The sequence below is a fragment of the Micropterus salmoides genome, unplaced genomic scaffold (assembly GCF_014851395.1).
Source record: "Micropterus salmoides isolate LMB-PRFRI ecotype aquatic unplaced genomic scaffold, ASM1485139v1 Ms_hic_scaffold_4025, whole genome shotgun sequence".
NCBI lineage: Eukaryota > Metazoa > Chordata > Actinopteri > Centrarchiformes > Centrarchidae > Micropterus > Micropterus salmoides.
In genome coordinates this window covers 1-55,393 of record NW_024043402.1, presented here as the reverse complement: position 1 = coordinate 55,393, position 55,393 = coordinate 1, and the positions used below count along the sequence as shown (strand labels likewise).

At 49.5% G+C, this 55,393-nt stretch overlaps 18 non-coding genes across 18 annotated transcripts; all 18 read left to right on the top strand.

Moving 5' to 3' along the window:
* The first annotated feature begins 31,074 nt into the window (after positions 1 to 31,074).
* trnar-ccu lies at positions 31,075 to 31,147 on the top strand. The gene has a single exon. It is a non-coding gene; the product is annotated as a tRNA-Arg (tRNA).
* Positions 31,148 to 32,464: 1,317 nt separating this feature from the next.
* On the top strand, positions 32,465 to 32,538 carry trnar-ccu. Its single transcript has one exon. It is a non-coding gene; the product is annotated as a tRNA-Arg (tRNA).
* A 1,315-nt stretch (positions 32,539 to 33,853) lies between these two features.
* On the top strand, positions 33,854 to 33,926 carry trnar-ccu. The gene has a single exon. It is a non-coding gene; the product is annotated as a tRNA-Arg (tRNA).
* A 1,317-nt stretch (positions 33,927 to 35,243) lies between these two features.
* On the top strand, positions 35,244 to 35,316 carry trnar-ccu. The gene has a single exon. It is a non-coding gene; the product is annotated as a tRNA-Arg (tRNA).
* Positions 35,317 to 36,633: 1,317 nt separating this feature from the next.
* On the top strand, positions 36,634 to 36,706 carry trnar-ccu. The gene has a single exon. It is a non-coding gene; the product is annotated as a tRNA-Arg (tRNA).
* Positions 36,707 to 38,023: 1,317 nt separating this feature from the next.
* On the top strand, positions 38,024 to 38,096 carry trnar-ccu. The gene has a single exon. It is a non-coding gene; the product is annotated as a tRNA-Arg (tRNA).
* Positions 38,097 to 39,413: 1,317 nt separating this feature from the next.
* Positions 39,414 to 39,486, top strand: trnar-ccu. The gene has a single exon. It is a non-coding gene; the product is annotated as a tRNA-Arg (tRNA).
* Positions 39,487 to 40,803: 1,317 nt separating this feature from the next.
* trnar-ccu lies at positions 40,804 to 40,876 on the top strand. The gene has a single exon. It is a non-coding gene; the product is annotated as a tRNA-Arg (tRNA).
* A 1,317-nt stretch (positions 40,877 to 42,193) lies between these two features.
* Positions 42,194 to 42,266, top strand: trnar-ccu. Its single transcript has one exon. It is a non-coding gene; the product is annotated as a tRNA-Arg (tRNA).
* Positions 42,267 to 43,583: 1,317 nt separating this feature from the next.
* trnar-ccu lies at positions 43,584 to 43,656 on the top strand. Its single transcript has one exon. It is a non-coding gene; the product is annotated as a tRNA-Arg (tRNA).
* A 1,317-nt stretch (positions 43,657 to 44,973) lies between these two features.
* Positions 44,974 to 45,046, top strand: trnar-ccu. Its single transcript has one exon. It is a non-coding gene; the product is annotated as a tRNA-Arg (tRNA).
* A 1,317-nt stretch (positions 45,047 to 46,363) lies between these two features.
* On the top strand, positions 46,364 to 46,436 carry trnar-ccu. Its single transcript has one exon. It is a non-coding gene; the product is annotated as a tRNA-Arg (tRNA).
* A 1,317-nt stretch (positions 46,437 to 47,753) lies between these two features.
* On the top strand, positions 47,754 to 47,826 carry trnar-ccu. Its single transcript has one exon. It is a non-coding gene; the product is annotated as a tRNA-Arg (tRNA).
* Positions 47,827 to 49,143: 1,317 nt separating this feature from the next.
* trnar-ccu lies at positions 49,144 to 49,216 on the top strand. The gene has a single exon. It is a non-coding gene; the product is annotated as a tRNA-Arg (tRNA).
* Positions 49,217 to 50,533: 1,317 nt separating this feature from the next.
* On the top strand, positions 50,534 to 50,606 carry trnar-ccu. Its single transcript has one exon. It is a non-coding gene; the product is annotated as a tRNA-Arg (tRNA).
* Positions 50,607 to 51,807: 1,201 nt separating this feature from the next.
* trnar-ccu lies at positions 51,808 to 51,880 on the top strand. The gene has a single exon. It is a non-coding gene; the product is annotated as a tRNA-Arg (tRNA).
* A 1,314-nt stretch (positions 51,881 to 53,194) lies between these two features.
* Positions 53,195 to 53,267, top strand: trnar-ccu. The gene has a single exon. It is a non-coding gene; the product is annotated as a tRNA-Arg (tRNA).
* A 1,300-nt stretch (positions 53,268 to 54,567) lies between these two features.
* Positions 54,568 to 54,640, top strand: trnar-ccu. The gene has a single exon. It is a non-coding gene; the product is annotated as a tRNA-Arg (tRNA).
* Positions 54,641 to 55,393: the final 753 nt, after the last annotated feature.

The window sequence follows — 55,393 nt, the reverse complement described above, 5'->3', positions numbered from 1 at the left end:
CGGCCTAAATCCTAGATTGATTGTTAGGTTCTTTTTCTATATTTATACACATTATCAATGGTTTGCAATATGTTATAACTACTGAGTGTTTCACTACTGAGTATTCTTTTAGTGTGAAGTCTGACTACTGAGTGTTTACTACTGATGCTTACTGAGTGTATACCTACTGAGTGTTAAAGAGTGAGTTTAAACTCATATTTTATTCTTATATTCTGTGTGTTTATCATACATTATTCCTATACTCTGTGTATTCATGAACGTGTGCTTTTTTAATGAGCAGAGGAGCTGCTCAGGCCGCGCAGGCAAAACCTAGCCAACCGTAACCCGCTCATTAGAAGCAAGGCACATGCAGTAAGTCACGTACGCCAGGGCTGAGATCATCGCGAACTGAAGCCAAGAATGAGATCATGACATGTTGTGATTTATGGCGCCTGGTACGGCTAGGTACTGCATGCAACCAAGCTCTGCGCTGCTGAAAGTTAACTTGTATGAGACAAAGCACTCTCATGGTTGGCATTGCTAAATCATGTAATTGTTCATTGAATCACGTTATACATGTATGAAATATGTTATTCCTTATTAATTCTTTTAAAAAATACGATTGTAAGTGTTTAAGTTTTAATGGTGTCAAACTATGCCTGTATAACTTTTAAAAAATACGGTGGGACTGAAGTTGAAACATATTGGTGGATTTCTAATCCAGTAATGTAAAAAATATAAAGAGAGATAAATGGTAACAATAATTACATAATAACATAAAAAGTGGAAATTGTAACATTAATGAAAGGGTTAATTTGGTAAAACAGTACAAGAAAAAGGCCACTAGATGGCAGTAGAGGATAAGAAATCCACCAAAGGGGAGGAATGGTCAGCGAACACCATAGGGGAGTTAAGGAGTAACGCCCACCTAGAAGGAGGAGATAAGGAGGAGTTAAGATGTAACGCCCACCTGAAGGGAGGGACAAGGTGGAGCTTAAGGTGAATATAAGGCGATGTTCGCTGACCACCAACTCGGTTCCATCCTGAGACCTGCAGGGATGTTGCTCGGGTTTATCTGTCCTTTATTGGAATAAACTCTTTTGCACCGACTCTTGACCGTCTCCAGTGAAGTTTTTGACTACGCCGTCTTTTGACTAAAGAAGAAATCTAATAGAGTAATTTTATTGAGTTTATTACGTTGGTTAGGGTAGGGACCAGGTCTTTTACTGGCCCGGCCGGTCCTTATTTCCGACCCGACAATTGGCGAGGCCAGCCAGGAGATTGAGTCCAGAGGCCGAGAGTTTCTGACCGGGACGGACAGCCTGTATCTGAGACACGTGGCCACATAGAAAAGGTAAGCAGAATACCTGTTTAACCAAAATTCTGCATTTTAACTGTGTCTGAATACGGGATTTTCCGCCCAGGTGTGAATCTTAAAGTCTCCTCAATCTTGAACCTAGAATAAATTTTGAGTGCAAAAAGCAGTAAATTAAGTAGAAAATATTTTACTAAAAACGAAATTTGGATTTTAATGGTGAATTGAAACTAAATAAAGAAAGAAGTAACGCTGGAGGGTAAGAGTCGGTGCAAACTAAATGCAGGCAAAATGCAATAGCAGCTAAATTTGCATGTGTGTGTGTGAACCATGGTGCGGAATATGTCTATGTCAAAGTGTGTAATGCTAGTAGAATAGATGCGCTTTTTGTGTTTAATTGTTTGCTTTTAAGGGTAAGTAAAATAAGTGTTTTCCAGCCATCATCGTGAATACCGCTGTTTTTAAAATCGCAGCGCTTCGACTTAGTGTCGGGGAGCTTCGATCCAATCAGAACAGGACTGCATAGGCGTGGTGAGCTGATGAAAAGATAAGTGTTTTCCAGCCATCATGTGAATACCGCTGTTTTTAAAAATCGCAGCGCTTCGACTTAATGTCGGGGAGCTTCGATCCAATTAGAACAGGACTGCATAGGCGTGGTGAGCTGATGAAGAGATAAGAATTTAAAGCCATTATCGTGAATACCGCTGTTTTAAGATCGCACGCTTCGACTTAGTGTCGGGGAGCTTCGATCCAATCAGAACAGGACTGCATAGGCGTAATGAGCTGATGAAGAGCATTGCGGATACCGCTGCGAGAGTTGCAGGGTCACAGCTGAGTGCTGGGGTGCTCACACTGGGGGCTGCATGGGCAAAATAGGCTAATAAATAGTCATCACGTGGCTACCGCGAGCTTATATCGCAGGATTTCAACTGAGTGTTGGGGCTCTTCGATGGTAGGTTCGGACTGAACGGGCGGATGTACTATAGCACGTTACCGCTAGGAGCCTAAATAGGACTGCGGCAGGATAGGAGAATAAAGCGTGCTTAAAGAAGTGTTACGCGCTCATGTTGAGGAAGTGAATTGAGTAGCGATTTATAAAGACAGATTTTGTGTTGAGGAAGTGAATCATTTCTGTCTAAGCCCTCATGTTGAGGAAGTGAATTGAGAGGCTATATTTATGTGTAAATTGGGCCTGTGTTGAGGAAGTGAATCAGGTCCTAATAATTTGGAAATAAACCTAAAGGCAGTGTAAATTAAGTCTGTGTTGAGGAAGTGGATCAGACTATTCAGCTGAAAGCCTAGGTAATGTACATAAAAATCAGAAGCCGGCAGGAGATAGGAGTCAGAAGGCGCACGTGCATGTAAATACTGCTGAAATAGAATAGGTAGAGTGAAAAGGGTAAAATATATACTTGAAAATTTAATCAATGTAAAGTTAAAATTGAGTGTCTGAAGTAGTGAAAGGCGTGTAAAATAAATATGTCTATATATTAATTTGATTGACTAGTGTGAAAAAGTTGTTTAACAATTAAAATTTTGTAAATATTATTAAAGGCTTCTGAAGCAGCAATACTGATTAAATATTTGTGAAGAGAGGAATACTGATAGCTAAAATAGCTGTGGAAGAGAGATAAAGTGTATGGAAGAGGGAAATAGCAGTGAAGACGAGCTATTTTTGCCAGAACACTACACACAGGAAGGAGATATAGGAACACAAGGAATAAGAACACATTTTTGGTTGGAACGAACCTGTAAGGATGAGGATGGTGTAGAGCAATGGCAAACTGAACAAGAGATAAATCAGAAATTGTGGCAGTTGACAAAATTCATTAATTTGGCACAAGTGCAGGACGAGTTTCCTGACGTGCCGTGGAAAGAGGTGATACGTAGGTGGTGGACACCAAAGACACTTGCAATAGTGTTGGAGCGGTTGTGCAATAACCCTAGTGCTACTGTAGCCATACCTTTAGGTCCAGCATTGGGACTGCCCGCAGGGTATGGTATACCAGGGCGCAATAGAGTGACCTCAAATCCACGACTGAGCTTCACAATAGTCCCTAGGAGAGTTAACTGGGAAACAGGCAAATTTGGGTGCATTACAAAAACACCAGCAGGAGACGGAACGGATAGATTAGAATACAATCCCACAAGGGAAAGGAAATATAAGCCAGGAGTTACAGTAGATAAGATACTGGTAACAATAAAAACTAAAGACACAGACGAGGAACCAGAGATACGTAGAACAGCACATAGTGTAAGACAGGGCTATATGGGGGCAGGAATGGTGAAGGAACAAGGGAACGCAACTCCAATGGGAGTGGTGATAAACAATCACCAGATCAAAAAGAATTCATTGAAAAATGCATGAAAAAGTGGCATGGGAGAACAAAAGGAAAACTAAAGTGGCCTTTACAAGGCACCTTCATGGAAGCATACTGTGATGAAGTGGCAACAAATATAAAACACCATAAGTCCAGAGACACAAGTGAGAAAAGAGAAGGAAAGCGTGCAAGGGAAAGAGAGGTGTTAGGTTGGTTTAAATTTGAAGGGTATCGACACATGCATAAAGATCAACCCCCCAAACCTCCACCAGCAATTAAGAAAGTAATGATAGAACAGGAAGTGAAAACAAACCAGGGACAGCAGAAGGCCACTGCACCTGAGTGGTCAGCCAAACCACCACCGCCTTATGCCCCAGATAGTCGCACACCTAGGACAGGTATTTATCCAGTACTAGAGACACTTGAGGGAGAGGAGAGACAAGAAGTAGAGGGAGAGCTGCAGGGAAAGTTTACAATGACCCTGACCAAGCAGACTCACAACAAAGAAAAAGACAGAGGATGGACTGCTAATGCTGAAGAAGATCAACAAGAGAGAATGACAGCAGAAGAGATGGAGAATGAAGAGGGAGGAGAGATGGACTGGTGCCAAAGAGAGTGCACGCCTAACCCTGCAACGCTTCATCTATTGGGCAAGGATCCCGAGGAACAAAACCTCAAGTTTCTCTGAGCATGAGCGGAGATTCACAAGGAAGAAGAGACAGAGAAAACTACTACCAAGAGGTGAGAAGAGAATTCAAGCCTGAAGTAATGAACAGAGTGGATTACTGGCTAAAGGAAGTAAGTGCTCAGACATCACCAAAGAAAGAAAGATGGGAACCAGATGACAGCAGCAGAAGACACACCAGCAGAGATACAGCTGGAGGAGAAGAATACACCCCACTCAAGCTGTCAGATTTGCCAATCACAACAAAGCAACAACAACAGGAAAGGCTGAAAAGACAACAAGAATGGGAACAGGCCAGCCCCAAGACACGAGAAGAACGCATGAAGGAAATGAAAACACTGGATGAGACCATCCGTAGAGAGGAGGAGGAGCTACGCAGGCTGGAAGCAGAAGAAAAGAGGCTGCTAGCACAGTGGGACAAAATCCGCAAAGATTCAGACAGAGTACTAACAAGCACTCCACACACTGTAGAATGGAGCTGAGTGGCATCATGACAACCGAGAGTCCGACACATGCAGAAGCACAAAAAGTGTTGGAGAACGTGGAAACCAGAGTGCATGAAATGACCAATCGACAACTGCAACAGATTAATGGCACTAATGATTATGTAAAAGTGCTAAGGAATGGAAGAAGAATTGTACCCACAGTTCCCAAGAAGAAGCGATCACGTGCTACACATATTCCTCTGCTAGAAGAAGAAGAAGAGGAGGAAGAAGAATATGAGGAGGAAGAGGAGCATCATCGTGGACTCATGTGCCCACTGATAACAAAGGCTCAAGGACAAACGGCATATGTAGCCTGGGGATTCGCTGACATGGTGGGATTAGCCAGCAGACTGCCAGATCTAACTGAAGGTGCCAATAAGTGGATCACAGCAGCTGGAAGAGAGTACAGCAGGAGTGACACTGGCTTTGGAGACATCAAAGCCCTATTGATGCATATCGTGGGGAAACACGCCACGGAAGACATCATGATCGCAGCCAAACTACCTTTGGTAGTGAAAGGAAACATGGCAGATGGCATAGGCTTCAGTGGACATCGGACTAGAGTGTGGGCTGAGCTGAGAAGAATGTATCCGGAGAAAATGGATCCATCCAAACTGGATGGTGAAAGGCTGAAGGACGATGAATGTCCAACTAAGTTCCTGATAAACTTCCAGAAGAAGTGGAGAGATGAAACTGGAAGTGCTTGGAACACCAATGACACCACGAAAAGCCTGTTTAAGATGATAAAGAAAACCATGCCTCCAGAGGTCCAGAAGCGACTGGACAATGTGGTTGGACTCATGAAGATGGAATGGCCATTGTTCTCTGAACACATTGTACATCATGTGGAGAATTGGAGAAAAGAAAAACAAAGAGAAGAAGAAGCTAACAAAAACTTGGCCACCAAATTGACCCAATTACAACTGAATGAATTAACTAAAGCAAAAAGGAGAAGAGCAAGACACAAGCTCCAGTGGTGACCGCAGAGTTATCTCAGCCAACTCCTCCTGTAGTTGTGGCACCGCAGGCACCTGCAACGACGCAACCAATGGCACTAGCACAGCCACCACAGGTACCCCCAATGATGACACAAGGAGGTGTGCACCCTGTGCCACCTCAACAAGGGTACACACCACAACAAGGCTACCCACAGCAGGGTTACCCACAACAGAGCTACCAGCAGCGAGGAAACTACCAGCCACAAGGAGGTATCCACCCAAGGAAGCAGGAGGATACAACCGATACCAGACACAGCAGAGACCCAGAGGTGGCCCAAATAGACGTGGAGGATGGAGAGGCCCAATGGGACCATCACCAATGCGTCGCACACAATCCAATCCACAGCTGAACCAACCACAAGGGGCGTTGAACACTTGCTGGGGATGTGGAGAATCTGGACACCAGCGACGAGACTGCGAAACCCATCCTTGGGAAGGGCCGACGTATGGATGGCAATAGGGGAGCCCAGAGGAGCCTGAGGGGGAATTAATAGGAATAGCCATCTCATCACGACCACAAGAAGAGCCTACCATGACAGTTACGATTTATGATGAAGATCACCAATTTATGGTAGACTCTGGAGCCACATACTCTTGTATTGGAAAATCCGGCTCAAACCTCCCCCTCTCAGAGTCATCAGTAAAAACAGTAGGCTTCTCTGGGAAAACACAAATAATACCTTTAACACAGCCGGTACCAATGAAGATTGCAGGAAAAACTATTGTGTCACCATTATTATACTCCGACAACACTCCAATGTGCCTGATGGGACGAGATTTACTCTGTCAATTAAAGGCTCAAATAATGTGCACCCCAACTGGATTGCACATAGAGTTTCCAGAAGATCACACAACCTGCAGAGTGGCAGAACACACTGCAGGGATGATGCCCCTAACCAAATTACCAGAAGAACCACACCAAGAAGAAGTAAAAGAAAAATACAGAGTCATGCCCAAGGTATATTGGATTAAACTTCAGCTGCGTTCCCGGCTGCAGCAACTATGGGAAACACAGACGACAAAAGCACATCTAGGAGAAATTGGCAGAAAGCCCCAGCTGCCACTACATTGCACCCTCCATTATGATGAAAGACAGCAACACCAAGATTATGAAACTCTATGGGATGAAGTGATCAACAAGACTCTGCACTATCTGACAGTCCAGAATGTGTACATAGGACCACAAGGAGCAGCGGCTGCTGTTATCCTCCCACCAGAACTGCAAGATTGGTTCGCGGTTTCGGGCTCTGTCCCGCATGTGACCTTGCTTGTGTCAGAAGGTTATGAGTCGCATGATTTAGGACCTATGGTTAAGGGAGCATTACAGATACCAAACTGGACACAAACACATGATGCAAACATACACATCTCCTCAGATAGACAGTGCATGAGAATAACACTGACAGCAGTCGATGAGGGAATAGCAGAAAAAGTGATAGTTGATAGGGGACCACAGGATAAGAAACTGCCTCTATTAATGATGGTAACAGACAGGCACAGAGCATTATTGGATCAAGTACCTCAGGAACTGTGGTCAAAACACAAAACAGATGTAGGACTAGTCAAGTCAGCACAGCCAGTAAAAATAAAACTTAGAAAAGACATCACATTGCCATACCAAAGACAATATCCACTGAAACAGCATGCTTTGGAAGGAATCAGACCTACAATTGAGGGTCTGATGAAGGCAGGGGTCCTGGTCAAAACACAGAGTCCCTGTAACACACCGATCTTCCCAATTAAAAAGCCACATTCAAATGATTACCGATTGGTTCATGACCTAAGACAAATAAATGCCATTGTAGATGCAGAAGTACCTGTCGTTCCGGACCCACATACCTTGCTCTCTAACATCCCACCAAACACACAATGGTACTCAGTGATAGATTTGTGCTCAGCATTTTTCAGTGTGCCACTACACCCAGAGTCACAGTACTTGTTTGCTTTCACATTTGACGGTCACCAGATAACTTATAGCCGCCTACCACAGGGTTTTGTTTCGAGTCCGTCAATCTTCAACAGAGTACTGGCACAAGATTTACAACATCTAGAGGTAGAAAGCACTGTATTCAATACGTGGACGACATTCTCATATGTAGTTCATCAGAACAACAATGTGAGGAGGATACCATGACGATATTGTCAGCATTGGCCAAAGGAGGGCACAAAGTTAGCAAGGACAAACTTCAATTCTGTCAGACGGAAGTAGAGTATTTAGGTAGAAAACTGAGTGGAGACAAGAGACTGATAGCCAACTCACAAATAGAGGCTATAGCTAAGATACCAAAACCACAAACAGTAGGACAAATGCTCTCATTTCTAGGCATGGCAGGGTATAGTCGCTCGTGGATTTGCGATTACGCAATAAAAACAGCTCCATTACGAGCTATGATAAGAGCAGCAGGTCAGGCAGTCAAATCAGCCCAGTTATACTGGACTGAGGAAGCCGAAGGAGCCTTCCAAGCACTAAAACAGGATTTGCGTTCTGCTCCAGCACTGGGCAATCCAGACTATTCTAAACCATTCCATCTGTATGTAGCTGAGAGATCAGGGTTTGCGAGTGCCGTGCTAATGCAAGACACACCAACAGGTAAACAACCACTGGCATATTACAGTACAAAACTGGATAACATTGAGATGGGACTGCCACCGTGTTATCAGGGATTGGCAGCAGCAGTTTTTGCATTCCAAAAAGCTTCTTCCTTGACAATGGGACATCCAGTGATTTTGTATACGTCCATCAATTGCATGCTCTGCTCACCAGTCCTCGATTTGTTCTAACCCAAGCTAGGAAAACAGGATACGAAGTCATCCTGTCTGCACCAGAACTCACTATCCAACGGTGCAACATAGTGAATCCAGCAACACGTATGGTGCTGCCAGTAGATGGAACACCACATGACTGCATACAGGTAACAGACACGTTCATGAGAATACGCGAGGATTTGCATAATCAACCAATCCCAGCTGATTTGACATTCTTTGTTGATGGCTCTTGTTTCAGAGACGCCACAGGTAATCATGCAGGATATGCAGTGGTACAGCTAAACAAAGATAATACCTTCACAGACGTTCAAACCACCAGTGTGCCTCAACCATGTTCAGCACAGTTAGCAGAAATCAAGGCTCTGACAGCAGCCTGTAAGCTGGCAAAGGGAAAGCGTTTGAATGTATACACAGACTCAGCTTATGCATATGGAGTGTGTCATGTACATGGCAACACTTGGAAACAGAGAGGGTTCTGCAGAGCAGATGGAACTCCGGTAATACATGGAGAAGCCGTCTCTGCATTATTAGAAGCAATCCATGAACCAACCGCAGTAGCAATTATAAAGTGTCCAGCACATCAAAAAACAGACACTCTGATAGCTCGAGGTAACAACCAGCAGATGAAGCTGCTAAACGAGCCGCAGTAGGAGAAGTTATGGGTCCAATGGTAGCAGTTGAGGATTGTGAACCACTTACAAATTTGTCATCTCTCATTGCAGCACAAGAAGCAGCTGACGTGTATGAGAAGTCCATGTGGCTAAAGAAAGGGGCCAGACAAGTAACTGAGGATGGACCCCAGAAAGGATTATGGAGGGGTCCACATGGCCATTTTGTGCTGCCTATTTGTTTAACACGCTTTGCTATAAGGAACGCTCACGGACCAGATCATTGTTCCAGGGGACAGGTACTTAGGCGCATACAGGCAGTATGGTGGTCACCTTATCTGGCAGCCACCGTAGATAGGACATTGAACGAATGTCAGGGTTGCGCTCTTTTCAACACAAGAAAGTCATTCTCAGCCCCTCTGGCTCACATACCAGCGCCAGATGGTCCGTTTAGACATCTTATAATAGACTATGTAGACATGACAGAGAGGGTGAACAGAATGAGGTATATCCTAGTAGTAGTTGACAGATTCAGTAGATGGATTGAAGCAACACCAACGCCAGCCCGGACTATAAGTCAGTGGCAAAGTTCTTATGCAGGGAAGTTTTTCCACGATTCGGCTTACCAGACAAGATCAGTTCAGACAACGGACCACACTTTGTAGCACAGGTCATAAAGACAATGCTCCAAATGTTGGGCATTAAACAAAGATTTGGGTGTGTATATCATCCACAATCACAAGGGACAGTGGAACGAGCTAACGGAACTTTGAAAGCAAAACTAGCTAAGATAATAGAGGACAGCAGAGGTAAGTTAAAATGGGTAGATGCTCTTCCGCTAGCACTAATGGCAATGAGATCGCAAACTAACAGAATAACGCATCTAACACCGCATGAAATGTGCACTGGGAGGCCAATGCCTGTCCCATACTTGAGAGGTCCATATGAAGGGCCATCTCTTGAACAGTTAGAAAATGAGTTTTCAAGTTATGTCCAGCATTTAACTAGAATCCACAGAACTATCTTCCAACAGGTCAAAGGAGCCACTGAGGAAAGAGACGCTGCCATACCAGAGCGCCAACAAACAATACGCCCTGGTGAGTGGGTGTACGTCAAGGTGTTCAAAAGAAAGTGGAACCAACCCAGACGAGAAGGCCCATTTAAAGTTGTCCTTGCCACACCATCAGCCTTAAAAGTAGAAGGTAAGAACGTTTGGTTCCATCTAAACCACTGCTGCAGAGCAAATGAGCCAGAAGGAGCAACTGAGGCAGTCAGAGGAGGAAGGCACACGGGATCCGATGGGGACGGTGACACCGCCCCGCAGGGAGATAGACGATCCCAGAGCCCAGAGGGAGACAGACAAAGGAGCGGTGAGCCCGCCCTGCAGGGGGAGAGACGATCCGACAGACTGGCCGCCAGACGGACCAGCATTAGACGAACCAGTGACAGCGCAACCAGTAGTGGATCCTTACCTCCAAGAGAAGATGTCACAGATGCAGATAGTACACCCCTTGATTCAGCAGGACAGTCAGGATCAGATAGAGATATCCATGAATCAGAAGAATCAGGTGACTCAGGTTCAGAAGGAGATAGAGCAGAACAAGGAACTGCAGAAACCCAGCCAAGCTTACTACCAAGTCCCTACGCAGACACAATCCCAAGACCAACACCAAGCCCAATCACAGAGTCAGGACCAGGGTCAGATTCAGGTTCCAGTACAAGAGCAACCCCAAGGTCATGTACAGGTTCGGGTACATACGCAAGTCCGACAGAAAGCGGCCCAGAAGCAGGACATGAAACAGGAGCAGAAGGAGAATCAGGTTCAGAGCGAGACAGTCCCTATGCGAGATCAGAAACAGAACCCGAAGAAACAGACCCAGAAGAGGGACAGACAGAAACTCCAGGACAGACAGCTGGTGATGTGGATAGCAGTGACAGCAGTCCTAGTACTACTAGCATGTCAGATTCCAGATATGATTCCTCAGAAAGAGAACGGTCCCCCGAGACAGGGACAGATGATTGAATGTGCACTAGCAGTAGCAACAGTAGCGGTGCAGGAAGGTAAATGGCCAAAAAGTGACAAACTAAATTTGACTTATGTAAGAACAACCACGCTAAAAAAGATTCTGACTCAAGGACCAGGAGGTCACATATTAGAAAACCAGCCAGCTGACAAACAATGCGAAGCTGAAGGAGTGGTGGCAATAACGGCAAGCTGTAGTTCCAACAGGTGTACAGATGAAGTAACAGGAACAACTGTAGATAGGCAACTAGCCCGAAAGCTGATTAAGTCCCAGCCACGCCAGCAACGAAGGGGACTGACAGATGATCAGCCAAAAGCAACGTTGAGGCCTAACAGACGACAACCCAGGGTATTACAGAAACCAAGTCCAGTATACAACAGACTAGAACCACACCGAGAGTAAAACCCATGATACAGGGAGAAAATATGTTTCGTCAATGGCTACAATATTCTGCTCAGCAGGTTAGCTCTCAGTCCTGCATAGCCTGTTACAATGGCAGGAGAGTCCCTCAAATATTGCCCATAAGTTTTGACGCGTGCCAACACCGTAATGATTGTTTTGCTTATTGCATGCTAAGAATGATGGCAAAGAAACTTGATGGATGGTCACAGAATAGAACTAATTGTCCATCCTACATGGACCCTTTATTGGAACATTGGGTACCACAGACGGCCGTCAGAAATGAAAGCACAGTATTCCCATTTTGCATAGTAGACACTAAGACTATGATGGTTAATGGACCAGACGCTAAAGTACAATGTCACCGCAAGCGAAAAGTAGAGAATGGCAGATCAGTACTTGCACACGATAAATGCGATACAACTGCTAAAGCTAAGTTTCAATGCCAACAGGTGGTGACAGATTACGCTCCATTTAGAGTTCGACGAAATCAGAGTGATACCGACATCCCCATACCGTTCCTAGGTGGAGGCACGTATGCTATGGCAGACGTTTTCTGGTTATGTGATGACAGCGATCGCTTGAAAGTAAAGCTGCCACCACATTGGACTGGGATATGTGCTCCAGTCATGGTAACAGGACAGATAACAGTGCTCAGTCAAGAAAACATAGCAGAATCAAAACGTATGGCTAGGAGCTTGAAGCTTGAAAAAGAAGACAAGGTGTATATAGCTTGGAATCAGGAACCACGTGGTGTGCCGTCAGACCATCGAGCGATAGGAGAAGATTGGATTGTATCAGGACAAATAGCAGGGTCAGTTCCCCTACTTGGCCAAGCCATAAATGCACAATACATAGCGCGAAACAGTCGTTGGATATCCTATCTTTGGTGGAATCATCAAAGATACGTAAATTGGACAATCTCAGCCATAGAAACTGTCCGTGAGCAACTACATACTACATCACTGATGGCGATACAGAACAGGTTCGTACTAGATACAATGTTAGCAGAAGAACAGGGTGTATGTAAATACTTTGGAGATGAGTGCTGCACAGTAATATCCATGAACACAGGACAAGAAGGGAATCTTACTAAGCTTTTGGAATCACTAAAACAAATGAGGGATGAACAGGTTAAACACTCAAATTGGAACACGAAACAGACATCCATATGGGAGTGGTTTCAGAACATGTCCTGGATCAAAATTCTCCAAACAATAGGAATGGTAGTTGGCTCATTAATTTTGATAGCTATGGTGATCATGTGTTGTGTATTCCCTTTGATCAGGATCATGATAGGCAGAATGATGTCATTAGTTGTAGGACAATATCCGCTCCACATCTACAATGATGTGGATGTAGGGATAGAGATGAGGCCCATAAAAGTCGGGAGGGAAGTTTCATCAGCATACGAAAACCCGGCAATTCCATCCGCACCACCTAAACCACCTTTGAGTGAGAATGAGTACATCATCATGGATCAGGACATTTGGCAAATTCAGGAATAACATTGAATCAAAATGGCAGACAACCAAAAACCAAAACGAAGTAGAAATAGACCAGGTAGGAGAAATAGAGGGAAAGCCCAACAATATAATGAAAAACTACAACCCCTTTTAGACATGTTACCATATGGACCGGTAACACTAGCAAACTCCAAAACAAAATTACAACACTATTACACGTCAGTTCAATCTAAAGATTACCCCTTGTTGCCTCCACCCTACAGATTTTGTTTAACTGCTGTTTGTTGTGAAAGATGGACAACAAGAGTATATCAGGAAGCTACAGGATTAGTTGTAAGATGTAGCAAGCTAAACTGTCATATACCTACGAGCTAGTAAATAAGACCTATTGCATGCCCCTAGTTACCACAACAGAGAAGGAAGTAATTAGCATTCAGGCAGGTACCACAACTTTGTTTACAACCTACCCAGCATTGACAAGACAGGGCAGTGATCATTTTAGGCAATTGTCAGAAAAATGTGAGTCAATGCATAGACGACACTTGTGTCTACGTCTCATACACACAGGAAAGAAACCCACTACTAATACCGAGCCTGCCCAAAACATAACGTTGTGCCAGTAGAGGACTAACTGTCTGTTATTCTTTTAATAGATACAAACATGGCTGAAGGACAAGGAAATGCCGGAGCAGGCAACCAACCGAATTATTCCCCTCAGTTAGGGCAGAGTCAGGAAAGTTGGGAATACTGGAGAAGCCAGAATTATACACTAGGGCCACAACCTCAACCCAGGCCACCATTGCTCAGCAATTATCAGATTACTCTGGCCAGCACAGGATTCACCACACAGTCAGTGCAAGAGGAGCGTCCACCGCCACCTCCATACTCATGGTCTACCATGGAACCTAACAGTGCGCTGCCATCAACGTCAGGGTCATGGCCGCCAGTTATGCCGACCCAAGGAGGGTTTGGGCTGCAACCACCCCCAGGATCCATGCTAAGGCAACTACTCACCCAACCAACGCCACACTCTTCAGACCAGATGTGGACAGCGCCAGTTCTACCACACTCACAACCACCAAACCCACCGGTTAACTGGAATCAAGTTGTGCCTCCACGTCGCATTGATGAACCAGGGGACGTGACATCCCAACCATGTCGTCATGTCAGAGAATGGCTTGCAGAGCAGGAAGCTCATCAGAATCTCTTTATGACCTCAGAGGGATCACTTCAGCTCCTTGATGCACAAGAAACTCCACCCCCTGACTGGCATGCAATACCACGTTCGCTACCCAGTCTACAGCGTTTCGTGAAGTTTAGATGCCGAGACAGAGAGGGGGAAGATGCACCAAGTCAAGTTGCAGGTCCGTACAATCCTCTGGTACCACTAGCCGACCTGGCAGCAGGACAAGCTGCAATGGGGATTCCGGAGCAGCAAGGACCTCCCACTTCCACTGACGCACGTCCACGCTCAGCCTCCCCACACACCTCAGATATGAGCCTCACTGATGGATATTCTACGGACTCCATACATCAATATAGTCCAACCACGCCGGATCCAAGACCACAGGCTCCAATGCCACTGCCATGGGAATCTCCCACAGTTCATTCTCCTCAACAGCCAAGCGATGACGACGCACCACGCGATGAGCAACACAACTTCCCGGAGGAGATACGACCCCTTAGACGAAGTGCACGAATCCTGGCCTACTCCCTTGCCACATCTACAACCCAACAAACACCTGATGATTCCACATCTACAACACAACAAGCACCTGATGATTCTACATCCACAACACCACACACCTAATGATTCTGCATCTCCAACACAGCAAGCACCAGATGAGTCTACTCCAGGGAACATTTCCCCAGCCACCACTGATGGGGATCCTGATTATTGGGGTAAGATGCCCCTGCAAGAGTTCAACCAACTCCTGAGTGAGATGCAGCCTGCTCAAATCGCCGCCCGTAGGAAAGACAGACGCCGAGCTTTGGGCCGCATAGCAACAAGACTCCGTCAGCAGACGGGACAACTTCGCAGAGCACCCGCCAAGCAACACGACCTTCAACTCCTGAGAGAATGTTGTAACACCCTACAAACCCGCTGTGAACAACTGCAGACACGCTGTGAGCAACTGGAGAAACGCTGTGAGCAACTGGAAACAGCAATGTACATCGTCCAAATGAAGTAACTGTTCCTCTAGGGATGGACATTTTTAGTCTCATCACTGGAAGTTTTTATATATATTTGTTTGTTATATGTAGTCGATTTATGCTTGCACAACATATTATAGCAAAAAAACAGCTCACGCACATAATCATTTCATGCACAGAAGTTTTGAGCTTGCTTAAACTTATGATAGCCAAAAAACAGCACACGCCAAAGTAACTAGTACACATGTTTATATAAGGTCCTGGATCCTTGTGCACACATGTACACATGTTGAACCGCTGAGTCTCGGGCGGTAGGCACCCTAAAGTCAATGATTCCCCTTGACCAGAACAAGGACATATATGATTTACATTTTCTTATTTCTCATATTAAGATACTAGTGCTTCTTGGATCCGGATGCAGACATGTGTTGAACCAAAGATCATGGGTGGTACTTTTATTGTCACCTAATCTACACTTAACATGGCCTTGAAACTTAAGTTTCAGTGACACCCCATGATTCAAAAGCACTACTTCACTTAGTATATTGCCAAAATGCTGCACAACACAAGTCCAGTTGGAGGATCCGCGTATTCAGCTCATTAGTGTGCTATCTACGTGTTGAACCAGTAATCACGGGATAGTAGGTCCCATTTATCTGTGCATTACAGTGTAGGTGATTGAATGTGCGGCCTCACAGCCGCAAAGGAGGGAAGTGTTGAATAAGGCCTAAAGATCATGTAGGCCTAAAGCCTGGATTGATTGCATAAGGCCTAAATCCTAGATTGATTGTTAGGTTCTTTTTCTATATTTATACACATTATCAATGGTTTGCAATATGTTATAACTACTGAGTGTTTCACTACTGAGTATTCTTTTAGTGTGAAGTCTGACTACTGAGTGTTTTACTACTGAGTGCTTACTACTGAGTGTATACCTACTGAGTGTTTAAAGAGTGAGTTTAAACTCATATTTTATTCTTATATTCTGTGTGTTTATCATACATTATTCCTATACTCTGTGTATTCATGAACGTGTGCTTTTTAATGAGCAGAGGAGCTGCTCAGGCCGCGCAGGCAAAACCTAGCCAACCGTAACCCGCTCATTAGAAGCAAGGCACATGCAGTAAGTCACGTACGCCAGGGCTGAGATCATCGCGAACTGAAGCCAAGAATGAGATCATGACATGTTGTGATTTATGGCGCCTGGTACGGCTAGGTACTGCATGCAACCAAGCTCTGCGCTGCTGAAAGTTAACTTGTATGAGACAAAGCACTCTCATGGTTGGCATTGCTAAATCATGTAATTGTTCATTGAATCACGTTATACATGTATGAAATATGTTATTCCTTATCAATTCTTTTAAAAAATACGATTGTAAGTGTTTAAGTTTTAATGGTGTCAAACTATGCCTGTATAACTTTTAAAAAATACGGTGGGACTGAAGTTGAAACATATTGGTGGATTTTCTAATCCAGTAATGTAAAAAATATAAAGAGAGATAAAAGGTAACAATAATTACATGAAATAACAGTTAAAAAGTGGAAATTGTAACATTAATGAAAGGGTTAATTTGGTAAAACAGTACGAGAAAAAGGCCACTAGATGGCAGTAGAGGATAAGAAATCCACCAAAGGGGAGGAATGGTCAGCGAACACCATAGGTGGAGTTAAGGAGTAACGCCCACCTAGAAGGAGGAGATAAGGAGGAGTTAAGATGTAACGCCCACCTGAAGGGAGGGACAAGGTGGAGCTTAAGGTGAATATAAGGCGATGTTCGCTGACCACCAACTCGGTTCCATCCTGAGACCTGCAGGGATGTTGCTCGGGTTTATCTGTCCTTTATTGGAATAAACTCTTTTGCACCGACTCTTGACCGTCTCCAGTGAAGTTTTTGACTACGCCGTCTTTTGACTAAAGAAGAAATCTAATAGAGTAATTTTATTGAGTTTATTACGTTGGTTAGGGTAGGGACCAGGTCTTTTACTGGCCCGGCCGGTCCTTATTTCCGACCCGACAACTTCTGACCCAGTGATTCAAAACCGCACATTGTGTTTCCCGTATTTGTCCCTCTCTCTATAGTGAAAGTTGCTGTATGTCTTCCTAGTTGGTGACCTCATGGGATGTGAAGCCCTATTCCCCTCATGGATAAGGCACTGGCCTCCTAAGCCAGGGATTGTGGGTTAGAGTCCCATCTGGGGTGCGGGGGAGCAGAGTGGCGCAGCAGAAGCCTGCTGTGCCCAGTGATTCAAAGCCAGGGATTGTGGGTTCGAGGCCCATCTGCAAAGTGGCAGAGCAGAGTGGCGCAGCGGAAGCGTGCTGGGCCCATAACCCAGAGGTCGATGGATCGAAACCATCCTCTGCTAGTACTGTTTTACTGGCAGCCTGGCGATGTGTGGTGAGGTGTCAAGGAAGCCATCTACACCAGGGTTGAGAAGCCGTCATTGAACAGGGGAGGGGGTCTACGCCACCACTTATCCCCCACTTACAATGCTGTCCTTTCATCTCTTCCCAGGAAACTCAACAAACGTAACCTATTGACCTCAGGTGAAGATACCAACGAAGGTCGTTCAGTCTTGGCCACAAGTAGTCTTAACGACTGTAACGACTGTAACGACTGTCGTCACAGCAACAAGGAACACTTACGAACCAGCGGTATCGATGACCCGGGATAACGCCCCCACTGAGGTGAAATAGCTGAGTTTCCCTGCCAGTCAGTCAGAACTGAAGAAGTCCTTTGGATGAGGGACGAAACGTCTTCCAGTGTCTTCAACCAAGTCCAGTTGCCCCTGATTTTAACCTTCGTTGGATAACTATGACCTGGATGACTGAGAATCTTCATAGACTTCTGACCCAGTGATTCAAAACCGCACATTGTGCTTCCCGTATTTGTCCCTCTCTCTATAGTGAAAGTTTTGCTGTATGTCTTCCTAGTTGGTGACCTCATGGGATGTGAAGCCCTATTCCCCTCATGGATAAGGCACTGGCCTCCTAAGCCAGGGATTGTGGGTTAGAGTCCCATCTGGGGTGCGGGGGAGCAGAGTGGCGCAGCAGAAGCCTGCTGTGCCCAGTGATTCAAAGCCAGGGATTGTGGGTTCGAGGCCCATCTGCAAAGTGGCAGAGCAGAGTGGCGCAGCGGAAGCGTGCTGGGCCCATAACCCAGAGGTCGATGGATCGAAACCATCCTCTGCTAACAGTGATTTATGGGCAGCGTGGTGCCAGTGATTCAAAACCACACATTGGTCCCTTTCTCTATAGTGAAAGTTACTGTATGTCTTCCTAGTTGGTGACCTCATGGGATGTGAATCCCTATTGGCCTTATGGATAAGGCACTGGCCTCCTAAGCCAGGGATTGTGGGTTAGAGTCCCATCTGGGGTGTGGGGGAGCAGAGTGGTGCATGACCTCATGGGATGTGAAGCCGTATTGGCCTTGTGGATAAGACACTGGCCTCCTAAGCCAGGGATTGTGGGAGAGCAGAGTGGCGCAGAGGAAGCCTGCTGGGCCCATTGATTTAAAAACCACACATTGTGTTTCCTGTATTTTTCCCTTTCTCTGTAGTGAAACTTGCTGTCTGTCCTCCTAGCTGGTGACCTCATGGGATGTGAAGCCCTATTGGCCTTATGGATAAGGCACTGAGAAGCCGTCATTGAACAGGGGAGGGGGTCTACGCCACCACTTATCCCCCACTTACAATGCTGTCCTTTCATCTCTTCCCAGGAAACTCAACAAACGTAACCTATTGACCTCAGGTGAAGATACCAACGAAGGTCGTTCAGTCTTGGCCACAAGTAGTCTTAACGACTGTAACGACTGTCGTCACAGCAACAAGGAACACTTACGAACCAGCGGTATCGATGACCCGGGATAACGCCCCCACTGAGGTGAAATAGCTGAGTTTCCCTGCCAGTCAGTCAGAACTGAAGAAGTCCTTTGGATGAGGGACGAAACGTCTTCCAGTGTCTTCAACCAAGTCCAGTTGCCCCTGATTTTAACCTTCGTTGGATAACTATGACCTGGATGACTGAGAATCTTCATAGACTTCTGACCCAGTGATTCAAAACCGCACATTGTGTTTCCCGTATTTGTCCCTCTCTCTATAGTGAAAGTTGCTGTATGTCTTCCTAGTTGGTGACCTCATGGGATGTGAAGCCCTATTCCCCTCATGGATAAGGCACTGGCCTCCTAAGCCAGGGATTGTGGGTTAGAGTCCCATCTGGGGTGCGGGGGAGCAGAGTGGCGCAGCAGAAGCCTGCTGTGCCCAGTGATTCAAAGCCAGGGATTGTGGGTTTGAGGCCCATCTGCAAAGTGGCAGAGCAGAGTGGCGCAGCGGAAGCGTGCTGGGCCCATAACCCAGAGGTCGATGGATCGAAACCATCCTCTGCTAGTACTGTTTTACTGGCAGCCTGGCGATGTGTGGTGAGGTGTCAAGGAAGCCATCTACACCAGGGTTGAGAAGCCGTCATTGAACAGGGGAGGGGGTCTACGCCACCACTTATCCCCCACTTACAATGCTGTCCTTTCATCTCTTCCCAGGAAACTCAACAAACGTAACCTATTGACCTCAGGTGAAGATACCAACGAAGGTCGTTCAGTCTTGGCCACAAGTAGTCTTAACGACTGTAACGACTGTAACGACTGTCGTCACAGCAACAAGGAACACTTACGAACCAGCGGTATCGATGACCCGGGATAACGCCCCCACTGAGGTGAAATAGCTGAGTTTCCCTGCCAGTCAGTCAGAACTGAAGAAGTCCTTTGGATGAGGGACGAAACGTCTTCCAGTGTCTTCAACCAAGTCCAGTTGCCCCTGATTTTAACCTTCGTTGGATAACTATGACCTGGATGACTGAGAATCTTCATAGACTTCTGACCCAGTGATTCAAAACCGCACATTGTGCTTCCCATATTTGTCCCTCTCTCTATAGTGAAAGTTGCTGTATGTCTTCCTAGTTGGTGACCTCATGGGATGTGAAGCCCTATTCCCCTCATGGATAAGGCACTGGCCTCCTAAGCCAGGGATTGTGGGTTAGAGTCCCATCTGGGGTGCGGGGGAGCAGAGTGGCGCAGCAGAAGCCTGCTGTGCCCAGTGATTCAAAGCCAGGGATTGTGGGTTTGAGGCCCATCTGCAAAGTGGCAGAGCAGAGTGGCGCAGCGGAAGCGTGCTGGGCCCATAACCCAGAGGTCGATGGATCGAAACCATCCTCTGCTAACAGTGATTTATGGGCAGCGTGGTGCCAGTGATTCAAAACCACACATTGGTCCCTTTCTCTATAGTGAAAGTTACTGTATGTCTTCCTAGTTGGTGACCTCATGGGATGTGAATCCCTATTGGCCTTATGGATAAGGCACTGGCCTCCTAAGCCAGGGATTGTGGGTTAGAGTCCCATCTGGGGTGTGGGGGAGCAGAGTGGTGCATGACCTCATGGGATGTGAAGCCGTATTGGCCTTGTGGATAAGACACTGGCCTCCTAAGCCAGGGATTGTGGGAGAGCAGAGTGGCGCAGAGGAAGCCTGCTGGGCCCATTGATTTAAAAACCACACATTGTGTTTCCTGTATTTTTCCCTTTCTCTGTAGTGAAACTTGCTGTCTGTCCTCCTAGCTGGTGACCTCATGGGATGTGAAGCCCTATTGGCCTTATGGATAAGGCACTGAGAAGCCGTCATTGAACAGGGGAGGGGGTCTACGCCACCACTTATCCCCCACTTACAATGCTGTCCTTTCATCTCTTCCCAGGAAACTCAACAAACGTAACCTATTGACCTCAGGTGAAGATACCAACGAAGGTCGTTCAGTCTTGGCCACAAGTAGTCTTAACGACTGTAACGACTGTCGTCACAGCAACAAGGAACACTTACGAACCAGCGGTATCGATGACCCGGGATAACGCCCCCACTGAGGTGAAATAGCTGAGTTTCCCTGCCAGTCAGTCAGAACTGAAGAAGTCCTTTGGATGAGGGACGAAACATCTTCCAGTGTCTTCAACCAAGTCCAGTTGCCCCTGATTTTAACCTTCGTTGGATAACTATGACCTGGATGACTGAGAATCTTCATAGACTTCTGACCCAGTGATTCAAAACCGCACATTGTGTTTCCCGTATTTGTCCCTCTCTCTATAGTGAAAGTTGCTGTATGTCTTCCTAGTTGGTGACCTCATGGGATGTGAAGCCCTATTCCCCTCATGGATAAGGCACTGGCCTCCTAAGCCAGGGATTGTGGGTTAGAGTCCCATCTGGGGTGCGGGGGAGCAGAGTGGCGCAGCAGAAGCCTGCTGTGCCCAGTGATTCAAAGCCAGGGATTGTGGGTTTGAGGCCCATCTGCAAAGTGGCAGAGCAGAGTGGCGCAGCGGAAGCGTGCTGGGCCCATAACCCAGAGGTCGATGGATCGAAACCATCCTCTGCTAGTACTGTTTTACTGGCAGCCTGGCGATGTGTGGTGAGGTGTCAAGGAAGCCATCTACACCAGGGTTGAGAAGCCGTCATTGAACAGGGGAGGGGGTCTACGCCACCACTTATCCCCCACTTACAATGCTGTCCTTTCATCTCTTCCCAGGAAACTCAACAAACGTAACCTATTGACCTCAGGTGAAGATACCAACGAAGGTCGTTCAGTCTTGGCCACAAGTAGTCTTAACGACTGTAACGACTGTAACGACTGTCGTCACAGCAACAAGGAACACTTACGAACCAGCGGTATCGATGACCCGGGATAACGCCCCCACTGAGGTGAAATAGCTGAGTTTCCCTGCCAGTCAGTCAGAACTGAAGAAGTCCTTTGGATGAGGGACGAAACGTCTTCCAGTGTCTTCAACCAAGTCCAGTTGCCCCTGATTTTAACCTTCGTTGGATAACTATGACCTGGATGACTGAGAATCTTCATAGACTTCTGACCCAGTGATTCAAAACCGCACATTGTGCTTCCCATATTTGTCCCTCTCTCTATAGTGAAAGTTGCTGTATGTCTTCCTAGTTGGTGACCTCATGGGATGTGAAGCCCTATTCCCCTCATGGATAAGGCACTGGCCTCCTAAGCCAGGGATTGTGGGTTAGAGTCCCATCTGGGGTGCGGGGGAGCAGAGTGGCGCAGCAGAAGCCTGCTGTGCCCAGTGATTCAAAGCCAGGGATTGTGGGTTTGAGGCCCATCTGCAAAGTGGCAGAGCAGAGTGGCGCAGCGGAAGCGTGCTGGGCCCATAACCCAGAGGTCGATGGATCGAAACCATCCTCTGCTAACAGTGATTTATGGGCAGCGTGGTGCCAGTGATTCAAAACCACACATTGGTCCCTTTCTCTATAGTGAAAGTTACTGTATGTCTTCCTAGTTGGTGACCTCATGGGATGTGAATCCCTATTGGCCTTATGGATAAGGCACTGGCCTCCTAAGCCAGGGATTGTGGGTTAGAGTCCCATCTGGGGTGTGGGGGAGCAGAGTGGTGCATGACCTCATGGGATGTGAAGCCGTATTGGCCTTGTGGATAAGACACTGGCCTCCTAAGCCAGGGATTGTGGGAGAGCAGAGTGGCGCAGAGGAAGCCTGCTGGGCCCATTGATTTAAAAACCACACATTGTGTTTCCTGTATTTTTCCCTTTCTCTGTAGTGAAACTTGCTGTCTGTCCTCCTAGCTGGTGACCTCATGGGATGTGAAGCCCTATTGGCCTTATGGATAAGGCACTGAGAAGCCGTCATTGAACAGGGGAGGGGGTCTACGCCACCACTTATCCCCCACTTACAATGCTGTCCTTTCATCTCTTCCCAGGAAACTCAACAAACGTAACCTATTGACCTCAGGTGAAGATACCAACGAAGGTCGTTCAGTCTTGGCCACAAGTAGTCTTAACGACTGTAACGACTGTCGTCACAGCAACAAGGAACACTTACGAACCAGCGGTATCGATGACCCGGGATAACGCCCCCACTGAGGTGAAATAGCTGAGTTTCCCTGCCAGTCAGTCAGAACTGAAGAAGTCCTTTGGATGAGGGACGAAACATCTTCCAGTGTCTTCAACCAAGTCCAGTTGCCCCTGATTTTAACCTTCGTTGGATAACTATGACCTGGATGACTGAGAATCTTCATAGACTTCTGACCCAGTGATTCAAAACCGCACATTGTGTTTCCTGTATTTGTCCCTCTCTCTATAGTGAAAGTTGCTGTATGTCTTCCTAGTTGGTGACCTCATGGGATGTGAAGCCCTATTCCCCTCATGGATAAGGCACTGGCCTCCTAAGCCAGGGATTGTGGGTTAGAGTCCCATCTGGGGTGCGGGGGAGCAGAGTGGCGCAGCAGAAGCCTGCTGTGCCCAGTGATTCAAAGCCAGGGATTGTGGGTTCGAGGCCCATCTGCAAAGTGGCAGAGCAGAGTGGCGCAGCGGAAGCGTGCTGGGCCCATAACCCAGAGGTCGATGGATCGAAACCATCCTCTGCTAGTACTGTTTTACTGGCAGCCTGGCGATGTGTGGTGAGGTGTCAAGGAAGCCATCTACACCAGGGTTGAGAAGCCGTCATTGAACAGGGGAGGGGGTCTACGCCACCACTTATCCCCCACTTACAATGCTGTCCTTTCATCTCTTCCCAGGAAACTCAACAAACGTAACCTATTGACCTCAGGTGAAGATACCAACGAAGGTCGTTCAGTCTTGGCCACAAGTAGTCTTAACGACTGTAACGACTGTAACGACTGTCGTCACAGCAACAAGGAACACTTACGAACCAGCGGTATCGATGACCCGGGATAACGCCCCCACTGAGGTGAAATAGCTGAGTTTCCCTGCCAGTCAGTCAGAACTGAAGAAGTCCTTTGGATGAGGGACGAAACGTCTTCCAGTGTCTTCAACCAAGTCCAGTTGCCCCTGATTTTAACCTTCGTTGGATAACTATGACCTGGATGACTGAGAATCTTCATAGACTTCTGACCCAGTGATTCAAAACCGCACATTGTGCTTCCCGTATTTGTCCCTCTCTCTATAGTGAAAGTTTTGCTGTATGTCTTCCTAGTTGGTGACCTCATGGGATGTGAAGCCCTATTCCCCTCATGGATAAGGCACTGGCCTCCTAAGCCAGGGATTGTGGGTTAGAGTCCCATCTGGGTGCGGGGGAGCAGAGTGGCGCAGCAGAAGCCTGCTGTGCCCAGTGATTCAAAGCCAGGGATTGTGGGTTCGAGGCCCATCTGCAAAGTGGCAGAGCAGAGTGGCGCAGCGGAAGCGTGCTGGGCCCATAACCCAGAGGTCGATGGATCGAAACCATCCTCTGCTAACAGTGATTTATGGGCAGCGTGGTGCCAGTGATTCAAAACCACACATTGGTCCCTTTCTCTATAGTGAAAGTTACTGTATGTCTTCCTAGTTGGTGACCTCATGGGATGTGAATCCCTATTGGCCTTATGGATAAGGCACTGGCCTCCTAAGCCAGGGATTGTGGGTTAGAGTCCCATCTGGGGTGTGGGGGAGCAGAGTGGTGCATGACCTCATGGGATGTGAAGCCGTATTGGCCTTGTGGATAAGACACTGGCCTCCTAAGCCAGGGATTGTGGGAGAGCAGAGTGGCGCAGAGGAAGCCTGCTGGGCCCATTTATTTAAAAACCACACATTGTGTTTCCTGTATTTTTCCCTTTCTCTGTAGTGAAACTTGCTGTCTGTCCTCCTAGCTGGTGACCTCATGGGATGTGAAGCCCTATTGGCCTTATGGATAAGGCACTGAGAAGCCGTCATTGAACAGGGGAGGGGGTCTACGCCACCACTTATCCCCCACTTACAATGCTGTCCTTTCATCTCTTCCCAGGAAACTCAACAAACGTAACCTATTGACCTCAGGTGAAGATACCAACGAAGGTCGTTCAGTCTTGGCCACAAGTAGTCTTAACGACTGTAACGACTGTCGTCACAGCAACAAGGAACACTTACGAACCAGCGGTATCGATGACCCGGGATAACGCCCCCACTGAGGTGAAATAGCTGAGTTTCCCTGCCAGTCAGTCAGAACTGAAGAAGTCCTTTGGATGAGGGACGAAACGTCTTCCAGTGTCTTCAACCAAGTCCAGTTGCCCCTGATTTTAACCTTCGTTGGATAACTATGACCTGGATGACTGAGAATCTTCATAGACTTCTGACCCAGTGATTCAAAACCGCACATTGTGCTTCCCGTATTTGTCCCTCTCTCTATAGTGAAAGTTGCTGTATGTCTTCCTAGTTGGTGACCTCATGGGATGTGAAGCCCTATTGGCCTTATGGATAAGGCACTGGCCTCCTAAGCCAGGGATTGTGGGTTAGAGTCCCATCTGGGGTGTGGGGGAGCAGAGTGGCGCAGCAGAAGCCTGCTGTGTCCAGTGATTCAAAGCCAGGGATTGTGGGTTCGAGGCCCATCTGCAAAGTGGAAGAGCAGAGTGGCGCAGCGGAAGCGTGCTGGGCCCATAACCCAGAGGTCGATGGATCGAAACCATCCTCTGCTAGTACTGTTTTACTGGCAGCCTGGCGATGTGTGGTGAGGTGTCAAGGAAGCCATCTACACCAGGGTTGAGAAGCCGTCATTGAACAGGGGAGGGGGTCTACGCCACCACTTATCCCCCACTTACAATGCTGTCCTTTCATCTCTTCCCAGGAAACTCAACAAACGTAACCTATTGACCTCAGGTGAAGATACCAACGAAGGTCGTTCAGTCTTGGCCACAAGTAGTCTTAACGACTGTAACGACTGTAACGACTGTCGTCACAGCAACAAGGAACACTTACGAACCAGCGGTATCGATGACCCGGGATAACGCCCCCACTGAGGTGAAATAGCTGAGTTTCCCTGCCAGTCAGTCAGAACTGAAGAAGTCCTTTGGATGAGGGACGAAACGTCTTCCAGTGTCTTCAACCAAGTCCAGTTGCCCCTGATTTTAACCTTCGTTGGATAACTATGACCTGGATGACTGAGAATCTTCATAGACTTCTGACCCAGTGATTCAAAACCGCACATTGTGCTTCCCGTATTTGTCCCTCTCTCTATAGTGAAAGTTGCTGTATGTCTTCCTAGTTGGTGACCTCATGGGATGTGAAGCCCTATTCCCCTCATGGATAAGGCACTGGCCTCCTAAGCCAGGGATTGTGGGTTAGAGTCCCATCTGGGGTGCGGGGGAGCAGAGTGGCGCAGCAGAAGCCTGCTGTGCCCAGTGATTCAAAGCCAGGGATTGTGGGTTCGAGGCCCATCTGCAAAGTGGCAGAGCAGAGTGGCGCAGCGGAAGCGTGCTGGGCCCATAACCCAGAGGTCGATGGATCGAAACCATCCTCTGCTAACAGTGATTTATGGGCAGCGTGGTGCCAGTGATTCAAAACCACACATTGGTCCCTTTCTCTATAGTGAAAGTTACTGTATGTCTTCCTAGTTGGTGACCTCATGGGATGTGAATCCCTATTGGCCTTATGGATAAGGCACTGGCCTCCTAAGCCAGGGATTGTGGGTTAGAGTCCCATCTGGGGTGTGGGGGAGCAGAGTGGTGCATGACCTCATGGGATGTGAAGCCGTATTGGCCTTGTGGATAAGACACTGGCCTCCTAAGCCAGGGATTGTGGGAGAGCAGAGTGGCGCAGAGGAAGCCTGCTGGGCCCATTGATTTAAAAACCACACATTGTGTTTCCTGTATTTTTCCCTTTCTCTGTAGTGAAACTTGCTGTCTGTCCTCCTAGCTGGTGACCTCATGGTATGTGAAGCCCTAGTGGCCTAATGGATAAGGCACTGGCCTCCTAAGCCAGGGATTGTGGGTCGAGTCCCGTCTGGGGTGTGGGAGAGCAGAGTGGCGCAGCGGAAGCGTGCTGGGCCCATAACCCAGAGGTCGATGGATCGAAACCATCCTCTGCTAGTACTGTTTTACTGGCAGCCTGGCGATGTGTGGTGAGGTGTCAAGGAAGCCATCTACACCAGGGTTGAGAAGCCGTCATTGAACAGGGGAGGGGGTCTACGCCACCACTTATCCCCCACTTACAATGCTGTCCTTTCATCTCTTCCCAGGAAACTCAACAAACGTAACCTATTGACCTCAGGTGAAGATACCAACGAAGGTCGTTCAGTCTTGGCCACAAGTAGTCTTAACGACTGTAACGACTGTAACGACTGTCGTCACAGCAACAAGGAACACTTACGAACCAGCGGTATCGATGACCCGGGATAACGCCCCCACTGAGGTGAAATAGCTGAGTTTCCCTGCCAGTCAGTCAGAACTGAAGAAGTCCTTTGGATGAGGGACGAAACGTCTTCCAGTGTCTTCAACCAAGTCCAGTTGCCCCTGATTTTAACCTTCGTTGGATAACTATGACCTGGATGACTGAGAATCTTCATAGACTTCTGACCCAGTGATTCAAAACCGCACATTGTGTTCCCGTATTTGTCCCTCTCTCTATAGTGAAAGTTGCTGTATGTCTTCCTAGTTGGTGACCTCATGGGATGTGAAGCCCTATTCCCCTCATGGATAAGGCACTGGCCTCCTAAGCCAGGGATTGTGGGTTAGAGTCCCATCTGGGGTGCGGGGGAGCAGAGTGGCGCAGCAGAAGCCTGCTGTGCCCAGTGATTCAAAGCCAGGGATTGTGGGTTCGAGGCCCATCTGCAAAGTGGCAGAGCAGAGTGGCGCAGCGGAAGCGTGCTGGGCCCATAACCCAGAGGTCGATGGATCGAAACCATCCTCTGCTAGTACTGTTTTACTGGCAGCCTGGCGATGTGTGGTGAGGTGTCAAGGAAGCCATCTACACCAGGGTTGAGAAGCCGTCATTGAACAGGGGAGGGGGTCTACGCCACCACTTATCCCCCACTTACAATGCTGTCCTTTCATCTCTTCCCAGGAAACTCAACAAACGTAACCTATTGACCTCAGGTGAAGATACCAACGAAGGTCGTTCAGTCTTGGCCACAAGTAGTCTTAACGACTGTAACGACTGTAACGACTGTCGTCACAGCAACAAGGAACACTTACGAACCAGCGGTATCGATGACCCGGGATAACGCCCCCACTGAGGTGAAATAGCTGAGTTTCCCTGCCAGTCAGTCAGAACTGAAGAAGTCCTTTGGATGAGGGACGAAACGTCTTCCAGTGTCTTCAACCAAGTCCAGTTGCCCCTGATTTTAACCTTCGTTGGATAACTATGACCTGGATGACTGAGAATCTTCATAGACTTCTGACCCAGTGATTCAAAACCGCACATTGTGCTTCCCGTATTTGTCCCTCTCTCTATAGTGAAAGTTGCTGTATGTCTTCCTAGTTGGTGACCTCATGGGATGTGAAGCCCTATTCCCCTCATGGATAAGGCACTGGCCTCCTAAGCCAGGGATTGTGGGTTAGAGTCCCATCTGGGGTGCGGGGGAGCAGAGTGGCGCAGCAGAAGCCTGCTGTGCCCAGTGATTCAAAGCCAGGGATTGTGGGTTCGAGGCCCATCTGCAAAGTGGCAGAGCAGAGTGGCGCAGCGGAAGCGTGCTGGGCCCATAACCCAGAGGTCGATGGATCGAAACCATCCTCTGCTAACAGTGATTTATGGGCAGCGTGGTGCCAGTGATTCAACACCACACATTGGTCCCTTTCTCTATAGTGAAAGTTACTGTATGTCTTCCTAGTTGGTGACCTCATGGGATGTGAATCCCTATTGGCCTTATGGATAAGGCACTGGCCTCCTAAGCCAGGGATTGTGGGTTAGAGTCCCATCTGGGGTGTGGGGGAGCAGAGTGGTGCATGACCTCATGGGATGTGAAGCCGTATTGGCCTTGTGGATAAGACACTGGCCTCCTAAGCCAGGGATTGTGGGAGAGCAGAGTGGCGCAGAGGAAGCCTGCTGGGCCCATTGATTTAAAAACCACACATTGTGTTTCCTGTATTTTTCCCTTTCTCTGTAGTGAAACTTGCTGTCTGTCCTCCTAGCTGGTGACCTCATGGGATGTGAAGCCCTATTGGCCTTATGGATAAGGCACTGAGAAGCCGTCATTGAACAGGGGAGGGGTCTACGCCACCACTTATCCCCCACTTACAATGCTGTCCTTTCATCTCTTCCCAGGAAACTCAACAAACGTAACCTATTGACCTCAGGTGAAGATACCAACGAAGGTCGTTCAGTCTTGGCCACAAGTAGTCTTAACGACTGTAACGACTGTCGTCACAGCAACAAGGAACACTTACGAACCAGCGGTATCGATGACCCGGGATAACGCCCCCACTGAGGTGAAATAGCTGAGTTTCCCTGCCAGTCAGTCAGAACTGAAGAAGTCCTTTGGATGAGGGACGAAACGTCTTCCAGTGTCTTCAACCAAGTCCAGTTGCCCCTGATTTTAACCTTCGTTGGATAACTATGACCTGGATGACTGAGAATCTTCATAGACTTCTGACCCAGTGATTCAAAACCGCACATTGTGCTTCCCGTATTTGTCCCTCTCTCTATAGTGAAAGTTGCTGTATGTCTTCCTAGTTGGTGACCTCATGGGATGTGAAGCCCTATTGGCCTTATGGATAAGGCACTGGCCTCCTAAGCCAGGGATTGTGGGTTAGAGTCCCATCTGGGGTGTGGGGGAGCAGAGTGGCGCAGCAGAAGCCTGCTGTGTCCAGTGATTCAAAGCCAGGGATTGTGGGTTCGAGGCCCATCTGCAAAGTGGAAGAGCAGAGTGGAGCAGCGGAAGCGTGCTGGGCCCATAACCCAGAGGTCGATGGATCGAAACCATCCTCTGCTAGTACTGTTTTACTGGCAGCCTGGCGATGTGTGGTGAGGTGTCAAGGAAGCCATCTACACCAGGGTTGAGAAGCCGTCATTGAACAGGGGAGGGGGTCTACGCCACCACTTATCCCCCACTTACAATGCTGTCCTTTCATCTCTTCCCAGGAAACTCAACAAACGTAACCTATTGACCTCAGGTGAAGATACCAACGAAGGTCGTTCAGTCTTGGCCACAAGTAGTCTTAACGACTGTAACGACTGTAACGACTGTCGTCACAGCAACAAGGAACACTTACGAACCAGCGGTATCGATGACCCGGGATAACGCCCCCACTGAGGTGAAATAGCTGAGTTTCCCTGCCAGTCAGTCAGAACTGAAGAAGTCCTTTGGATGAGGGACGAAACGTCTTCCAGTGTCTTCAACCAAGTCCAGTTGCCCCTGATTTTAACCTTCGTTGGATAACTATGACCTGGATGACTGAGAATCTTCATAGACTTCTGACCCAGTGATTCAAAACCGCACATTGTGCTTCCCGTATTTGTCCCTCTCTCTATAGTGAAAGTTGCTGTATGTCTTCCTAGTTGGTGACCTCATGGGATGTGAAGCCCTATTCCCCTCATGGATAAGGCACTGGCCTCCTAAGCCAGGGATTGTGGGTTAGAGTCCCATCTGGGGTGCGGGGGAGCAGAGTGGCGCAGCAGAAGCCTGCTGTGCCCAGTGATTCAAAGCCAGGGATTGTGGGTTCGAGGCCCATCTGCAAAGTGGCAGAGCAGAGTGGCGCAGCGGAAGCGTGCTGGGCCCATAACCCAGAGGTCGATGGATCGAAACCATCCTCTGCTAACAGTGATTTATGGGCAGCGTGGTGCCAGTGATTCAAAACCACACATTGGTCCCTTTCTCTATAGTGAAAGTTACTGTATGTGAATCCCTATTGGCCTTATGGATAAGGCACTGGCCTCCTAAGCCAGGGATTGTGGGTTAGAGTCCCATCTGGGGTGTGGGGGAGCAGAGTGGTGCATGACCTCATGGGATGTGAAGCCGTATTGGCCTTGTGGATAAGACACTGGCCTCCTAAGCCAGGGATTGTGGGAGAGCAGAGTGGCGCAGAGGAAGCCTGCTGGGCCCATTGATTTAAAAACCACACATTGTGTTTCCTGTATTTTTCCCTTTCTCTGTAGTGAAACTTGCTGTCTGTCCTCCTAGCTGGTGACCTCATGGTATGTGAAGCCCTAGTGGCCTAATGGATAAGGCACTGGCCTCCTAAGCCAGGGATTGTGGGTTCGAGTCCCATCTGGGGTGTGGGAGAGCAGAGTGGCGCAGCGGAAGCGTGCTGGGCCCATAACCCAGAGGTCGATGGATCGAAACCATCCTCTGCTAGTACTGTTTTACTGGCAGCCTGGCGATGTGTGGTGAGGTGTCAAGGAAGCCATCTACACCAGGGTTGAGAAGCCGTCATTGAACAGGGGAGGGGGTCTACGCCACCACTTATCCCCCACTTACAATGCTGTCCTTTCATCTCTTCCCAGGAAACTCAACAAACGTAACCTATTGACCTCAGGTGAAGATACCAACGAAGGTCGTTCAGTCTTGGCCACAAGTAGTCTTAACGACTGTAACGACTGTAACGACTGTCGTCACAGCAACAAGGAACACTTACGAACCAGCGGTATCGATGACCCGGGATAACGCCCCCACTGAGGTGAAATAGCTGAGTTTCCCTGCCAGTCAGTCAGAACTGAAGAAGTCCTTTGGATGAGGGACGAAACGTCTTCCAGTGTCTTCAACCAAGTCCAGTTGCCCCTGATTTTAACCTTCGTTGGATAACTATGACCTGGATGACTGAGAATCTTCATAGACTTCTGACCCAGTGATTCAAAACCGCACATTGTGCTTCCCGTATTTGTCCCTCTCTCTATAGTGAAAGTTGCTGTATGTCTTCCTAGTTGGTGACCTCATGGGATGTGAAGCCCTATTCCCCTCATGGATAAGGCACTGGCCTCCTAAGCCAGGGATTGTGGGTTAGAGTCCCATCTGGGGTGCGGGGGAGCAGAGTGGCGCAGCAGAAGCCTGCTGTGTCCAGTGATTCAAAGCCAGGGATTGTGGGTTCGAGGCCCATCTGCAAAGTGGCAGAGCAGAGTGGCGCAGCGGAAGCGTGCTGGGCCCATAACCCAGAGGTCGATGGATCGAAACCATCCTCTGCTAACAGTGATTTATGGGCAGCGTGGTGCCAGTGATTCAAAACCACACATTGGTCCCTTTCTCTATAGTGAAAGTTACTGTATGTCTTCCTAGTTGGTGACCTCATGGGATGTGAATCCCTATTGGCCTTATGGATAAGGCACTGGCCTCCTAAGCCAGGGATTGTGGGTTAGAGTCCCATCTGGGGTGTGGGGGAGCAGAGTGGTGCATGACCTCATGGGATGTGAAGCCGTATTGGCCTTGTGGATAAGACACTGGCCTCCTAAGCCAGGGATTGTGGGAGAGCAGAGTGGCGCAGAGGAAGCCTGCTGGGCCCATTGATTTAAAAACCACACATTGTGTTTCCTGTATTTTTCCCTTTCTCTGTAGTGAAACTTGCTGTCTGTCCTCCTAGCTGGTGACCTCATGGTATGTGAAGCCCTAGTGGCCTAATGGATAAGGCACTGGCCTCCTAAGCCAGGGATTGTGGGTTCGAGTCCCATCTGGGTGTGGGAGAGCAGAGTGGCGCAGCGGAAGCGTGCTGGGCCCATAACCCAGAGGTCGATGGATCGAAACCATCCTCTGCTAGTACTGTTTTACTGGCAGCCTGGCGATGTGTGGTGAGGTGTCAAGGAAGCCATCTACACCAGGGTTGAGAAGCCGTCATTGAACAGGGGAGGGGGTCTACGCCACCACTTATCCCCCACTTACAATGCTGTCCTTTCATCTCTTCCCAGGAAACTCAACAAACGTAACCTATTGACCTCAGGTGAAGATACCAACGAAGGTCGTTCAGTCTTGGCCACAAGTAGTCTTAACGACTGTAACGACTGTAACGACTGTCGTCACAGCAACAAGGAACACTTACGAACCAGCGGTATCGATGACCCGGGATAACGCCCCCACTGAGGTGAAATAGCTGAGTTTCCCTGCCAGTCAGTCAGAACTGAAGAAGTCCTTTGGATGAGGGACGAAACGTCTTCCAGTGTCTTCAACCAAGTCCAGTTGCCCCTGATTTTAACCTTCGTTGGATAACTATGACCTGGATGACTGAGAATCTTCATAGACTTCTGACCCAGTGATTCAAAACCGCACATTGTGCTTCCCGTATTTGTCCCTCTCTCTATAGTGAAAGTTGCTGTATGTCTTCCTAGTTGGTGACCTCATGGGATGTGAAGCCCTATTCCCCTCATGGATAAGGCACTGGCCTCCTAAGCCAGGGATTGTGGGTTAGAGTCCCATCTGGGGTGCGGGGGAGCAGAGTGGCGCAGCAGAAGCCTGCTGTGCCCAGTGATTCAAAGCCAGGGATTGTGGGTTCGAGGCCCATCTGCAAAGTGGCAGAGCAGAGTGGCGCAGCGGAAGCGTGCTGGGCCCATAACCCAGAGGTCGATGGATCGAAACCATCCTCTGCTAACAGTGATTTATGGGCAGCGTGGTGCCAGTGATTCAAAACCACACATTGGTCCCTTTCTCTATAGTGAAAGTTACTGTATGTCTTCCTAGTTGGTGACCTCATGGGATGTGAATCCCTATTGGCCTTATGGATAAGGCACTGGCCTCCTAAGCCAGGGATTGTGGGTTAGAGTCCCATCTGGGGTGTGGGGGAGCAGAGTGGTGCATGACCTCATGGGATGTGAAGCCGTATTGGCCTTGTGGATAAGACACTGGCCTCCTAAGCCAGGGATTGTGGGAGAGCAGAGTGGCGCAGAGGAAGCCTGCTGGGCCCATTGATTTAAAAACCACACATTGTGTTTCCTGTATTTTTCCCTTTCTCTGTAGTGAAACTTGCTGTCTGTCCTCCTAGCTGGTGACCTCATGGTATGTGAAGCCCTAGTGGCCTAATGGATAAGGCACTGGCCTCCTAAGCCAGGGATTGTGGGTTCGAGTCCCATCTGGGGTGTGGGAGAGCAGAGTGGCGCAGCGGAAGCGTGCTGGGCCCATAACCCAGAGGTCGATGGATCGAAACCATCCTCTGCTAGTACTGTTTTACTGGCAGCCTGGCGATGTGTGGTGAGGTGTCAAGGAAGCCATCTACACCAGGGTTGAGAAGCCGTCATTGAACAGGGGAGGGGGTCTACGCCACCACTTATCCCCCACTTACAATGCTGTCCTTTCATCTCTTCCCAGGAAACTCAACAAACGTAACCTATTGACCTCAGGTGAAGATACCAACGAAGGTCGTTCAGTCTTGGCCACAAGTAGTCTTAACGACTGTAACGACTGTAACGACTGTCGTCACAGCAACAAGGAACACTTACGAACCAGCGGTATCGATGACCCGGGATAACGCCCCCACTGAGGTGAAATAGCTGAGTTTCCCTGCCAGTCAGTCAGAACTGAAGAAGTCCTTTGGATGAGGGACGAAACGTCTTCCAGTGTCTTCAACCAAGTCCAGTTGCCCCTGATTTTAACCTTCGTTGGATAACTATGACCTGGATGACTGAGAATCTTCATAGACTTCTGACCCAGTGATTCAAAACCGCACATTGTGCTTCCCGTATTTGTCCCTCTCTCTATAGTGAAAGTTGCTGTATGTCTTCCTAGTTGGTGACCTCATGGGATGTGAAGCCCTATTCCCCTCATGGATAAGGCACTGGCCTCCTAAGCCAGGGATTGTGGGTTAGAGTCCCATCTGGGGTGCGGGGGAGCAGAGTGGCGCAGCAGAAGCCTGCTGTGCCCAGTGATTCAAAGCCAGGGATTGTGGGTTCGAGGCCCATCTGCAAAGTGGCAGAGCAGAGTGGCGCAGCGGAAGCGTGCTGGGCCCATAACCCAGAGGTCGATGGATCGAAACCATCCTCTGCTAACAGTGATTTATGGGCAGCGTGGTGCCAGTGATTCAAAACCACACATTGGTCCCTTTCTCTATAGTGAAAGTTACTGTATGTCTTCCTAGTTGGTGACCTCATGGGATGTGAATCCCTATTGGCCTTATGGATAAGGCACTGGCCTCCTAAGCCAGGGATTGTGGGTTAGAGTCCCATCTGGGGTGTGGGGGAGCAGAGTGGTGCATGACCTCATGGGATGTGAAGCCGTATTGGCCTTGTGGATAAGACACTGGCCTCCTAAGCCAGGGATTGTGGGAGAGCAGAGTGGCGCAGAGGAAGCCTGCTGGGCCCATTGATTTAAAAACCACACATTGTGTTTCCTGTATTTTTCCCTTTCTCTGTAGTGAAACTTGCTGTCTGTCCTCCTAGCTGGTGACCTCATGGTATGTGAAGCCCTAGTGGCCTAATGGATAAGGCACTGGCCTCCTAAGCCAGGGATTGTGGGTTCGAGTCCCATCTGGGGTGTGGGAGAGCAGAGTGGCGCAGCGGAAGCGTGCTGGGCCCATAACCCAGAGGTCGATGGATCGAAACCATCCTCTGCTAGTACTGTTTTACTGGCAGCCTGGCGATGTGTGGTGAGGTGTCAAGGAAGCCATCTACACCAGGGTTGAGAAGCCGTCATTGAACAGGGGAGGGGGTCTACGCCACCACTTATCCCCCACTTACAATGCTGTCCTTTCATCTCTTCCCAGGAAACTCAACAAACGTAACCTATTGACCTCAGGTGAAGATACCAACGAAGGTCGTTCAGTCTTGGCCACAAGTAGTCTTAACGACTGTAACGACTGTAACGACTGTCGTCACAGCAACAAGGAACACTTACGAACCAGCGGTATCGATGACCCGGGATAACGCCCCCACTGAGGTGAAATAGCTGAGTTTCCCTGCCAGTCAGTCAGAACTGAAGAAGTCCTTTGGATGAGGGACGAAACGTCTTCCAGTGTCTTCAACCAAGTCCAGTTGCCCCTGATTTTAACCTTCGTTGGATAACTATGACCTGGATGACTGAGAATCTTCATAGACTTCTGACCCAGTGATTCAAAACCGCACATTGTGCTTCCCGTATTTGTCCCTCTCTCTATAGTGAAAGTTGCTGTATGTCTTCCTAGTTGGTGACCTCATGGGATGTGAAGCCCTATTCCCCTCATGGATAAGGCACTGGCCTCCTAAGCCAGGGATTGTGGGTTAGAGTCCCATCTGGGGTGCGGGGGAGCAGAGTGGCGCAGCAGAAGCCTGCTGTGCCCAGTGATTCAAAGCCAGGGATTGTGGGTTCGAGGCCCATCTGCAAAGTGGCAGAGCAGAGTGGCGCAGCGGAAGCGTGCTGGGCCCATAACCCAGAGGTCGATGGATCGAAACCATCCTCTGCTAACAGTGATTTATGGGCAGCGTGGTGCCAGTGATTCAAAACCACACATTGGTCCCTTTCTCTATAGTGAAAGTTACTGTATGTCTTCCTAGTTGGTGACCTCATGGGATGTGAATCCCTATTGGCCTTATGGATAAGGCACTGGCCTCCTAAGCCAGGGATTGTGGGTTAGAGTCCCATCTGGGGTGTGGGGGAGCAGAGTGGTGCATGACCTCATGGGATGTGAAGCCGTATTGGCCTTGTGGATAAGACACTGGCCTCCTAAGCCAGGGATTGTGGGAGAGCAGAGTGGCGCAGAGGAAGCCTGCTGGGCCCATTGATTTAAAAACCACACATTGTGTTTCCTGTATTTTTCCCTTTCTCTGTAGTGAAACTTGCTGTCTGTCCTCCTAGCTGGTGACCTCATGGTATGTGAAGCCCTAGTGGCCTAATGGATAAGGCACTGGCCTCCTAAGCCAGGGATTGTGGGTTCGAGTCCCATCTGGGGTGTGGGAGAGCAGAGTGGCGCAGCGGAAGCGTGCTGGGCCCATAACCCAGAGGTCGATGGATCGAAACCATCCTCTGCTAGTACTGTTTTACTGGCAGCCTGGCGATGTGTGGTGAGGTGTCAAGGAAGCCATCTACACCAGGGTTGAGAAGCCGTCATTGAACAGGGGAGGGGGTCTACGCCACCACTTATCCCCCACTTACAATGCTGTCCTTTCATCTCTTCCCAGGAAACTCAACAAACGTAACCTATTGACCTCAGGTGAAGATACCAACGAAGGTCGTTCAGTCTTGGCCACAAGTAGTCTTAACGACTGTAACGACTGTAACGACTGTCGTCACAGCAACAAGGAACACTTACGAACCAGCGGTATCGATGACCCGGGATAACGCCCCCACTGAGGTGAAATAGCTGAGTTTCCCTGCCAGTCAGTCAGAACTGAAGAAGTCCTTTGGATGAGGGACGAAACGTCTTCCAGTGTCTTCAACCAAGTCCAGTTGCCCCTGATTTTAACCTTCGTTGGATAACTATGACCTGGATGACTGAGAATCTTCATAGACTTCTGACCCAGTGATTCAAAACCGCACATTGTGCTTCCCGTATTTGTCCCTCTCTCTATAGTGAAAGTTGCTGTATGTCTTCCTAGTTGGTGACCTCATGGGATGTGAAGCCCTATTCCCCTCATGGATAAGGCACTGGCCTCCTAAGCCAGGGATTGTGGGTTAGAGTCCCATCTGGGGTGCGGGGGAGCAGAGTGGCGCAGCAGAAGCCTGCTGTGCCCAGTGATTCAAAGCCAGGGATTGTGGGTTCGAGGCCCATCTGCAAAGTGGCAGAGCAGAGTGGCGCAGCGGAAGCGTGCTGGGCCCATAACCCAGAGGTCGATGGATCGAAACCATCCTCTGCTAACAGTGATTTATGGGCAGCGTGGTGCCAGTGATTCAAAACCACACATTGGTCCCTTTCTCTATAGTGAAAGTTACTGTATGTCTTCCTAGTTGGTGACCTCATGGGATGTGAATCCCTATTGGCCTTATGGATAAGGCACTGGCCTCCTAAGCCAGGGATTGTGGGTTAGAGTCCCATCTGGGGTGTGGGGGAGCAGAGTGGTGCATGACCTCATGGGATGTGAAGCCGTATTGGCCTTGTGGATAAGACACTGGCCTCCTAAGCCAGGGATTGTGGGAGAGCAGAGTGGCGCAGAGGAAGCCTGCTGGGCCCATTGATTTAAAAACCACACATTGTGTTTCCTGTATTTTTCCCTTTCTCTGTAGTGAAACTTGCTGTCTGTCCTCCTAGCTGGTGACCTCATGGTATGTGAAGCCCTAGTGGCCTAATGGATAAGGCACTGGCCTCCTAAGCCAGGGATTGTGGGTTCGAGTCCCATCTGGGGTGTGGGAGAGCAGAGTGGCGCAGCGGAAGCGTGCTGGGCCCATAACCCAGAGGTCGATGGATCGAAACCATCCTCTGCTAGTACTGTTTTACTGGCAGCCTGGCGATGTGTGGTGAGGTGTCAAGGAAGCCATCTACACCAGGGTTGAGAAGCCGTCATTGAACAGGGGAGGGGGTCTACGCCACCACTTATCCCCCACTTACAATGCTGTCCTTTCATCTCTTCCCAGGAAACTCAACAAACGTAACCTATTGACCTCAGGTGAAGATACCAACGAAGGTCGTTCAGTCTTGGCCACAAGTAGTCTTAACGACTGTAACGACTGTAACGACTGTCGTCACAGCAACAAGGAACACTTACGAACCAGCGGTATCGATGACCCGGGATAACGCCCCCACTGAGGTGAAATAGCTGAGTTTCCCTGCCAGTCAGTCAGAACTGAAGAAGTCCTTTGGATGAGGGACGAAACGTCTTCCAGTGTCTTCAACCAAGTCCAGTTGCCCCTGATTTTAACCTTCGTTGGATAACTATGACCTGGATGACTGAGAATCTTCATAGACTTCTGACCCAGTGATTCAAAACCGCACATTGTGCTTCCCGTATTTGTCCCTCTCTCTATAGTGAAAGTTGCTGTATGTCTTCCTAGTTGGTGACCTCATGGGATGTGAAGCCCTATTCCCCTCATGGATAAGGCACTGGCCTCCTAAGCCAGGGATTGTGGGTTAGAGTCCCATCTGGGGTGCGGGGGAGCAGAGTGGCGCAGCAGAAGCCTGCTGTGCCCAGTGATTCAAAGCCAGGGATTGTGGGTTCGAGGCCCATCTGCAAAGTGGCAGAGCAGAGTGGCGCAGCGGAAGCGTGCTGGGCCCATAACCCAGAGGTCGATGGATCGAAACCATCCTCTGCTAACAGTGATTTATGGGCAGCGTGGTGCCAGTGATTCAAAACCACACATTGGTCCCTTTCTCTATAGTGAAAGTTACTGTATGTCTTCCTAGTTGGTGACCTCATGGGATGTGAATCCCTATTGGCCTTATGGATAAGGCACTGGCCTCCTAAGCCAGGGATTGTGGGTTAGAGTCCCATCTGGGGTGTGGGGGAGCAGAGTGGTGCATGACCTCATGGGATGTGAAGCCGTATTGGCCTTGTGGATAAGACACTGGCCTCCTAAGCCAGGGATTGTGGGAGAGCAGAGTGGCGCAGAGGAAGCCTGCTGGGCCCATTGATTTAAAAACCACACATTGTGTTTCCTGTATTTTTCCCTTTCTCTGTAGTGAAACTTGCTGTCTGTCCTCCTAGCTGGTGACCTCATGGTATGTGAAGCCCTAGTGGCCTAATGGATAAGGCACTGGCCTCCTAAGCCAGGGATTGTGGGTTCGAGTCCCATCTGGGGTGTGGGAGAGCAGAGTGGCGCAGCGGAAGCGTGCTGGGCCCATAACCCAGAGGTCGATGGATCGAAACCATCCTCTGCTAGTACTGTTTTACTGGCAGCCTGGCGATGTGTGGTGAGGTGTCAAGGAAGCCATCTACACCAGGGTTGAGAAGCCGTCATTGAACAGGGGAGGGGGTCTACGCCACCACTTATCCCCCACTTACAATGCTGTCCTTTCATCTCTTCCCAGGAAACTCAACAAACGTAACCTATTGACCTCAGGTGAAGATACCAACGAAGGTCGTTCAGTCTTGGCCACAAGTAGTCTTAACGACTGTAACGACTGTAACGACTGTCGTCACAGCAACAAGGAACACTTACGAACCAGCGGTATCGATGACCCGGGATAACGCCCCCACTGAGGTGAAATAGCTGAGTTTCCCTGCCAGTCAGTCAGAACTGAAGAAGTCCTTTGGATGAGGGACGAAACGTCTTCCAGTGTCTTCAACCAAGTCCAGTTGCCCCTGATTTTAACCTTCGTTGGATAACTATGACCTGGATGACTGAGAATCTTCATAGACTTCTGACCCAGTGATTCAAAACCGCACATTGTGCTTCCCGTATTTGTCCCTCTCTCTATAGTGAAAGTTGCTGTATGTCTTCCTAGTTGGTGACCTCATGGGATGTGAAGCCCTATTCCCCTCATGGATAAGGCACTGGCCTCCTAAGCCAGGGATTGTGGGTTAGAGTCCCATCTGGGGTGCGGGGGAGCAGAGTGGCGCAGCAGAAGCCTGCTGTGCCCAGTGATTCAAAGCCAGGGATTGTGGGTTCGAGGCCCATCTGCAAAGTGGCAGAGCAGAGTGGCGCAGCGGAAGCGTGCTGGGCCCATAACCCAGAGGTCGATGGATCGAAACCATCCTCTGCTAACAGTGATTTATGGGCAGCGTGGTGCCAGTGATTCAAAACCACACATTGGTCCCTTTCTCTATAGTGAAAGTTACTGTATGTCTTCCTAGTTGGTGACCTCATGGGATGTGAATCCCTATTGGCCTTATGGATAAGGCACTGGCCTCCTAAGCCAGGGATTGTGGGTTAGAGTCCCATCTGGGGTGTGGGGGAGCAGAGTGGTGCATGACCTCATGGGATGTGAAGCCGTATTGGCCTTGTGGATAAGACACTGGCCTCCTAAGCCAGGGATTGTGGGAGAGCAGAGTGGCGCAGAGGAAGCCTGCTGGGCCCATTGATTTAAAAACCACACATTGTGTTTCCTGTATTTTTCCCTTTCTCTGTAGTGAAACTTGCTGTCTGTCCTCCTAGCTGGTGACCTCATGGTATGTGAAGCCCTAGTGGCCTAATGGATAAGGCACTGGCCTCCTAAGCCAGGGATTGTGGGTTCGAGTCCCATCTGGGGTGTGGGAGAGCAGAGTGGCGCAGCGGAAGCGTGCTGGGCCCATAACCCAGAGGTCGATGGATCGAAACCATCCTCTGCTAGTACTGTTTTACTGGCAGCCTGGCGATGTGTGGTGAGGTGTCAAGGAAGCCATCTACACCAGGGTTGAGAAGCCGTCATTGAACAGGGGAGGGGGTCTACGCCACCACTTATCCCCCACTTACAATGCTGTCCTTTCATCTCTTCCCAGGAAACTCAACAAACGTAACCTATTGACCTCAGGTGAAGATACCAACGAAGGTCGTTCAGTCTTGGCCACAAGTAGTCTTAACGACTGTAACGACTGTAACGACTGTCGTCACAGCAACAAGGAACACTTACGAACCAGCGGTATCGATGACCCGGGATAACGCCCCCACTGAGGTGAAATAGCTGAGTTTCCCTGCCAGTCAGTCAGAACTGAAGAAGTCCTTTGGATGAGGGACGAAACGTCTTCCAGTGTCTTCAACCAAGTCCAGTTGCCCCTGATTTTAACCTTCGTTGGATAACTATGACCTGGATGACTGAGAATCTTCATAGACTTCTGACCCAGTGATTCAAAACCGCACATTGTGCTTCCCGTATTTGTCCCTCTCTCTATAGTGAAAGTTGCTGTATGTCTTCCTAGTTGGTGACCTCATGGGATGTGAAGCCCTATTCCCCTCATGGATAAGGCACTGGCCTCCTAAGCCAGGGATTGTGGGTTAGAGTCCCATCTGGGGTGCGGGGGAGCAGAGTGGCGCAGCAGAAGCCTGCTGTGCCCAGTGATTCAAAGCCAGGGATTGTGGGTTCGAGGCCCATCTGCAAAGTGGCAGAGCAGAGTGGCGCAGCGGAAGCGTGCTGGGCCCATAACCCAGAGGTCGATGGATCGAAACCATCCTCTGCTAACAGTGATTTATGGGCAGCGTGGTGCCAGTGATTCAAAACCACACATTGGTCCCTTTCTCTATAGTGAAAGTTACTGTATGTCTTCCTAGTTGGTGACCTCATGGGATGTGAATCCCTATTGGCCTTATGGATAAGGCACTGGCCTCCTAAGCCAGGGATTGTGGGTTAGAGTCCCATCTGGGGTGTGGGGGAGCAGAGTGGTGCATGACCTCATGGGATGTGAAGCCGTATTGGCCTTGTGGATAAGACACTGGCCTCCTAAGCCAGGGATTGTGGGAGAGCAGAGTGGCGCAGAGGAAGCCTGCTGGGCCCATTGATTTAAAAACCACACATTGTGTTTCCTGTATTTTTCCCTTTCTCTGTAGTGAAACTTGCTGTCTGTCCTCCTAGCTGGTGACCTCATGGTATGTGAAGCCCTAGTGGCCTAATGGATAAGGCACTGGCCTCCTAAGCCAGGGATTGTGGGTTCGAGTCCCATCTGGGGTGTGGGAGAGCAGAGTGGCGCAGCGGAAGCGTGCTGGGCCCATAACCCAGAGGTCGATGGATCGAAACCATCCTCTGCTAGTACTGTTTTACTGGCAGCCTGGCGATGTGTGGTGAGGTGTCAAGGAAGCCATCTACACCAGGGTTGAGAAGCCGTCATTGAACAGGGGAGGGGGTCTACGCCACCACTTATCCCCCACTTACAATGCTGTCCTTTCATCTCTTCCCAGGAAACTCAACAAACGTAACCTATTGACCTCAGGTGAAGATACCAACGAAGGTCGTTCAGTCTTGGCCACAAGTAGTCTTAACGACTGTAACGACTGTAACGACTGTCGTCACAGCAACAAGGAACACTTACGAACCAGCGGTATCGATGACCCGGGATAACGCCCCCACTGAGGTGAAATAGCTGAGTTTCCCTGCCAGTCAGTCAGAACTGAAGAAGTCCTTTGGATGAGGGACGAAACGTCTTCCAGTGTCTTCAACCAAGTCCAGTTGCCCCTGATTTTAACCTTCGTTGGATAACTATGACCTGGATGACTGAGAATCTTCATAGACTTCTGACCCAGTGATTCAAAACCGCACATTGTGCTTCCCGTATTTGTCCCTCTCTCTATAGTGAAAGTTGCTGTATGTCTTCCTAGTTGGTGACCTCATGGGATGTGAAGCCCTATTCCCCTCATGGATAAGGCACTGGCCTCCTAAGCCAGGGATTGTGGGTTAGAGTCCCATCTGGGGTGCGGGGGAGCAGAGTGGCGCAGCAGAAGCCTGCTGTGCCCAGTGATTCAAAGCCAGGGATTGTGGGTTCGAGGCCCATCTGCAAAGTGGCAGAGCAGAGTGGCGCAGCGGAAGCGTGCTGGGCCCATAACCCAGAGGTCGATGGATCGAAACCATCCTCTGCTAACAGTGATTTATGGGCAGCGTGGTGCCAGTGATTCAAAACCACACATTGGTCCCTTTCTCTATAGTGAAAGTTACTGTATGTCTTCCTAGTTGGTGACCTCATGGGATGTGAATCCCTATTGGCCTTATGGATAAGGCACTGGCCTCCTAAGCCAGGGATTGTGGGTTAGAGTCCCATCTGGGGTGTGGGGGAGCAGAGTGGTGCATGACCTCATGGGATGTGAAGCCGTATTGGCCTTGTGGATAAGACACTGGCCTCCTAAGCCAGGGATTGTGGGAGAGCAGAGTGGCGCAGAGGAAGCCTGCTGGGCCCATTGATTTAAAAACCACACATTGTGTTTCCTGTATTTTTCCCTTTCTCTGTAGTGAAACTTGCTGTCTGTCCTCCTAGCTGGTGACCTCATGGTATGTGAAGCCCTAGTGGCCTAATGGATAAGGCACTGGCCTCCTAAGCCAGGGATTGTGGGTTCGAGTCCCATCTGGGGTGTGGGAGAGCAGAGTGGCGCAGCGGAAGCGTGCTGGGCCCATAACCCAGAGGTCGATGGATCGAAACCATCCTCTGCTAGTACTGTTTTACTGGCAGCCTGGCGATGTGTGGTGAGGTGTCAAGGAAGCCATCTACACCAGGGTTGAGAAGCCGTCATTGAACAGGGGAGGGGGTCTACGCCACCACTTATCCCCCACTTACAATGCTGTCCTTTCATCTCTTCCCAGGAAACTCAACAAACGTAACCTATTGACCTCAGGTGAAGATACCAACGAAGGTCGTTCAGTCTTGGCCACAAGTAGTCTTAACGACTGTAACGACTGTAACGACTGTCGTCACAGCAACAAGGAACACTTACGAACCAGCGGTATCGATGACCCGGGATAACGCCCCCACTGAGGTGAAATAGCTGAGTTTCCCTGCCAGTCAGTCAGAACTGAAGAAGTCCTTTGGATGAGGGACGAAACGTCTTCCAGTGTCTTCAACCAAGTCCAGTTGCCCCTGATTTTAACCTTCGTTGGATAACTATGACCTGGATGACTGAGAATCTTCATAGACTTCTGACCCAGTGATTCAAAACCGCACATTGTGCTTCCCGTATTTGTCCCTCTCTCTATAGTGAAAGTTGCTGTATGTCTTCCTAGTTGGTGACCTCATGGGATGTGAAGCCCTATTCCCCTCATGGATAAGGCACTGGCCTCCTAAGCCAGGGATTGTGGGTTAGAGTCCCATCTGGGGTGCGGGGGAGCAGAGTGGCGCAGCAGAAGCCTGCTGTGCCCAGTGATTCAAAGCCAGGGATTGTGGGTTCGAGGCCCATCTGCAAAGTGGCAGAGCAGAGTGGCGCAGCGGAAGCGTGCTGGGCCCATAACCCAGAGGTCGATGGATCGAAACCATCCTCTGCTAACAGTGATTTATGGGCAGCGTGGTGCCAGTGATTCAAAACCACACATTGGTCCCTTTCTCTATAGTGAAAGTTACTGTATGTCTTCCTAGTTGGTGACCTCATGGGATGTGAATCCCTATTGGCCTTATGGATAAGGCACTGGCCTCCTAAGCCAGGGATTGTGGGTTAGAGTCCCATCTGGGGTGTGGGGGAGCAGAGTGGTGCATGACCTCATGGGATGTGAAGCCGTATTGGCCTTGTGGATAAGACACTGGCCTCCTAAGCCAGGGATTGTGGGAGAGCAGAGTGGCGCAGAGGAAGCCTGCTGGGCCCATTGATTTAAAAACCACACATTGTGTTTCCTGTATTTTTCCCTTTCTCTGTAGTGAAACTTGCTGTCTGTCCTCCTAGCTGGTGACCTCATGGTATGTGAAGCCCTAGTGGCCTAATGGATAAGGCACTGGCCTCCTAAGCCAGGGATTGTGGGTTCGAGTCCCATCTGGGGTGTGGGAGAGCAGAGTGGCGCAGCGGAAGCGTGCTGGGCCCATAACCCAGAGGTCGATGGATCGAAACCATCCTCTGCTAGTACTGTTTTACTGGCAGCCTGGCGATGTGTGGTGAGGTGTCAAGGAAGCCATCTACACCAGGGTTGAGAAGCCGTCATTGAACAGGGGAGGGGGTCTACGCCACCACTTATCCCCCACTTACAATGCTGTCCTTTCATCTCTTCCCAGGAAACTCAACAAACGTAACCTATTGACCTCAGGTGAAGATACCAACGAAGGTCGTTCAGTCTTGGCCACAAGTAGTCTTAACGACTGTAACGACTGTAACGACTGTCGTCACAGCAACAAGGAACACTTACGAACCAGCGGTATCGATGACCCGGGATAACGCCCCCACTGAGGTGAAATAGCTGAGTTTCCCTGCCAGTCAGTCAGAACTGAAGAAGTCCTTTGGATGAGGGACGAAACGTCTTCCAGTGTCTTCAACCAAGTCCAGTTGCCCCTGATTTTAACCTTCGTTGGATAACTATGACCTGGATGACTGAGAATCTTCATAGACTTCTGACCCAGTGATTCAAAACCGCACATTGTGCTTCCCGTATTTGTCCCTCTCTCTATAGTGAAAGTTGCTGTATGTCTTCCTAGTTGGTGACCTCATGGGATGTGAAGCCCTATTCCCCTCATGGATAAGGCACTGGCCTCCTAAGCCAGGGATTGTGGGTTAGAGTCCCATCTGGGGTGCGGGGGAGCAGAGTGGCGCAGCAGAAGCCTGCTGTGCCCAGTGATTCAAAGCCAGGGATTGTGGGTTCGAGGCCCATCTGCAAAGTGGCAGAGCAGAGTGGCGCAGCGGAAGCGTGCTGGGCCCATAACCCAGAGGTCGATGGATCGAAACCATCCTCTGCTAACAGTGATTTATGGGCAGCGTGGTGCCAGTGATTCAAAACCACACATTGGTCCCTTTCTCTATAGTGAAAGTTACTGTATGTCTTCCTAGTTGGTGACCTCATGGGATGTGAATCCCTATTGGCCTTATGGATAAGGCACTGGCCTCCTAAGCCAGGGATTGTGGGTTAGAGTCCCATCTGGGGTGTGGGGGAGCAGAGTGGTGCATGACCTCATGGGATGTGAAGCCGTATTGGCCTTGTGGATAAGACACTGGCCTCCTAAGCCAGGGATTGTGGGAGAGCAGAGTGGCGCAGAGGAAGCCTGCTGGGCCCATTGATTTAAAAACCACACATTGTGTTTCCTGTATTTTTCCCTTTCTCTGTAGTGAAACTTGCTGTCTGTCCTCCTAGCTGGTGACCTCATGGTATGTGAAGCCCTAGTGGCCTAATGGATAAGGCACTGGCCTCCTAAGCCAGGGATTGTGGGTTCGAGTCCCATCTGGGGTGTGGGAGAGCAGAGTGGCGCAGCGGAAGCGTGCTGGGCCCATAACCCAGAGGTCGATGGATCGAAACCATCCTCTGCTAGTACTGTTTTACTGGCAGCCTGGCGATGTGTGGTGAGGTGTCAAGGAAGCCATCTACACCAGGGTTGAGAAGCCGTCATTGAACAGGGGAGGGGGTCTACGCCACCACTTATCCCCCACTTACAATGCTGTCCTTTCATCTCTTCCCAGGAAACTCAACAAACGTAACCTATTGACCTCAGGTGAAGATACCAACGAAGGTCGTTCAGTCTTGGCCACAAGTAGTCTTAACGACTGTAACGACTGTAACGACTGTCGTCACAGCAACAAGGAACACTTACGAACCAGCGGTATCGATGACCCGGGATAACGCCCCCACTGAGGTGAAATAGCTGAGTTTCCCTGCCAGTCAGTCAGAACTGAAGAAGTCCTTTGGATGAGGGACGAAACGTCTTCCAGTGTCTTCAACCAAGTCCAGTTGCCCCTGATTTTAACCTTCGTTGGATAACTATGACCTGGATGACTGAGAATCTTCATAGACTTCTGACCCAGTGATTCAAAACCGCACATTGTGCTTCCCGTATTTGTCCCTCTCTCTATAGTGAAAGTTGCTGTATGTCTTCCTAGTTGGTGACCTCATGGGATGTGAAGCCCTATTCCCCTCATGGATAAGGCACTGGCCTCCTAAGCCAGGGATTGTGGGTTAGAGTCCCATCTGGGGTGCGGGGGAGCAGAGTGGCGCAGCAGAAGCCTGCTGTGCCCAGTGATTCAAAGCCAGGGATTGTGGGTTCGAGGCCCATCTGCAAAGTGGCAGAGCAGAGTGGCGCAGCGGAAGCGTGCTGGGCCCATAACCCAGAGGTCGATGGATCGAAACCATCCTCTGCTAACAGTGATTTATGGGCAGCGTGGTGCCAGTGATTCAAAACCACACATTGGTCCCTTTCTCTATAGTGAAAGTTACTGTATGTCTTCCTAGTTGGTGACCTCATGGGATGTGAATCCCTATTGGCCTTATGGATAAGGCACTGGCCTCCTAAGCCAGGGATTGTGGGTTAGAGTCCCATCTGGGGTGTGGGGGAGCAGAGTGGTGCATGACCTCATGGGATGTGAAGCCGTATTGGCCTTGTGGATAAGACACTGGCCTCCTAAGCCAGGGATTGTGGGAGAGCAGAGTGGCGCAGAGGAAGCCTGCTGGGCCCATTGATTTAAAAACCACACATTGTGTTTCCTGTATTTTTCCCTTTCTCTGTAGTGAAACTTGCTGTCTGTCCTCCTAGCTGGTGACCTCATGGTATGTGAAGCCCTAGTGGCCTAATGGATAAGGCACTGGCCTCCTAAGCCAGGGATTGTGGGTTCGAGTCCCATCTGGGGTGTGGGAGAGCAGAGTGGCGCAGCGGAAGCGTGCTGGGCCCATAACCCAGAGGTCGATGGATCGAAACCATCCTCTGCTAGTACTGTTTTACTGGCAGCCTGGCGATGTGTGGTGAGGTGTCAAGGAAGCCATCTACACCAGGGTTGAGAAGCCGTCATTGAACAGGGGAGGGGGTCTACGCCACCACTTATCCCCCACTTACAATGCTGTCCTTTCATCTCTTCCCAGGAAACTCAACAAACGTAACCTATTGACCTCAGGTGAAGATACCAACGAAGGTCGTTCAGTCTTGGCCACAAGTAGTCTTAACGACTGTAACGACTGTAACGACTGTCGTCACAGCAACAAGGAACACTTACGAACCAGCGGTATCGATGACCCGGGATAACGCCCCCACTGAGGTGAAATAGCTGAGTTTCCCTGCCAGTCAGTCAGAACTGAAGAAGTCCTTTGGATGAGGGACGAAACGTCTTCCAGTGTCTTCAACCAAGTCCAGTTGCCCCTGATTTTAACCTTCGTTGGATAACTATGACCTGGATGACTGAGAATCTTCATAGACTTCTGACCCAGTGATTCAAAACCGCACATTGTGCTTCCCGTATTTGTCCCTCTCTCTATAGTGAAAGTTGCTGTATGTCTTCCTAGTTGGTGACCTCATGGGATGTGAAGCCCTATTCCCCTCATGGATAAGGCACTGGCCTCCTAAGCCAGGGATTGTGGGTTAGAGTCCCATCTGGGGTGCGGGGGAGCAGAGTGGCGCAGCAGAAGCCTGCTGTGCCCAGTGATTCAAAGCCAGGGATTGTGGGTTCGAGGCCCATCTGCAAAGTGGCAGAGCAGAGTGGCGCAGCGGAAGCGTGCTGGGCCCATAACCCAGAGGTCGATGGATCGAAACCATCCTCTGCTAACAGTGATTTATGGGCAGCGTGGTGCCAGTGATTCAAAACCACACATTGGTCCCTTTCTCTATAGTGAAAGTTACTGTATGTCTTCCTAGTTGGTGACCTCATGGGATGTGAATCCCTATTGGCCTTATGGATAAGGCACTGGCCTCCTAAGCCAGGGATTGTGGGTTAGAGTCCCATCTGGGGTGTGGGGGAGCAGAGTGGTGCATGACCTCATGGGATGTGAAGCCGTATTGGCCTTGTGGATAAGACACTGGCCTCCTAAGCCAGGGATTGTGGGAGAGCAGAGTGGCGCAGAGGAAGCCTGCTGGGCCCATTGATTTAAAAACCACACATTGTGTTTCCTGTATTTTTCCCTTTCTCTGTAGTGAAACTTGCTGTCTGTCCTCCTAGCTGGTGACCTCATGGTATGTGAAGCCCTAGTGGCCTAATGGATAAGGCACTGGCCTCCTAAGCCAGGGATTGTGGGTTCGAGTCCCATCTGGGGTGTGGGAGAGCAGAGTGGCGCAGCGGAAGCGTGCTGGGCCCATAACCCAGAGGTCGATGGATCGAAACCATCCTCTGCTAGTACTGTTTTACTGGCAGCCTGGCGATGTGTGGTGAGGTGTCAAGGAAGCCATCTACACCAGGGTTGAGAAGCCGTCATTGAACAGGGGAGGGGGTCTACGCCACCACTTATCCCCCACTTACAATGCTGTCCTTTCATCTCTTCCCAGGAAACTCAACAAACGTAACCTATTGACCTCAGGTGAAGATACCAACGAAGGTCGTTCAGTCTTGGCCACAAGTAGTCTTAACGACTGTAACGACTGTAACGACTGTCGTCACAGCAACAAGGAACACTTACGAACCAGCGGTATCGATGACCCGGGATAACGCCCCCACTGAGGTGAAATAGCTGAGTTTCCCTGCCAGTCAGTCAGAACTGAAGAAGTCCTTTGGATGAGGGACGAAACGTCTTCCAGTGTCTTCAACCAAGTCCAGTTGCCCCTGATTTTAACCTTCGTTGGATAACTATGACCTGGATGACTGAGAATCTTCATAGACTTCTGACCCAGTGATTCAAAACCGCACATTGTGCTTCCCGTATTTGTCCCTCTCTCTATAGTGAAAGTTGCTGTATGTCTTCCTAGTTGGTGACCTCATGGGATGTGAAGCCCTATTCCCCTCATGGATAAGGCACTGGCCTCCTAAGCCAGGGATTGTGGGTTAGAGTCCCATCTGGGGTGCGGGGGAGCAGAGTGGCGCAGCAGAAGCCTGCTGTGCCCAGTGATTCAAAGCCAGGGATTGTGGGTTCGAGGCCCATCTGCAAAGTGGCAGAGCAGAGTGGCGCAGCGGAAGCGTGCTGGGCCCATAACCCAGAGGTCGATGGATCGAAACCATCCTCTGCTAACAGTGATTTATGGGCAGCGTGGTGCCAGTGATTCAAAACCACACATTGGTCCCTTTCTCTATAGTGAAAGTTACTGTATGTCTTCCTAGTTGGTGACCTCATGGGATGTGAATCCCTATTGGCCTTATGGATAAGGCACTGGCCTCCTAAGCCAGGGATTGTGGGTTAGAGTCCCATCTGGGGTGTGGGGGAGCAGAGTGGTGCATGACCTCATGGGATGTGAAGCCGTATTGGCCTTGTGGATAAGACACTGGCCTCCTAAGCCAGGGATTGTGGGAGAGCAGAGTGGCGCAGAGGAAGCCTGCTGGGCCCATTGATTTAAAAACCACACATTGTGTTTCCTGTATTTTTCCCTTTCTCTGTAGTGAAACTTGCTGTCTGTCCTCCTAGCTGGTGACCTCATGGTATGTGAAGCCCTAGTGGCCTAATGGATAAGGCACTGGCCTCCTAAGCCAGGGATTGTGGGTTCGAGTCCCATCTGGGGTGTGGGAGAGCAGAGTGGCGCAGCGGAAGCGTGCTGGGCCCATAACCCAGAGGTCGATGGATCGAAACCATCCTCTGCTAGTACTGTTTTACTGGCAGCCTGGCGATGTGTGGTGAGGTGTCAAGGAAGCCATCTACACCAGGGTTGAGAAGCCGTCATTGAACAGGGGAGGGGGTCTACGCCACCACTTATCCCCCACTTACAATGCTGTCCTTTCATCTCTTCCCAGGAAACTCAACAAACGTAACCTATTGACCTCAGGTGAAGATACCAACGAAGGTCGTTCAGTCTTGGCCACAAGTAGTCTTAACGACTGTAACGACTGTAACGACTGTCGTCACAGCAACAAGGAACACTTACGAACCAGCGGTATCGATGACCCGGGATAACGCCCCCACTGAGGTGAAATAGCTGAGTTTCCCTGCCAGTCAGTCAGAACTGAAGAAGTCCTTTGGATGAGGGACGAAACGTCTTCCAGTGTCTTCAACCAAGTCCAGTTGCCCCTGATTTTAACCTTCGTTGGATAACTATGACCTGGATGACTGAGAATCTTCATAGACTTCTGACCCAGTGATTCAAAACCGCACATTGTGCTTCCCGTATTTGTCCCTCTCTCTATAGTGAAAGTTGCTGTATGTCTTCCTAGTTGGTGACCTCATGGGATGTGAAGCCCTATTCCCCTCATGGATAAGGCACTGGCCTCCTAAGCCAGGGATTGTGGGTTAGAGTCCCATCTGGGGTGCGGGGGAGCAGAGTGGCGCAGCAGAAGCCTGCTGTCCAGTGATTCAAAGCCAGGGATTGTGGGTTCGAGGCCCATCTGCAAAGTGGCAGAGCAGAGTGGCGCAGCGGAAGCGTGCTGGGCCCATAACCCAGAGGTCGATGGATCGAAACCATCCTCTGCTAACAGTGATTTATGGGCAGCGTGGTGCCAGTGATTCAAAACCACACATTGGTCCCTTTCTCTATAGTGAAAGTTACTGTATGTCTTCCTAGTTGGTGACCTCATGGGATGTGAATCCCTATGTGGCCTTATGGATAAGGCACTGGCCTCCTAAGCCAGGGATTGTGGGAGAGCAGAGTGGCGCAGAGGAAGCCTGCTGGGCCCATTGATTTAAAAACCACACATTGTTTCCTGTATTTTTCCCTTTCTCTGTAGTGAAACTTGCTGTCTGCCTCCTAGCTGGTGACCTCATGGTATGTGAAGCCCTAGTGGCCTAATGGATAAGGCACTGGCCTCCTAAGCCAGGGATTGTGGGTTCGAGTCCCATCTGGGGTGTGGGAGAGCAGAGTGGCGCAGCGGAAGCGTGCTGGGCCCATAACCCAGAGGTCGATGGATCGAAACCATCCTCTGCTAGTACTGTTTTACTGGCAGCCTGGCGATGTGTGTGAGGTGTCAAGGAAGCCATCTACACCAGGGTTGAGAAGCCGTCATTGAACAGGGGAGGGGGTCTACGCCACCACTTATCCCCCACTTACAATGCTGTCCTTTCATCTCTTCCCAGGAAACTCAACAAACGTAACCTATTGACCTCAGGTGAAGATACCAACGAAGGTCGTTCAGTCTTGGCCACAAGTAGTCTTAACGACTGTAACGACTGTAACGACTGTCGTCACAGCAACAAGGAACACTTACGAACCAGCGGTATCGATGACCCGGGATAACGCCCCCACTGAGGTGAAATAGCTGAGTTTCCCTGCCAGTCAGTCAGAACTGAAGAAGTCCTTTGGATGAGGGACGAAACGTCTTCCAGTGTCTTCAACCAAGTCCAGTTGCCCCTGATTTTAACCTTCGTTGGATAACTATGACCTGGATGACTGAGAATCTTCATAGACTTCTGACCCAGTGATTCAAAACCGCACATTGTGCTTCCCGTATTTGTCCCCTCTCTATAGTGAAAGTTGCTGTATGTCTTCCTAGTTGGTGACCTCATGGGATGTGAAGCCCTATTCCCCTCATGGATAAGGCACTGGCCTCCTAAGCCAGGGATTGTGGGTTAGAGTCCCATCTGGGGTGCGGGGGAGCAGAGTGGCGCAGCAGAAGCCTGCTGTGCCCAGTGATTCAAAGCCAGGGATTGTGGGTTCGAGGCCCATCTGCAAAGTGGCAGAGCAGAGTGGCGCAGCGGAAGCGTGCTGGGCCCATAACCCAGAGGTCGATGGATCGAAACCATCCTCTGCTAACAGTGATTTATGGGCAGCGTGGTGCCAGTGATTCAAAACCACACATTGGTCCCTTTCTCTATAGTGAAAGTTACTGTATGTTTCCTAGTTGGTGACCTCATGGGATGTGAATCCCTATTGGCCTTATGGATAAGGCACTGGCCTCCTAAGCCAGGGATTGTGGGTTAGAGTCCCATCTGGGGTGTGGGGGAGCAGAGTGGTGCATGACCTCATGGGATGTGAAGCCGTATTGGCCTTGTGGATAAGACACTGGCCTCCTAAGCCAGGGATTGTGGGAGAGCAGAGTGGCGCAGAGGAAGCCTGCTGGGCCCATTGATTTAAAAACCACACATTGTGTTTCCTGTATTTTTCCCTTTCTCTGTAGTGAAACTTGCTGTCTGTCCTCCTAGCTGGTGACCTCATGGTATGTGAAGCCCTAGTGGCCTAATGGATAAGGCACTGGCCTCCTAAGCCAGGGATTGTGGGTTCGAGTCCCATCTGGGGTGTGGGAGAGCAGAGTGGCGCAGCGGAAGAGTGCTGGGCCCATAACCCAGAGGTCGATGGATCGAAACCATCCTCTGCTAGTACTGTTTTACTGGCAGCCTGGCGATGTGTGGTGAGGTGTCAAGGAAGCCATCTACACCAGGGTTGAGAAGCCGTCATTGAACAGGGGAGGGGGTCTACGCCACCACTTATCCCCCACTTACAATGCTGTCCTTTCATCTCTCCCAGGAAACTCAAAAACGTAACCTATTGACCTCAGGTGAAGATACCAACGAAGGTCGTTCAGTCTTGGCCACAAGTAGTCTTAACGACTGTAACGACTGTAACGACTGTCGTCACAGCACAAGGAACACTTACGAACCAGCGGTATCGATGACCCGGGATAACGCCCCCACTGAGGTGAAATAGCTGAGTTTCCCTGCAGCAGTCAGAACTGAAGAAGTCCTTGGATGAGGGACGAAACGTCTTCCAGTGTCTTCAACCAAGTCCAGTTGCCCCTGATTTTAACCTTCGTTGGATAACTATGACCTGGATGACTGAGAATCTTCATAGACTTCTGACCCAGTGATTCAAAACCGCACATTGTGCTTCCCGTATTGTCCCTCTCTATAGTGAAAGTTGCTGTATGTCTTCCTAGTTGGTGACCTCATGGGATGTGAAGCCCTATTCCCCTCATGGATAAGGCACTGGCCTCCTAAGCCAGGGATTGTGGGTTAGAGTCCCATCTGGGGTGCGGGGGAGCAGAGTGGCGCAGCAGAAGCCTGCTGTGCCAGTGATTCAAAGCCAGGGATTGTGGGTTCGAGGCCATCTGCAAAGTGGCAGAGCAGAGTGGCGCAGGAAGCGTGCTGGGCCCATAACCCAGAGGTCGATGGATCGAAACCATCCTCTGCTAACAGTGATTTATGGGCAGCGTGGTGCCAGTGATTCAAAACCACACATTGGTCCCTTTCTCTATAGTGAAAGTTACTGTATGTCTTCCTAGTGGACCTCATGGGATGGAATCCCTATTGGCCTTATGGATAAGGCACTGGCCTCCTAAGCCAGGGATTGTGGGTTAGAGTCCCATCTGGGGTGTGGGGGAGCAGAGTGGTGCATGACCTCATGGGATGTGAAGCCGTATTGGCCTTGTGGATAAGACACTGGCCTCCTAAGCCAGGGATTGTGGGAGAGCAGAGTGGCGCAGAGGAAGCCTGCTGGGCCCATTGATTTAAAAACCACACATTGTGTTTCCTGTATTTTTCCCTTTCTCTGTAGTGAAACTTGCTGTCTGTCCTCCTAGCTGGTGACCTCATGGTATGTGAAGCCCTAGTGGCCTAATGGATAAGGCACTGGCCTCCTAAGCCAGGGATTGTGGGTTCGAGTCCCATCTGGGGTGTGGGAGAGCAGAGTGGCGCAGCGGAAGCGTGCTGGGCCCATAACCCAGAGGTCGATGGATCGAAACCATCCTCTGCTAGTACTGTTTTACTGGCAGCCTGGCGATGTGTGGTGAGGTGTCAAGGAAGCCATCTACACCAGGGTTGAGAAGCCGTCATTGAACAGGGGAGGGGGTCTACGCCACCACTTATCCCCCACTTACATGCTGTCCTTTCATCTCTTCCCAGGAAACTCAACAAACGTAACCTATTGACCTCAGGTGAAGATACCAACGAAGGTCGTTCAGTCTTGGCCACAAGTAGTCTTAACGACTGTAACGACTGTAACGACTGTCGTCACAGCAACAAGGAACACTTACGAACCAGCGGTATCGATGACCGGGATAACGCCCCCACTGAGGTGAAATAGCTGAGTTCCCTGCCAGTCAGTCAGAACTGAAGAAGTCCTTTGGATGAGGGACGAAACGTCTTCCAGTGTCTTCAACCAAGTCCAGTTGCCCCTGATTTAACCTTCGTTGGATAAACTATGACCTGGATGACTGAGAATCTTCATAGACTTCTGACCCAGTGATTCAAAACCGCACATTGTGCTTCCGTATTTGTCCCCTCTCTATAGTGAAGTTGCTGTATGTTCCTAGTTGTGACTCATGGGATGTGAAGCCCTATTCCCCTCATGGATAAGGCACTGGCCTCCTAAGCCAGGGATGTGGGTTAGGTCCATCTGGGGGCGGGGCGGGGAGCAGAGTGGCGCAGCA